The sequence below is a fragment of the Ricinus communis genome, chromosome 8 (genome assembly GCF_019578655.1).
Source record: "Ricinus communis isolate WT05 ecotype wild-type chromosome 8, ASM1957865v1, whole genome shotgun sequence".
NCBI classification, from domain to species: Eukaryota; Viridiplantae; Streptophyta; class Magnoliopsida; order Malpighiales; family Euphorbiaceae; genus Ricinus; species Ricinus communis.
This window is the reverse complement of record NC_063263.1, coordinates 4,460,701-4,532,789: the sequence shown is the minus strand read 5'-3', so window position 1 is coordinate 4,532,789 and position 72,089 is coordinate 4,460,701. Positions and strand designations below refer to the sequence as shown.

At 28.9% G+C, this 72,089-nt stretch overlaps 3 protein-coding genes across 3 annotated transcripts; 1 reads left to right on the top strand and 2 right to left on the bottom strand.

Moving 5' to 3' along the window:
• The first annotated feature begins 11,883 nt into the window (after nt 1-11,883).
• Nucleotides 11,884-14,366, top strand: LOC8266430 (thaumatin-like protein 1). Its single transcript, XM_002534108.4, has 3 exons — nt 11,884-12,361; nt 12,458-13,127; nt 13,823-14,366. The coding sequence occupies exons 1-3, from the start codon at nt 12,304-12,306 to the stop codon at nt 14,109-14,111; spliced, it is 1,017 nt and encodes a 338-aa protein (XP_002534154.1). The 5' UTR covers nt 11,884-12,303; the 3' UTR covers nt 14,112-14,366.
• Nucleotides 14,367-19,495: 5,129 nt separating this feature from the next.
• On the bottom strand, nt 19,496-22,604 carry LOC8266431 (endo-1,4-beta-xylanase 4). Its single transcript, XM_002534107.3, has 8 exons — nt 22,236-22,604; nt 22,107-22,144; nt 21,868-22,024; nt 21,469-21,641; nt 21,292-21,393; nt 21,061-21,207; nt 20,088-20,726; nt 19,496-19,931 (listed from the first exon to the last, which is right to left on the bottom strand). Exons 1-8 carry the CDS (start codon nt 22,312-22,314, stop codon nt 19,596-19,598), a joined length of 1,671 nt encoding a protein of 556 aa, XP_002534153.2. The 5' UTR covers nt 22,315-22,604; the 3' UTR covers nt 19,496-19,595.
• An 8,132-nt stretch (nt 22,605-30,736) lies between these two features.
• Nucleotides 30,737-33,829, bottom strand: LOC125370872 (protein NUCLEAR FUSION DEFECTIVE 4-like). Its single transcript, XM_048378177.1, has 3 exons — nt 33,429-33,829; nt 32,485-33,338; nt 30,737-31,527 (listed from the first exon to the last, which is right to left on the bottom strand). Exons 1-3 carry the CDS (start codon nt 33,768-33,770, stop codon nt 31,050-31,052), a joined length of 1,674 nt encoding a protein of 557 aa, XP_048234134.1. The 5' UTR covers nt 33,771-33,829; the 3' UTR covers nt 30,737-31,049.
• Between the last annotated feature and the right edge of the window lie 38,260 nt (nt 33,830-72,089).

Below are 72,089 nucleotides of genomic sequence, written 5' to 3'. Positions count from 1 at the left end.
TTTTAATCAATTATTTTGTCTTAAAATCAACTCTGGTTGTTTTGACACCTGTAAATTTTCAAAGCATACCAGATTGCCATTTCATGTATCCTCCACTATTTCAACAAAGATGTTTGATTTAATTCACTCCGATGTTTGGGGACCTGCCCCCTGTACTTCATACAATCATTTTCGTTATTTTGTAACATTTATTGATGATTTCTCCCGTCTCACATGGGTATACTTACTAAAAGGCAAAAATAAAATTTTTTCTTGTTTTCAGAATTTCTTTTATTTCATTCAAACTCAATATAATGCCAAAATTAAAATTTTCCGGTCTGACAAAGGCACCGAATATATTAATAAAACCTTCTCTGATTTCTTTTCCACAAAAGGCATTTTACATCAAACTACCTGTATTTACACTCCTGAACAAAATGGCATTTCTGAAAGAAAAAATCGTCATCTTCTTGAAGTTACAAGATCACTTCTTTTTCAAAACAATGTCCCCCATATTTTTTGGTCGGATGCCCTCCTCACCGCTGCCTACCTTAATAAACGATTACCTACTCCCACTCTTAAAAACCTCAGTCCTCTGGAAATTCCTAAAGGCCGAAAAATAGAATTAGGCTACATTCGAGTTTTTGGTTGTATTGCTTTTATTCATGTTAAACGATCCCATAAACTCGACAAAAGTTCCGTTAAAACTATTTTTCTAGGATACTCCTTTGAAAAAAAGGGGTACAAGTGCTATGATCCCTCCACACACAAGTCTTATATTTCCATAGATGTGTTTTTTTATGAAAGTTCAGCCTACTTCCCCACTCCTTCTCACCCCACGTCTCCCTTATTTCCCGATAATTTTTCCTTTTTTGACAGATCTGATCCATCTCTCTCAGCAGAAGTAGAGATTCTAGAGGTCCCATCTGTGGCTGCTCCTTCGGGGGGAGATCGGCTTATTCCCGCGGCAACTCCTTCAGGGGGAGAAAATAAACCACACGTGGAAGAAGCAATTGCCCTACGGAGATCATCTCGACCATCTAGACCTCCTGCTAAGCTAAAGGACTATGTGTCCCACTCGGTATTGTATCCTATCCATCGCTTTATCAATTATAAATCAGTCTTGAACTCTTATAAGGCATATCTCAACACTCTTTCCTCTCACACTGAGCCAACTTCTTTCTATGATGCTAACACCAACCCTAATTGGTGTAAAGACATGAAAGAAGAACTCCAGGTCTTGGAGAAGAATGAAACCTGGAAGCTTGTCACCCTACCACCAAACAAAAGACCAGTTGGTTGTAAATGGGTGTACAAAATTAAATACAAGCATGATGGTTCAATTGAGAGGTATAAAGCTAGGCTGGTAGCAAAAGGCTTTTCTCAGACCTATGGTGTAGATTACCAGGAAACCTTTGCTCCGGTAGCAAAAATGAGCACTGTTCGTATTTTACTATCTGTTGCTACTAACTCAGGATGGAGATTATTTCAGATGGATGTTAAGAACGCATTTCTTCAAGGATCTCTGGAAGAAGAGGTGTACATGTCTCTCCCTCCAGGTCATAAATTTTCCTCTGACTCCTCCCTGGTATGTAAGTTACAAAAGGCAATCTACGGATTGAAGCAATCTCCTAGAGCATGGTATGCCAAGCTAAGTCATTTTTTGTTAAAAATTGATTTCAGCAAATGTACCTCTGATTCATCCATGTTCGTTAAACACACTCACACATACACGATCATTATCTTGATTTATGTAGATGACATTATTGTAACAGGGAACAGTAATGAAGAAATTGAGAAAGTAAAGCAAAAATTAAAAGAGGAATTTAAAGATCTTGGTCAATTAACTTACTTTCTCGGAATAGAAATAGCAAAATCTCATAAAGGGCTATTTCTGTCTCAAAGAAAGTATGTTCTAGATCTCTTAAAAGAAACAGGAAAAATAGGAGCTAAGCCTATAGATACCCATATGGAGACCAAAACTAGACTCAACTTAGAAGATGGTGATCCTTTAGGTGACATAGGTCATTACCAGCGCCTGGTAGGAAAATTAATATATTTAACCGTCACCAAACCTGATATTAGTTATGCTGTAAGTATGATTAGCCAATTTATGCATGCTCCTCGTACCTCTCATTTAGATGCGGTTGATAGGATCCTAAGATATCTCAAAGGTACTCCAAGACAAGGTATCTAGATGAAAAATAACAATAATACTATCACTATTACTGGTTTTTCTGATGCAGATTGGGCAGGGAGCTGTGACAGGAAATCGACTTCAGGATTCTGCACATTTGTAGGGGGAAACCTAGTAACGTGGAAGAGCAAAAAGCAATCAGTAACCGCAAGGTCCAGTGCCGAAGCCGAGCATCGTGCCATGGCATCGACGGCTAGCGAACTGGTTTGGATAAAACAAGTTTTGGCTGATATGGGGGTAGAACATAAAGGTCCAATGGAGATGTACTGTGACAATCAAGCAGCCAGACACATTGCATCGAACCCAGTCTTTTACGAAAGGACTAAACATATTGAAATTGACTGTCACTTTATAAGGGAGAAAGTTCAATCAGGAGAAATCATAACTCCATTCGTCCGAAGCCACGAACAACTGGCAGACATCTTCACCAAGGCTCTAAACAAAACAAGTCATCGAAGGCTTCTCAACAAGATGGGTTCTATCAACTTATTTGAACCCACCTTGAGGGGGAGTGTTGAAGAAACCCCAATACCTGTTGAAGACACACCAAAACCACCAGACTATGGCAACAATGTTCAACAGTCAAAAACTGTTAAGGACCAACAGTCTTTGACTCTTGGATATGGCCTCAGAACTTCTGATCATCACAGGCCTATTAGGAAAAAGGAGCAACACTCTCCCCTAAGGGAAAAAGGCTGCTTCTACCTTCCCCTAAGCTAGAATTGAACGTTGGAGTGCAATAAGCAGCAAGAAATAGCAATAAGACCGTTGCATTCAAAAACTAGTATATAAAAGGATACTCATTTCTCATGTAATCTCAGAATACTAACAATTACTGTATATTCATCATTGATAATAGAAGCTTAAATTCATCAATTATACAATTCGAACAATTTTGAATTCAACTAGAAACAAAAAAAGATAAACCGCTTTGATTAACTAAAAAGTACAATTATGGGTTTCAGCCAATTTAAGGCATATCACAAAAAGAAAATAAGAAAAAAAAAACTCTTTTATTTTTTCTGTATAGCATAATTTATGTATTTTGTTAGGTCATTTTTCTTAATCTAAATTTGAGTTCCAAAATGCTCCTCAATTATTTGAATTTCATATCTAATGAGAAATTAAGAAATTTTGTATTTATGGGTTTTGATTGTTTTGTTTAATATGGAAGATCACAGTATTAGTTATTGTTATTGGGAAGGAAGAGTTCGTCTGTTGAATTTACTATCAGTAATAACGAAGACAACAGTAGAAAAGGAGGAGCCTGTTGGTTTTAGCCTTGACATCTACCGTTGATTTTATAATATTTTTGTTGTATTACACTTGTTGGTTTTAGCCTTTATATTTGATTCAGAAGAGTTATTTTTTGGTTATTTTTCTTCTTTGTAATTGGAGTTGAGGTTCTGAATATGCTTAGAAACGCTCAGCATTAGTTTTCATTTTTTTTAGTTTATATATATTGTTTTTATTTAAATAAATGAAGTGAGAAACCCTAATTGATAAGGGAGCTTTTATATTTTTTTTTTATATTTTTATTGTTTTATTTATTAATACTTGTTATTTTATTTTGATTATCAATAGTATATTGTTATCTTATTGTAACTATTAATAGAGGAATTAAAAAAATGATAATGATATAAATAACTATTGAAATATGCACTCAATTTTTTTTAATAAAAGAATAACTTTATTATAATTTTGTTTTAATAAAAAAAATTAACTTTATTATTTTAATTATTCAATTTTATATTGTGTTTTATTATAGTCACTTTACAAATAAAAGATTGACACATAGTAAAATAATGAATGAAAAGAGTAATTAAAGAAAATAATAACTAAAATTAAAGTTGAATAATTAAAATAAAATGAATTAAAGTCCTATGACTAAAATAATACTAAATAGAAATTTAATGACTATTTATATTATTATCTAAATTCTATTTTTATAGAATTAGAGAATTAATTCAATTAGAATGAGACCAAAAAATTCAATTACATAATATATAAAAAGTTGAGAGTCTAAATATAAATATAGCCTTTTTTTTAATAAAGGGGAGGCGACAACCTTAAGTAGAATTAAACAATACAACTTCTAACAAAAGAGAGACACCAAGAAAGTCTTGTTGAAGGAGGTCTTAGAGAGCAGGATGAGAAGTATCAAATAAATGGTAGCCAAATTCAAAATTAAAACCCAAGTTAGCTAGAAAATTACCACATATGGTTCATTCACGATGGATATAACGAAAGGATTACACCAATCTTTGCGAACCATTTTTTAACCTCCTTCATCAGCTCAATGTTCTTTAAGGAGCCATTATTCTCACCATTTAGAATTTGAATGACACTCTTATTGTCAGATTCAATGGCACCTTTCTATAGTTCTTCTCCATAAAGTCATTATTACACTACACACTCCAAGGTTCATCGTAAACCTGGCAAGTCAATCTCCATATTAGTTTCTAATGAGCCCACCTGCTTTTGCACGCCCCAAAATCCTTCTCAATGCCCCATCGGAGTTCAATTTGCACCATCCCAACTGAGGCTTCTCCCAACTTTTAACTTTTCCACCTGAAGGAGAGAATGACTAGTTCCCAAGTTGTCAGACATTGCCTCCTCAAAAGCTTTTGCTCTATCAATAATGGGCGACATTTGATTGTAAGGTAGAGAATAGGAATCATAAAAAAGACAGCCATTGATGTGCATCATTTTATACATGTCTATATGCCCAATTGTTTACATTTTTGTTCATAGTTAACTTGTTTTATGCTAGAATCACCTGTGTTTTGGTTCCTTTCATGTTTCAGGTGACTATCGATGGACATTATCAGTAATCGAGGGAAATACGCGCAATTACGGACCTAAATCCATCAAAATTGAGCGAGGGCTAGCATCTCAAGGTTGAGCACGGCCTGGACTCTAGCCGCACTGAACCATCAACACTTGACCTTCAAGAGTGCCATTTTCGCACGGTTTCTGAGGCCACCACGGCCAGTGGTGGCTCAGCATCGGCGAAGGCACGACCAGGAAGAAGCCTTAAGTTGCGGGACATGGAGGTCAAGCAAGGCCTGGACTCCGACCGTGCTGATCAGCACGGGCTTGACCACGGCCATGCTAAGAGATTTATATAGGCAAATGCGATTTATTGAGCTAGGGTTCGATTTTCTGACTTGATTTTACATATACATGCATAAGCCATCTTTTCCCAAACTTCAATATTTGACTTTAGGAGGCCATTTCATCTATTAAAGGAAGGATTACATTGGTTTTAACATCTAATTGAAGATCAAGAGGAGATTTGGAGGCATTCAAGAGGCAATTTAAGGTTCATCATTCGAAAATGGGAACTTAGGGTTTTTCATCCAATTTGAAGAAGAAGGGTATACATGCTTTCAATTTACTTTTTTGAATTTGTTCTTTACTTTGTGTTGCTTATTAGTATGAGTAACTAAATTTGTTAAACCCATTAGGGTTCCTATGTTGTTGGATTATTTTTAATGTTTATGAGACTTTGATTATCAATGCTTGTCTCTTCTTGCTTTCATTATTAATGAGAAATCACATTATTCATGATATGTTGTGAGTTGTAGCGTTTAGATTGCTTTATGTAATTGAAAAATTCATTTAGTAATTGGAAATTTAAATAGCAAGAACTGGTTAATGATCACTTAGAGATAAGGGTAATTGACTAGCCGGATTAAGAATTAACAAAGCTTAATAAAGGCGAATTAAAGTTGAATGCAAATTTAATAATCGATCGTTAAGAAGAGATTTTAACTTTAGGTTCTTAGATTTAGGAATTCGGTTATCTCGAGAGGAAAACCGAATTCAGTTGAGAATTCGTCCACGGATAATTGCAATTGGTAATCAATATAATCTTTATCTTCACTAAAATCCAACTAGCTTAGGTCCTCTTGGGTTTGCTTTTTTCTTTAGTTGTTTCACGAAATCCTTTCAGTCTGTCTGACACTTAGTTAATCACTTGCTTACATTTAATCATAGAATAGCAACTTTAATAATTTTGTTGGGGTTAGATATCATAAGACGCTGTAGTAGTTCTGGGATCATCTTGCAAATTTGGAATCCTTAATAACTCTACCAGATTTGAACCCACTAATACGAGGCTCTATGAGAACACCAATTTAGGATTATCAATCTATGAAAAATAAAAGAGAGCTTGACAGAATCTAGAGCTGGCAGCACCCTCATAAATCCAAGATAAAATGGAGTTGTGTAACATTAAAAGTATTTATGATAACGAGAAGAGAGACTATACACAAGCATCATACATCAAATTGGTAGTCTACGCTATTAGCATCAACATTATGCTCTTCATTATCAAGTTGGCTAAGAAGATTATTCTAGCAACTGTTGTCTGATTGTAATTGATGAACAATTTTAGAGGAGCCTTTACTAGAGTCCTTCCCTCTACTCTTGATTCTTAAACTGTTTTTCAAGTTGACAACTCCTTTAGGATCTAAAGCATGAACAAACCCTCCCAACCTTACTGAAATATAAAGCTTGCATCTAAAGAGATTTAAATAAAAGTGGTCATAGAAAGAGGATAACCAGATGACCTCAAATTCACTCTTTTTTTCCATGGCCATGCACGTTAGAATTCACCAAGGATGAGTTAGCTTGTTGGACATTATTAGGGACCTTAGATGGCCCACTAAAGATATTTTTCTTTTTATTGAATTGACTAGAATTATCTATGTTGGGTTCAACTCCAGGCACATTATCCATCATACCACCATTTCTTGCCTTGGAATGCTTCAAGTTCACGTCAAGGGCCCATATCTCATCGACATTGATAATATTCAGAGAAGGAGAATCAGAAGCCCACTTTGACTTATTGCTCACTTCCTCCATAATCTTGCCAAATGCATCTTCCTCAATTCCCAAATCAACTAGGACTCTAAATTTGGAAGGATTAGCCTTATCTCCACTAATGTAGGATTTGTTGCCTTATCATTAGTAGTTGCCTTTTTTATTGTCCTACGATCACGACATGGCGTGTTCATCTACAGACCCATACAAGAGTAGTTAGCTTGAACTAGTATTAACGGACCACCCGCTAGACCTCCATCAACTATCCCCTCAGCAACCGTAATGTCAGCCATTACATCATTTTTTTCTTTGTGCTTGAACACACATATCTCACTATATAGCAGGAAAATCCTCATATTCAACATTTTGCATCCTCTTGTCAATACAAACTTTTGAAACTAGAGGGTTCCAGAAATCGAGTTCAACAGCTACCCTAGCAAAGTTTTACTTTGGTCGCTACTTGTATGTTATAATCAATCATGATTGGCTTCCCAATAAGAGTAACTAGGGTCTAAACAACACTCTTATGATAGTATTGTAATGGCAAGCCTGGAAAATAGACCCATGCCACAATTGCAACCAGATCATATGAGTTTATGGTAAACGACAGACTCAATGGTCGAACAGTCAAGAAATTACCAAAAATCATCCATTGCCCCTTTAAAAGAGTAACAAACCTCTCAATTTTCAAACTTAATCAAGAAATAATCATTATCCAAGTCACTACTTTATAATTAGACTTTAACTGCCATAGACTTTCAATCCTACTGCATAACATATGATACCCAATAGTTCTCCCTAACAGATAGACCACAACTGCATTCTTGAGGGACATAGTCATTAAATCTTGAATTCTGTTTGAAAACTCAATGACTGGGATTCCATTTTCTCTTCGGTATGAATATCATCCTCAAGGATGGCGAAGTCTATCTCTAGTTCAGGAATTTGACCTCCTTACACTTCCCAACTGCTAAAAGCTTGTCTTTAAAGAATACCTTCTTAGTGGATCTGTCCTCCAATAAGGGTGGAGGGGAAGAATTGAGATCAACCATGGAGAGAAGAATTTCTTTTTAACAAACTCTTTGCTTTATCATCTAGTTAGATTGAATCTATTTAATTTACTAATAAAAATAAAATGAAAATGAAATTCATTAAAAATATATAAAAATATTAATTAATTAATTAATTAAAAAATATAAAAAATAAGAAATAAAGAAATAAACAAGAAAATAAGATAAAATAAAACCATACATAGAGAACAAGAAAAAAAACTCAAAAATCAAAATTCTTAGAATAATGAAAACTCAACAACTGAAATTACCTGATCCTTATCTTCCTTTACTCTTACATTTTCTCACCAACAAAACAATAGCAAATCCACTAACTCTAATAAACAAACTTCAATTTATAGTATAGAGAAAGAGAACATGTCAAAAAATACAAACTAAGAAAAAAATTAGAATTAGTAAATTAAAGATTCATAGTAAATAAAGAGAGAACATAGAAAAAAAATCAAAATTAAAGTAAAGAATGATAAATAAATAAAAGTTGGTAGGCTCTTATAGTACTAATGGGTATCTTTATTCCTCTATTTACTTCTCTTTTCTATATACAACTCAAAATAATAATTTATGGCCTCTTTTGATCGAGAGTTAAGCTTAATAAATTAACATATGATAAGAATGATAACGCAATGGAAGTCTCTTTTATTATAGATCTAATAACATTTGCCAATATCAATAAATCTAACTACAACAACTACAATTTTAGTTTCTTAGCAGAGATGGTTTATTTGATGGAGATGGTGATGGAAATTAGAATGATAAGTGGTAAAGGGTAAGTTTTAATAGTTTATAGAGCTTATGGGCTAAATGGTTGATATAATGATAAGACTTTGTTAATAGTTGTTATGAATGATGGTTTGTGCACTGCTGGAGTTAGTTAGAGAGCTGGACACGTGTTTCTATGTGAATGGCTTGAGCTTTAGTTAGTTGATGTATTTATAGCTAATCTATGTTGTATTATTTCTATTGATGCATTTTAATGACAGAAAATATATTCCATACATTCTTTCAATTCTCTCTTGTTAGGGTTTATATTTTTCTGATTTCCACTCTTTTTTGTTCCTTACTCTTCTTTTCCTTCTACAACTCCTCCTCTTATGCCTTCTACCGGTTCTTTCTCTCTAGTAGATAATCCAATTATTGATTTAGATTTTTCTATTATTACTCCTATTGGTTCTTCTTATCCTGAAACTAACATTAATGTCTCTTCTCGAAGTATTTCTTTTCCTGTTACAATTCTTGAGCCATCCAATAATCAAATTCCACCAATTGTGGAATCTGTTTAGTTGCCCTCTCATGTTATCTCAGCTTCAATTCATGGTTCTCAAGTGTGTGATAATGTGCATTGTTTGATAATAAGAGCTAAAGTAGGAATCTACAAGCCCAAGTATTTTATGACTACTGCAAAGGAACCAATAACAATTGATTTAGCTCTTCTTCATCATGAATGGAAGGTTGCAATGTTAGCAGAATATGTTGTTCTATTGAAAAATAAGTAAAGAGTTTAGTTCCATTACCTCCTAACAGACAACCAATTGGTTGTAAGTGGGTATTTAGAATGAAAGAAACTTCTAATGGTTCAATAGCTATATACAAAGCAATAATAATATCTAAAGGTCTTCATCAGAAAGCTGGCTTTGATTTCAATAAAACCTTTAGTCCAATTGTGAAGCCTACTACCGTTAGGATTATTCTGACAATTGCATTGAAACACAACTAGAAAATTCAATAGTTAGATGTTAACATTGCGTTCCTTAACAGTGAATTATAAGAGAATGTGTTTATGCAACAACCTTAAAGATTTATTGATTCTTTCAAGACAGGTATGTCTGCAAACTGCAAAAGGATCTTTATCGCCTTAAACAGGCTTTCGGAGCCTAGTTTGAGGAGCTTGCTGGTGTCTTGCATAAGCTTGGTTTTATTTCTGCAAAATTATATCCATCATTATTTATTAGAATAATTATGTCCTTGTCTATGTGGATGATGTAATGGTTACATAGAATAGTTTTATTGAGGTAGATAAACTAGTGACACAATTGAATCAGGCTTTTACTCTCAAGGACCTAGGACAAGTCAATTATTTCCTAGGGATCCAAGTGTATCACACCTTTGAAGGTCTTCACTTGTCTCAATCTAAATATATTTTTGACTTACTTCAGGAAACAAAAATGATGCATTGTAAGGAATTAGCACTCTTATGGTGAGCAATCTCAAGTTTTATGCCTATGGCTTGAAACCTATTGAAGATGTACAGTTGCACAAATGCACAGCTGGAGCCTTATAGTATATGACTATTATAAGGCCATAAATTGCTTTCAGTGTAAACAAGGTTTATCAATTTATCAAGAAGATCATTGAAATGTTGTTAAATGAATCTTTAGGTACTTCAAAGGTACAATTCAACATGGTTTACATATTCGAAAGTCTACTCATCTTGATCTTGTTGGGTTCAGTGATGCAGATTGGGCATCTGATCTAAATGATCGTAGGTCAACTTCAGGATTTTATATGCTCTTTGATGATAATCTAGTCTTCCAACATTCCAAGAAACAATCTACTATGTCAGGATCTAGTATGAAAGCAAATTGTAGGAGCTTGGCAAATTTAGTTGCATAATTGACCTGGATTAAGTCTATTTTAGCTGAGCTACACATTTCTATTCCTCAAGCTCTTATGATTTGGTGTGATAATAAAAGCATTGTGTTGTTATCTAGCCAATCCAATGCTTCATGTAAGGTCAAAAGACATTGAGCTTGATTTGTATTTCGTTCAAGAGAAAGTGATTATAAAGAAAATAGATGTCAGACATGTTCCTTCAGTTGACCAGTTGCATGATGTCTTTACTAAAGCTATTTCAAGTCATCTCTTTAATTCTGCTTGCTTCAAACTTAGAATAGAAAATCTTTCTACCCTAAGTTTGAGGGGGATGTTAGGAATGATGGTTTTTGTGTTGCTGGATTTAGTTAGAGAGCCGGACACGCATCTCTATGTGAATTACTTAAATTTTAGTTAGTTGGTATATTTACAGCTAATACATTTTGTATTATTTTTATCAATGGCTAATAAAACTATTTGATTTAGGGTTTTATTGCTTAGAAAAATTATGTACTTTGTACTTGTTATCAAATATAGCAAGTATTTTTTAAATTTTTTAATTTTTAACATTATACTTTAATATTTATTTTAATTTTAGTATTAATGAAATTATCAATCAAATATGTTGACGTGAATCAGAAACAAAAAGGACTAGGTCAGTACTTCCATTACTAAAATGTAAGCACAAGATTATTGAAACTCCAAAGTAAAAAAAAAAGTGTTTAAACGATAATATTTTAATAATTGGATGAGTCAATAATTCTAATACTGACTCAATTTTTTTTTATTGTTATCAAAGTTCATACTAGTGAGCAAATTTAACGAATAATTTTATTGAAAGTTATAATTGAAATTAATATTAAAATATAGTGATAAATTTAAACATTTAGAAATCAACCCTTGATTTAATTGCTTTTAAAAATAAGGTGTTGAATTATTTTGACCTCAAAGAAAGTTATTAACAAAACGATGCAATTTAATTTACTATATTATTCTTTATTTTAATTAATTTTATATTAAATACATTTTAAAAGATGATAATGTGTAATGTTCACGGGCAATGCAAAATATGCGCAAATTAGCTGTTGAGAGAAGACTTGAAAATAACAAACTGAATCAAAATCAAATTTAGGGCTGAAGATATAAAAATCATCAAAGTTCACAGGCCCAAATATTAATTTTGCCTAAAGAAATAGTAGTACATAATGTGACATAAGAGACAGAGAGGACCAGGGTAGAGAGTAGAGAGAGAGAGAAGAACTAGTATTATCTTTAATCCGAAAGCTTGTTTGGATTGGGGGAGTTCTGTCCAGCTCATTCACTGTCTTCTCTCTCTCTTCCTGCTCCTGCCCGGAAACCCTTTTGTCGGCTTTTGGGTCATTGAATTAACACCAAATAATCTCACTTCTTCACTCATCATTTCTCACTTACTCAGTGCTCACCACTGCTGTGCCACCTTTCAGGGCATCAGGCCCTGCATTCTCCCCCCTTTCCCCATTACCACCACCAGCGCTACCACCATTATTGTCATAAACATTTCCACTATCTAACCCATAACCTCAAGACCACTAATCAGAGCTCATTCTCTTAAAGAAATTAAGAAAAGAAGAAAAAATAACCTGAAAAAACTGACCTAAGATGGCTCGCTTCTCTTATTTTCTCAGCCATCTTCTTCTTCTACTTCTCGCTTGTAAAGGTAAAATATTATAAAAATGCACTCTTTTACATATATCAAAGTTTCAGCTTTACTCTACTAGTTAATCTCACATGTTTTTGGTATGACCAAATGTAGGTGCATTTGCTGCTACATTCACATTTGTCAACAGATGTGAGTACACTGTCTGGCCCGGTATTCTGGCTAATGCAGGCAGTCCTAGACTCGATACCACTGGGTTCGAGCTTCCAAAAGACACTTCCCGTTCTTTCCAAGCCCCAACCGGCTGGTCCGGTCGCTTCTGGGCCCGTACCGGCTGCGCCTTCGACGATTCCGGATCCGGATCCTGTCTTACCGGCGACTGTGGCTCGGGTCTCGTTGAATGCAACGGTCTCGGTGCAGCTCCACCAGCTACTCTCGCTGAGTTCACACTCGGGTCAGGTGGACAGGACTTCTATGACGTTAGCCTAGTAGATGGGTATAATTTACCCATGCTTGTCGAAGGGAGTGGCGGGTCGGGTATGTGTGCTTCCACAGGTTGTTCCGCGGATCTGAACCGACAATGTCCGGCTGAGCTAAAAGTTGGTGGTGGTGACGCGTGCAAAAGCGCGTGTGAGGCGTTTGGAAGTCCAGAGTATTGTTGTAGTGGCGCGTTCAACACACCTGCTACATGTAAACCCTCTGTTTATTCGGAGATGTTCAAGTCTGCTTGTCCTAGATCGTATAGTTATGCCTATGATGACGCTACTAGCACATTTACTTGCACTGGTGCTGATTATACGGTGACGTTTTGCCCTTCTTCCCCAAGGTAAATAATAAACACAATCGTACTCTTTTTTCTTTCTTTTGTTTGATTAAGACTTGTTTTTTAGTTACTACATTTAGTGTAAAGCTTAAGCTTAAGACTTACTCTTTGCTTTAGAATATATGCTTTGGCCATTTTGTTATTGTCTGAACATGATCAAATGCTGTACATGTTTTTATCTGGGTGAGGATCTGTCTGCGTTTTTTCTTTTTTAATTCTTGAAACTAGCCTGGACAGGAGGGATTTGCTCTTGTTTCTGTCTCTGATGGAGGTATTTAGTCTTAAATAAAGGACTTTATATGACATGTGACTTGCTGGAATAGCTGATGATAATACTTTTGTGGGCTTTTTGAGTTTTGATTTATCAAGTGGCCTGATAATAAAGTTGTAGGTGTGTTGATAATGGAATTGGAAATGCTTAACTTTTGTTTTAATATGTTTATTTTCATTCTCTCTTTGTGGGAGAGCTGGGGAAGATGGCAAACTGGCAAGGCCAAAGATTCCCTTTTGTATGATTAGTTTATTTTTGCTTTTGATTGTTAATTTATTTACTTAATTAAGTATTGGGGGATTTATTCAGGTTGTTGGTAGCTACGAATGCTAGTGTTTATTTTATACCGAAGCTTCTGATCAATAATAAGTATTTCTGTTAAAGAAAGTGATTAATATTAATATTCTGTTGGCATGGGTGTGCACAGTCAGAAATCTTCAAGCTATTCAACGCCCGGGACAGCATCATCAACAACAACAACACCAGTAGAAGGGTCAGGATCAGGATCTGGGCTAGACTATTCAGGTTCAGGTTATAACTCTGGGTCAGTATCTGGATCCGGTGGTTCTGGAGAAACCATGCTAGCAGATGGATCATGGTTAGCCGGTTTGGCTATGGGAGACTCCAACAGGATAGCTTCTCCTACGGCACTGCAATCTGCACTTATGGCATATGCTACAACCATATTTCTCATTGTATTCTCTGTGTACTTGTAGCGCTAAGTGATCTCTCTCTCTCGTTTTCCTTTGCTTCGTGGGCTTCGGCTGTTTAATGTGAATTATTTTCCAGATTTGTAGCCTCTTTGTAGGGTGCTCGCTTGGGATTTTGCCTTTGTTAGGGAAAGCTGACACAGATTCTCCATTCCAGATTGTAAAACCACCCACTTCCAGGATGCTGTCTTCTTAAATTCTCTCTGTTACATACCTAAGATGTGTTTATGTTTCAATATTAATTTTGAGGATTCTTGGTTCTTTTTCTTGTTTTTTAACCTATTGTGGACTCGAAAAGCGAACAAATCAAGAATTGGTTCCTTCTATCTTGATTTTGGTTTGCATTGTTGTTTCTTAATTGTAAAATAGTGATGTATACAGTTCTCATTTGTTTTTCGGGTTTATAATTTTTGGGAGGCTAATACGGAATGCGTTTGTCTCTTTTGGTTGGGTGTGGGTAGAATATAAAAAGAGATTTGTCCATCTGAAAATCTTATTAGGTTTTGTATTAAAAAAGAAAGAAGAGAAAATGACATAATTGTGTTTGGAGTATGGTCAAGTTGTGGGTTCCTCCGCCAACATTTGCCATGCTTTTGAAAGGCGGTGTTGGCTGGCTTAGCTTTACTTCATGCTTTGGTCATTTGGTCCATTATTTAAAAATATCAGCATTAGAATCTCTGTCCTTTTAACTTATCATCTTCTTAATTACAGTTATGAGTGAGATCACTCTGATTTTACTTAAATTAGTAATCTGATTTAATTCTCTAGCGTGCTGAGTGCTCCCTGGCTTCATTTATACTTTATGCTTGTTCTAATGTATTTCTTTTATATATATATATCAAATTTTTTATTTTTAAATCATAATAAAATAATAGAAAATATGTTTTTTATTTTCTAAATATAAAGTAGAGATGGTTAAATTTTAATTTCTACTTTATATTTAATAAATGTACTATAAATTTATTATTATTTTTATTTTTCTATTTATAAATATTTAGAAAAAAAAAAAGAGAAATTAAATTGATTAGCGACTAATGGAAATAAAAATAAATATGAAAAATACATTAACTTTAAATAAAATATTTTATTTTTTATGTGTAAATGTTTTCTAAAATACTCTTTACTGCAGAAATTATAATTTTTAAAATAAGGAGCAACATATGTTCTTTTTTCTTTTTTACCTTTTTGTAATTGGCTAGTAATATAATCTCTATTTATTTGGATGATATAAACATATCTGCATTATGCATCTAAGTGTAGACAACAAACTGCTTTGAATCTTGGCTTAATATTATTTATTTGACTAGTTTAGCTCCAATAGGTTAGAGTATTTCCAATTCACTTTTTATATATATCAAATTTTTTATTCTAAAGAATCATATTATAAAATGATATTTCAATACACTCTTTATTCTTTAAATATAAAGTAGATAGTCAAATTGGCACTCTACATATAAAGTCAAACTTTACTCTCTACTCTATATTTAATAAATGCAATATAGATTTCTATTCGTTTAATCTAATTGATATTTATATATCTTGTTTTTTTTAATATAAAAGTTAAAAAGAAAGGAAAGAAAAATTAAACAATTAATATTTATGAAAATAAAAGCAAGATAAAGAATAAAATATAAAGAGTTTATTGAAATTAAATAAAATATTTTATTTTTTATATTTGAATATTATTTTTAAATGTCCTTTATTATAGAAATTATGCTTTTTAAAATAAGAAAAACTTACTATTACACCCCCTCCCCCCGGGAGTTTTTCAAATTTATAAGTCCAATCCTACATTTTTAAAAGTGAATTAATACTCTTATAACTTTTGTTTCCATTAATTGTTATCCCCTTCTGTCTATTTTTTCTATTAGTAAACTTGTCAAAAGGCTCAATTGACTAAAAGAAAGTTCAATTTAATCTTTAAATTTATTATCAAGTATTAAACTCATTCAAAATTAAGTTATTATTAGATTTTAGTAAAAAATTATTTTTCTCTTAGAATAATTTAATCTTATCTTTTAAGAAATTAACATTTTATAATTGATAACTCAGTATTTTTTATATTACAAATTTTATCAATGCGTAACATTTAGAAATTTTCTGAATTTGAATAACCTAAATTCTTATTCACGTCTTAATACTTTGATAAGTGTTATGATTCTCTAATTTGATTTAACAAATATAAGTTGAATTTATATATTAGAATTTGATAATTATGATGAAGAATAAAATAAAGTATTTAATTATTTTGGAGGATTAAAAAATTGCTTATTCTCTATTTTTTTATGCTCATTATAAATTCAAAGTTGGATTTCACGTATGATATCTTTGTATGCTCAAATTGTCCAATTTGATTATTACCAGTGTTTTCAAGTAATTAAATTTGAATAAAAATGTGTTCTAATGTATTATATGTCAATTAGAATTTCAAAGTAATTTTATTAATATCCATTTGATTACTTAGTATGCTTGAATCACAAGTTTTACATGATCTATTATTGCCCAAAAGTTAAATCATGTTAAGAATTTATTTTTTTATCTTTAAAAAAATTATGTTAAGAAATTAGAATTAAAAATATTATACTAAAAATAAAATTACATTATTCTGGATGAGTTTGATATTTAGATTATTCTAAAAATATTAATGTAAATATTAATTTAATAAAAGTTTAATTTTAGACGAATTTGATACTTGATAAAAAGTTTAAGAATTAAATTAGATTTTTTTTAGTCATTTAAATCATTTGCCATTTAACAATTAACATAAACAAACGCCAATAGGGTACTAATTCACTTTTAAAATACATGGTTGGACTTATAAATCTTAGCATACCTCATATAATTTTTCTTAAAATGAAGAGCATTATTGAAGATTCTTTTAATACAAAAAATATGTTACTTCTTAAATTATTTTAGTCGTAAATGAACACTGAAAATAATAAAAATTAAATTTTTTGTAGCAAAATAAAGGGAAAAGAAGGCGACGGTAGTGGCAATCTCTACTAGCGTGACCATTCAGGGACTCTTTTGCTCAAAATGTTTATAGAGCTATAGTTAGCTTAGAGCATGTCACTCTAACATCAATTTTGAAACCAGACAAAGAAACCTAACTAAAACAAAACCCTCGGTGTTCGTCCGAAAATATTTTTAAGAAACCATCCCCTTGCACAAGAAATTAAACTACCTTTTAAGTCTAGATAACGTAGAAATTGATGGATTCCACAATAACTGTAACTGATGTATCAATAAGCAACTACCATCCACAATGAACGCTTCATCCCTTTGTTGTTTGTCTAATCGGCTTAATTTTCAATGGCCAAGAATTTGCTCTTGTTTCTTATTGATATGTTTATCTGTTTAAAGTCACAATTGGTGGTCAAGTTTTAGGTTTTTTGTGGTTATGCATAGAGCCAACTATTAAATTATTGAGTGAATGGTAATGAGATTTCTCGTCTTGTTTGTGCTTAAAATCTTGATTCACTTGGTTGCAAATGTCCTCTCCTACTTCAGCAACATAGACGAGACTCTCTTAAGGATTTTTCCTTTTCCCTGAAAAAGAAAATATTGGTAAGAGTACTAGTTTACTCATCCTTGGTTACTTCTGAATATTTCATTGTTCATAGAAGTTCTTATTGTGACCTCAACTGAGAGCAGGATTGCAGCTTTTGTTCCTGTAATCTTTCACTTAAAACAATTTCTATAACAACGTTAACAGGAGGAGATAGAAAGAGTGGCAATGATAACGACGAAGAAAGGCAAGATTTTTGTAAATAATAAAATAAGTTATTAATATTCAATTAGTAAGACTCATTAATAGTACACATCAGTAGGCAGTAGCTGTTAGCATAATTTAACTCTGTTTAAAGTACGGATATAAAAGGATTTCAATTTCAATTTTTTTACTATTTAAGAATTTATTTATGCTTAAAAAGAATTAAAGAATCGGTTCTCTTTATACACCAAATGTTAGAGAGAAATATGTACCATTTCTGTTAAACTATTTCTGTCTAAAACAGTTTACTTCCTGTACGTTCTCTTGATTACTATGTGACCTGCTGACATTTTTCAAATCAAGGGTTTCAACTTTCAAGTGCTACAATCGAATCATCATTTTTTCAGTTTCTTGAACCTTAAATCCAAACCGTCAATTCTAAAATTGAAACAAGCATCAGATGTAGCATCAAGATTGTAACAACTAAAAGAATCTCTTCAGCTGTAAAAAGAGAAAAATTGAAAAGAACAAAGGAAAAAAGAAAAAAGAAAATAAATCTTTACCAACCATCAATCTCCAAATTAAGATAAAAACCAAAAAGAATTAAATCTTTTTTCTGTTTTGTTTTGTTTTAAATCAGTCAAACACGGTGCATCATCAATTCTAGCACACAAGTATAGTAATGATGCAGAAAAAAATAAGGTGGTGTTATGTGTGTTTTAATTATAAAAAAATTATATTTGTGACACATTTCTCTTCCTAATGATCCTTCTCACCGATGCCAGCAACTCTTCATCTCCCAAACCAACTTCAATTCAAAGATGAAATCCCATAGGACGGCGCCGCGCTGGTACCTGACCAATCACTGGCCATTAACAGGTAAATCTATAAATTATAAAATATTAAAAATTCTATTAAATTTTATTTATAAACTTAATTTTTATATTATTATCTATAATAAAAATAATTATAACCATGGTACAATATGAGAATACGAGGGTAAATAATAATAAAAATTTCTAAAGAAGTAATTTTCTCTTTTCGCTCATCCATTTTAATCAATAAATAATTTTGTGTAAATGTTTTTTGAAAAATTCGGGTCAAAACTTATTATTATTGTGAATTTGTTGTGTTCTGGATTAATATAAGAAATTAAAATAAATTATTATTATTATTCTTAACACTAATAAAAAAATATGACCATGTTTAATTTTTTGTCTTTTTCTAATTATCATTTTTTACTATTATTTATAGTATATGGTGTCTCTTTTTTTCATGGTATAACGAGAAATGAATGAGGAAAAAGATATGGGAAGTGATAAATTTAAAGATGAAAGATATAAAGAAGTCAGCCCACTCTATTGATTTTATTTTATTTTCTAATATAAATTCTTGCATGTTAACATGGTCCCGCTAATTAAATACTTTATCATGTAATATGTCATTTATGTTTCATTATTTCAATGTGCGATAGAAGTGTTTTAATTTTTCATTTGAATCGGCATGCATGGTTTAATTTATTTTTCATTTTTAGTCAGGTTCCACTTGTAATAATAGAAACCAAGCCCAACTCAACAGTATTAACCCCTCAGCCATCAAAATAAAATCCTAATGTCATTATATAAAGTGACTGAGAAAATTTATATATTAATAAAATAGTTTATTTGGTCAGAATCCACGTAGAAATTGCTATTAAATTGCAATAAATAGTGACTCAACAACTATTATAAGTGGTTGGTTTCCCTATCGTCAAGTAACAAGCAAGGTATATTCGTGGGTTACAATTGAATGTTAAAATGCTTAGTTTCAAGACTTCGAGAGAGTGAGAAGGTTGAATTAGAAGCTGCGTTACCAAATTGAACACTTATTCTGTATTCACCTAAGAAGCCAGAGAAGCTAAACGAGCCATGTTCATCAGTGTATCCATTTATGTTTCCAGTTTTCCATTCTTTGAGTAGATTGTCAACCACATCTCCTGCTGGTAGGTTTTGGAAATTATTGTCAGTAAGGCACATTTGGTAACACCCATCTGAATGTAGTGCAGTCCACAGCATTATCCCATTCACTGCAGGATGTGAAAAGCCTTCTCTTAATACTTGTTCCAAATAAATACCCTGCAAAGCACAAAATTTACCATTTTTATGGATTTTAGGATTTGGATTTTTATAGACGAGAAGATTAACTAGAATTAGTAAATATTATTTGAAGTGGAAGTATTAATTTGAACAGGAATAATTATGAGAGAATAAGTTCAGAATTTATAGCCGTGCCTGAGATTTGTGATCGAAATTCTTGCTAATGTCAACTTCAGTTAGCCAAATGGGGAGTCCAAGAGTAGCCAATTTGTCTAAGATACCTCTCATTAGAGGAAGATTTGGCACTGAAAAGTGACTCTCCAGTCCAATTCCATCCATGAATACTCCTCCACCTTCAAGCTCCCTTAACCTTGAAATGTATGTATCCACAGTTGAATTCACGTCACTACAAGTTTCCACAACATTAAATTCATTCATAAACAAGGTAGCTAAAGGGTCTGCTTGATGTGCTGTCTCATAGAAATGTAATGTGGCATCAGGACCGAGCCTTTGCTCGTAGAAATCAAAGTGCAACATTTCATTGCTGACATCCCAATGTATGAATTCCTCTTTGTATTTGCTCATTAGGCTTTGAATCCTCGAATTGACTGCTGATTTTAGTGCATCACCTGAAAGATTTTGAACCCATTTTGGTGTGTACTTTGGATCTTCCCAGAATATGTTGTGTCCTCTACCAGTTATTTGGTTTGCTCGAAGGAGTTCTAACATTTTGTCTGGTATGGTATAATTTACCTTCCCTTGTTCAGGTTCTGTGGCATACCACTTGAGCTCGTTTTCGAAGACTGCTGCATTGAATCGTTCTACAAACCAATTCTGTATCAATCAGAAGAACTATTTTAGTTTAGCATTATGTTATATATTGGTATCTAAGCACCTCTTTTTTATCAGTTATATTTCGATTGGGGTTTGAATTTATAACATCTTAGTCCTGAAGACGAGTCTAGTACCATTAAATCAAAGTTTATTGGGAACACTTAAGTGCAGGAACACAGAGACAATTCTAAATCATTTGCGAGTTACTAAAGAAACCTTCTGAGAAAATCAAGTATCCGAATTGTCTGAAACTAGAACACGAGGCATGTGTACTTCATTTATCATTCTAAATTTTAATAATGCCTAGTAGTATATCATTACAGACAGAACTTACCTGATAGGGCAAATTTCCAAGAATTTTACTTGAAATTGATGAACCAAGTGGGAAATCTTTAGAGATTTGTTCTATGGTAATGGCTGCACCTTCCAATTTATCTCCATGATTATCTGACACGTGAATTGTCACAGCCCGCTTCCTTACCTGGAATGTAACTTCTTTAGAAGCTAACTCGATATAATCATGCTAATTGCATATCTTTTATGAAAAAGAATTACTGGTATATACCGAGTTAACTATATATTGCTGATTTGTTCTCCACTGGTGATCAGTAAATGGTTGCAAAGAAGCGCTAGCTATTGCAATATTGATATTACTATCTGCTGAATTCTGCATAGCATCATAAGATTAAGAACAAAAGCAGGTCTCTGAATCCTTCATGTAATGTAAAGTACGAATCATTACCTTAAAATAGAGTATTGATAAATTGGAAGGTGCATCAAGAATGAATCCACCCTTAAGGAATGACCAGCATTCAGTATTAGCAAAGACAGTCCCTACGCAGTTGTTTCTCTCATTATCTGTTGTTAAGCTCGCGGTTACGAGACCCGATTCTGCACCTTGTATTCTCACCCATACTGTTTTGCAACCATGCCAAATCATAATCAAATTCGACAAGAGCAGTTGTTATAATAATAATTATTATTATAAAAGAATGATTGATCCATCCATCATGGGTTGAATTAGAAATACTGAAATAGCCATATGGTTATAAGGTACAGAAGAAGAACGTATTGTTTATTCTAGTTGAATATTAATCAGTAAGCCTAAATAATTAAGCAGGAAGAACAATAGAGACTCAACTGGAAAAGCAATAAATCCCTTGAGTGAGATTATTGAGGATCAGAGCTGGAGTAAATGCAGTTGAAGAATCGTTAATAATGCTAGTGGGCTTCAGATTTGGAGGTTGGTCTTTGATAATCCCTCCATTATAAAGTGGTTCCTCTGGTACTGCTTTGCACTGCCAACACAAAAATAAGCTCACAAAAACCCTTTTAACTCTTTTAGCTGTCAATACTATTTTCATTGTAACACAAATTTACCTCGGAATAAGCAGTGTAGTCATACAATAAAGGCCCATCTGCATAAAGTTACATCCAAAAACCTGTCAAGTTAAAACACATAAACAAAAAGGAAAAGGCAGAGGAAGAGAAGAGAAGAGAAGAGAGTACCATAAGCAACAGCAAAGAAAGGGTAAATGGGAATGAGGAAAACCAAGAAACAGAAGGCAGTGCTGGTTAGAAATGCCATTATTCCTCCTACATCAATCCAAACGGGCTTAAAGATACAGAGAAAACAAGAAAAGAAATAAAAAGTTGTTTATAAACTGTTGCAGAGACAGTGGTTGGCAGAGAGAGGATAGGTGGGTTCACAAGAAAACAGTGGCCGCAGGCCTTACTGAGGAGCTAAATATGCCCCCGTGCACTTGCTCACATGTTGTAAGAGAGCTTCATGTGAACCAGGAAATGTTTAGCTTCAAAGTTTGGGAATGGACTTTTAGTTGTATGTTTTTTGGACTCATTTTTCAAACTATTCTCTGCTGCAGAAGTCTTTCATGATTATGAACTGCCAAAAATATAAAGAGGTCATTAATTCCATTGTTTTGGCTTCACCGATGTTTACCAAATCATCAGTCTTTCATTGCTATGATTGGGATTTATTTGAAAATGTAAACTAACTGAATATGTTAAAAAGATGATGACGACTTTTAATTTAAGTATCTTAATCATACACATACAAATATATTCAGCTTTTAGATTTGGTGAAATTCTCTCGGTTACGTCGCATAGGCGTGACATAGTGAATGCTATGGCACTATTCATAACCCCTTCCAAAAACTGAAACAGAACCTATCAGTGCTCTTTATTAAAATATATATATATATATATATATAATTTTGTAAGAAATAAAATTTTAAAAAAATATTTGAATATATAGAATAAGATCTTTTATTTAAGAGTATTTTCATCGATGCTCTTTATTTTAAAAATATCATTTCTATAATAAATAATATTTTAAAAAATAATTAAATATAAGGAGTAAATTTTTTATTTAAGTCTAATGGATTTCTTTATAATTAAATTGTTATTTTATTTTTCTTTCTTTTTTATATCAATCAATGAGAAAATGTATAATTAATAATTAATAAAGTATATAAAAATTTATAATTATTTATTAAGTTGAAATAAAAAATAAAGTTTAACACTAATTTTTTATTTTTTATTTAAAGATAAATGATACAGTAAAACTTTATTTTATAAAATGATTATTTAAAATAAAGAATTTAATATATATAAATAATGTATTAGAGATGTTGTAATGAAAGATAATATAATATTTAAAGTTTTACTATAATTAGAATGACAATGATTACATTTTAAAGCTTTAGGGTTATATTTTTATATTTTTTTAATTTAATGTATATTTTTAAATATATTACCAATAGGATAAGAGAATACATAATTTCTATTTTAGAGTGATTTTAACTAATAGTTATTAAATTTAATTTTTGAAATTTAATTTTTTATATTTTTTTTACATAAGTTTTTTATATTAATATGTGTATTTATCTTTAACATAAAATTTAAATTTATGTATTTTATAATTTTTATATTGATTTATTGATTAATAAGTTACATTTCTAATTAAATAATAATTTTAATTTTAATAAATAGTATATTAATTATATTTTAATATTATATTAATTAATAAAATTAATTTTCTAATTAGATAATAATTCTAATTTTAAAATATAATATTTTAAATTATATTTTTAATACTATGTTTATTAATAAATTATTTTTAATTATATAATAATTATAAATAGTAATGTCGATTATATTAATAATATTATTTATATAATATTAGAATTAATTAATAAATAATTTTAAAATAATTTTTATATTAATACAGAAATAAAATTTTATGATATTAAAAATTAAAAGAGATATTTAAAATATTTTATTTACTATTATTTTTAAAATATTAAAAAATTTGTTAAATTTATTTATCAATTTTTTTATAATTAAAATAATACTAATATTGATGGAATGCATATATATATATATATATATATATATATAGACGACTAGTATATTTATAAATAGATTCATCTATTTATAACATTGCTTAACGCAGGTCATGGGACTGGTTGACATACAAACTCGTTACACCAAGTATCACGATTGGAATCAATCCATTTACAATTTACATACTCTATTGTAATTTAAACAGGTTAAGCTATAATTTATATTATAATAGTTTATTTTTTCTTAAAATTTATCTTAATTAGAAATCATAAATTATTAATTGGTAATTTTTTAAAAACAAGCAGTAGATTGAGTTTCATATATATAAAACAAATTAAATTACTATTAAGTTAGTTAATATAATTTTTAGACTTGTCAAATCTGAACCTTCAATTGCTAAATCAAATTTCATAAATAAAAACCTTATAAGCCAAGCGTAATCTGATTTATTTGGTTTTGTGTTATTGTAACTTGGTTCGCACTGTTGTTAAATCAATTACCAAGCGCTTAAGTAAAAAGCTTGCAGCAGATAAATGTTGCAGTTATTTACCAAACTGTCTCATCACTCGCGAGAAATCCAGTTCTCTTATAAGTTCTGTAGTTATAATGGTGCTATGATTTTAGTTGTAACATTTAGTTATAATTCTGTTAGTGCATTTACTTATAGTTTGTAGGTAATAAAATTTATAGTTATAGTGTTGTTAGTATTTTATCATATTTTTCTACTGTACAACTAAATTTAATTAATAAGAGGGCTGGATTTATGTGCCATTGGCAATTAGATCATTCAACTACACAGTGAGAATTTGGTTTGGAAAACATAATCACCCTCCTCAGATTAATTTTTAAATAGAGAAAAAGGAAATAATGCAAATCGATATTAAAATCTAAAAATAGATAAATGACGAGCATTCCTTTTATATGTTGGTGTATTATACTAGTAATTTCTTGTTTTTTAATTTATTACATTAAATATGTCCTTCATGTATTTTCTTTTTCCAAGAATTTGAAAATTAGAAAAGAAATAGAAATAGGGAGATACCTTGGGATGGATAAGGAAGACACATCCGAGACTAGAGTATGAAACAGAATGAAGAGTAATGATTTAGGCTTACGGTTTTGGAGGAAGAAAGAAAGAATAATTGTAGTGTACAGTAGAAAAGATGGTTTGCAAATTATGGAACACACGCGCATGGCTGCGTCACTTGGAAGTAACAAATGAAATGAAAGAGAAGGATGCCTTTGACGGGAAGGAAAGTCGCATGCATATACATTCAAATTATGGGAGCGTTATGTTGCGACCATTGCGTGACCTGAACTCCCCACTGATGCATAATAGGGAAGTATGAATAGTACAGAGATTGTCGAATCATTCAAAGATAGTTGGATTTGGACGGAGTGAAAGAAAAAATCGATATTTTAGGATTGTTATATGGTGCACTCCGGGACCGTCGACTATCACGTGCTCAAGACTAAAACACGCGTGTATTGTTGAAAACAACATTAGACGTGTATTTTTATATCATTAAATGACTAATAGATCAAAAAACAAAATAAAATTAATACTATAAATTTAGATCTATTATAATTCATATAGTATAATATGTTATCATGTCTCATTCATTAATTTTATATTATATTATTATTAAAACAATTTATTATATTTTTATTTCATTTTTTATAATTTCATATATTTTATATTTCTTCTTTACTATAATATTCAATTTATTTTTTAAGAATACATTAATACTTATATAAAAAAAATACTAAATATTAAAATAATAGAATTTTTAATTAATATAATTAAAAGTAAATATAAAAAGAAATAATTTTAGGTTTCTAAAACAATAAAAATAATTTTAACATTTTTTTCTCTAAACATCGTCATTATAGTTTAAATTTATAAAATACGTTGTAGGTTCGTATGTTGTAAATTATATATTCATCTCATACATCCAAAGTTCATAAGTTATAGCCTAAAAAATCATAAATTAAAAAATACATTCATATCTTACGAATAAGTTCATCGGTAAAAATTAATGAATGTACATTTCATATTTAATGAATCTTATACTAATAATAAATGAATATACAACTTATAAGTAATGAATCTAAAATTTATGTTTAATAAACAACACTGATAATATATAAATATGCAATTTATAAGTAATGAACCTAAAATTTATGTTTAATAAACCTAACACTGATAATATATGAATATATACTTTATAACTAATAAATAATACATTCACATATTAAGAATATATTCATAATTAAAATTTAATGAATATTCACTTTATATATAATGAATCTTATACTAAAAATATATGAATATACAATTTATAAGTAATAAATTTAAATTTTTTATTTAATTAATCTAACACTAATAACAAATGAATGTATACTTTATAAGTGATGAATCTAAAGTTTATGTTTAACGAAATTGACATTAATAATAAATGAATATACACTTTATAAGTAATAAATATATCGTCTGTACATAAAACAAATCAATACTCATAAGTTAAAAAATAACAAGTTTATTTATCAATAGATTACAAGTTCATCAAATATACATTTGAGGTTCATTTAATATAGTACATATATTAATATCTATAGAATAGTCATTTAGTCTCAATTAGCTATTTCTTTCCTATAATTAAGCTTATGATTCTTAATTTAAATAAAGTACCAAAAAAAATATTAGTTAATATAAATATACACTTTATAAGTGATGAATCTAAAAAGTGTATTTCATAATAAATGAACATACACTTTATAAATAATAAATATGCATAAAACAAATCAATATTCATAGTTTAAAAAATAACAGGTTCATTGTCTATAAACTACAAATTCATCAAATCTACATTTGAGGTTCATTTAATATAGTACACACATTAATAAATATAAAATAGTCATTTAATCTTAATTAGCTTTTTGTTTCTATAATTAAACTTATTAAATATTTTCTTAATCTATATAAAACACTAAAAAACCATTAATTAGTATAGAATGAAGGGAGTAACTATTAATAAGATTTTAAATAAAAAATAATTAATATTTAATAAAAAAATTATTTAAAATTTAATACTTAATAAAATTATTAATTTATAAAATATCATATCTAAATATTATATTCTGAATTTTATAATTAATTAATTTGTAATATGACTATTTTATTATTCAAAAGACTATAAAAAAAAGTTATATATAATTAAAGAAACAACCAAATAAACTCTAAAAGATAAAAATTATGCACGTATAAGATGGTCTAGGTTTACAATACTGTGTGAGTCTGAATCCATGATATAATTTACCGATATTTTAAGGGCCACATCTAATATAAATTCACAATATAGATACATGTTTGAAATTTATAAAAAATGTCTATATATTTTTTCTTTTTTTTCTTGAATTATTTTAAAATCTCTTGAAATCCTGAAAGGATAAAGAATTATACTACTTAGTTTATATCTTTTACTAATAGTCTACTCGCATTTTGTGAAAGGTTGTATTATTTTAGTTACAAATATTTTTAATTTAAAATAATTAGAGCTTATAATTATTAATTTTTATTAATATTAAATTTAATTTAGAAATTGAAATTTTAATATATAGCGCAATTGACGGTACAAGAATAAATTTCAGTACTTTAAAATCCTTAACTAGTAAACTTTTAGTACTTTAGTATTCTTAATTAATAATAAAAATATAAATTTTTATATTATTTATTAAAAATAATTTATTAATTAATATATTAATTATCTTAGTACAAATTAGTATAACAATACTTATATTAAGATTCAGATGTCTATAAAAAGAATTAAAAAATATTGCATTTTAGTTATTATTTAAGCTAAACCATTCACATGAATAATCATTATATATATATATATATATATATATATATATATATATATATATATATATATATATATATATGTTTTGGTAACTATCTATTTTATTATATTTTACGTAACTTAGTAAATTACATATATTTATAATAAGAATAATTCTTCTTAAAATAAAAAAAACAAATATTAAAAAAAATCAAATAAAAGACATTATCAAGTTAGAAATAAATTTATTATCGAACCTCTAATAAATTATTTTACCAATTTATACTTAAGCCAATTCATAAACCAGTTCTTGAAGTTTTAAATAAGCCAGCTTAGGTTACGATAAATTTATAAAATTAGCAAACTCAAAAACTTAAACATATAGTTACTTAGCTCGTATAACTTAAATAAATAAGAATGAATTTTAACTGAATTTTGAATAATTCGTATATATATATATATAGTTAAACTTTTGTTATTTTAGATATTATTGAATTGATGAAAATGTTTTGACTATCCTCAGCAATTATATTATATTTTCTCCAATATCAATACAGAGATTTAATTGTCAAATAAAAAGGGAAAAGAGAAATAAAGTTAAATATGGGATGGTAAGAATATATTAAAGAAAAAGGGTATACATGTGACCGACATTCTGATTTATTCTGCATATCCAGCTGTACAGAAAATCTTAATACTATAATGTGAGATGTCTTTTGAGCCTTCATTTTCTTAATTTCATTTCCATTTTATTTGGATTTGGAAATCAATTGTAATATTAATTCTTTTAGTAATTCCTACTTTTCATTTATAATCTTTCGGTTTATATGGATTTTGAGGTTCATTCTGATCTCCGATCCGCCCTAGACATATCTTCCCAAAACACAGCATGTTAGGCCCAAGAATAAATGGGACTGGCCCATTGGACTTGCGATTTACATATTTATATAAAAGAAATAAATTATAAAATTATATCTACCGAATCTGTTCAAAATAATTTAAATTAATAAAAATAAATAAAAATTATAAATATAAACTAATCAAATTTAAATATTTAACATCAAATGCTCGATATATCAATACAAACTAAGTATAAATTTAATAAAATTTAAAATAATGTTATAAATAATAAAAACTAAATAAAAATTAATATTTTATTACAATTTGTACATCTTCTAACTCTATATTCAAAATGCAATTGGACACTAGGTGTAATTGAAGCATTTTCATTACTTCTGAAAGCTTGGAAATGTGTACAACTATCTAAATATTTAAAAGTATTATCTATATTTGACATGTATATATTATGTATATATATGTATATGTATGTGTATATATATTTACATATATATGTAAGTATGTATATATATATGTGTATGTGTATGTATATATATATTTGTGTATATGTATATATTTGTATATATGTATATTTATGCATGTGTATATATATATGTATGTCTTTTTCGCAAAAAAATATTAAATGATTTAATGATAGAATGACTTTGTTTTTTTATAAAAGGTCTAAGGTTTAATATACATGGAGAATAAAATGATAAAAAAAAATTCTTAACTAGTCTAATAGAATAGGGTATCATATATTTAAACGGGTAGCGGTTATTATGTTCGGGTATCCTATATCTATTTATTACTATCCAAATATATCCCAATAGAGTCCGTATCAGGTCAGGTATTCGGAAATACCCGCCCGACTGCCATTCCTATCAAATACAAAGATATAAAATAAAAATTATAAATCAAACTTAATTGGTTGATTTAATAATGATATATTATAAACATATAGTTAATATATGTTAGTTGTCAGTGTAATGGGGGAATTTCTTTTAAGTGGACTACTACAGGTCCCACACGTGTGCCTAATTTTACTCCATGGGGAATTAATCCTACAAAAGGTGGAGGGAGGTTTCACTTCTAACTCAAGAGCAAACCCCTTATCAATCCAGCTAAAGCTAAACCTGAATTGGTAAATGATATCGTTTCATTATATATTGCGTATACTTTTAATTAGGATTGTAAACGAATCAAACCTCTCGTGAGCTAGACAGAGCTTGACTTAATAAAAGCTTATCCGAATTTATTAATAGAGACTCCTTGATATTGAAACATCAAGCATAAGCTTATCAATACTCGGCTCGTTAGCTCGTTATAAATTTATGAGTTTATTCATATGAGCTAATTCATTAATAAACTTGTGTTTAAGCTTGTAAAAGATATAAAATATTTTTTTGTTACAATTATTTTTATAACATATAATAAATATTTATTAATTTATATAAATTGACGTGTAAACTTTTTTTATTTACATTATAATTAATTTTTATTAAATATTAGATGTTTAAATTTAATCAATTCAATAAGATATAAATTATATTGGTAAATAAATTAATAAAATTAAAAGATTCAAAATTCAAGTTAAATTTAATAAATAAGTTTCAAATAAATTTTAATAAATCAAATTCAAAACAAACTCGAACTCGAGTCCTTTATCATTAAATTTAAACTCGGTTTATGTTCGTATTAAATAGTAATGAACCAAGCTCAAATATGTTAAAACTCGGTTCAGCTCGGTTGGTTTACAACTCTATTTTTAATGTATTTTGGTTTAAGAAAAGTAAAAAAATTATAAGAAAAATGATATAAACAAACTTCTAAAAGAAAATAGTATAAATAAAATTTTTTAGACACTATATAAATAAAATTTTGTAAAAAGAAAAATGGTAGTCCATAAAATCTCTTTTTCTGCAATATCGACAATCAGGCAGAGAGCTAGATAGCACTCATTACTGAATTTAAAACATAGATTTTCTTATTTTTCTTGAAAATTAAAAGAATGCATACAAGAGAACAGTACTAAATTAATGGTGACAATCGAGACGAGCTCATTAGCTCTACTTAATTAGACATCAGCAAATCAAATATAACGGGAGAGAAGTAATTCAGAACATATAATACAGTCCTTAAATACTTCTGACTATATCTAACCCCCCAAAATAAAAATGTATAAAAAATTACAGCTTAGGATATCACTGAGCACCAGAAGCCCTTCAATCCCTGCAAAATTCCCTTCTTCTTAGGCGCCCTACTTGAATATTTCAGGTTATTGGCTGTTAGTTTCTGCCACCAATTTCTTCGATCTCTTGCTAGCATGTATCTTGGAATAAACCTTCTTTGTTCTAATTGACAGCACAACATCCAAACCAAATCCAATCACACAGGCAATGGCCATAATGATGAACACAAGCCTGTAACAATGTGCACCAACGCAGGTGTTGCCACCTCCAGGCGTCGGCACTGCTTGTGCGTCGTACAAAAGTCCGGCGAGCAGCCCGGAGAAGAGAAGGGAACCGAGTGGAAGGTTGAGAATTAAGATGTTGTAAATTAGACCGTAGTATTTGAGACCGAACAATTCGGAGGCTGTTGGGACGGTAACAGCTAGACGAACTCCGTAGCATATACCAACAACAATTGAACCAATGTACAAGGAACCAGGCATAGCCATTGCCATGAGAATGTAGCCAACTGCCATTAAAATTTGAGATGCTGCGTTCCAAAGTGGCCTTGGCGTTCCTGCTTTCCTGTAAAATAAAAGAAGAGAGTAGGAACAAAGATTAATATCGAGTACGAAACGTCATTTTTTTATCTCAACGGTCCAAAATGGACCATGTCCATCTATAATTTTCTTTGTTTCTTTCACTGCAAAAATATGATGGTCCAACTCCTAAAATTGTTAGAAAAGCAACATCTCTAGAGTCGAGAGTTGGACCAATCCTATTAGATTAGGACCATCCCAATGCCCCTCGTATTAAGTCACAAAACGTAAAGAATGAAAAACCCAAAAAAAAGAAAAGGAAAAATAAATCTAAAAATCTTTCAAGATAAAGATAAGGATACGTAAAATAGGATTTACATCTGGGGCATAAGTTCACAGCAAAGCTCTGTAACAAGAATATCAGTAAGAAAGATATGTCCTAACAAAGAAAACGTCACACTTAATATTTGTTAACATATCTCTATCTGGAAGTAATTCTGAGAAATTCAATTTTTTATTTTTATTTTATATATATAAGTCAGGATATACTATTCTTTCGAAGACCAGTGAACCGCACTATACCCAGCACCTAAAGCCAAAAGAGTAGCTGAAAAAGAAAAGAAACTTTTCATCTTTAAATAAAAGTACTTCCCAGTCCCCATCTCAAAAACTATAATTTTATTATTATTATTATTTAAGGAGAATATATCAATTCTTCAATTTCAACATGCTCAGATCTAATAATAATAATAATAATAAAAATAACGACATGTTTGTTTATTTTTCATGGGCATCAAAAATTTAATTCACACCATTCTAAAAGTGAGCCTCAATGTTTAGATCTCATTGATTTTTATTTTAAAGGAAAATGAACAGATTTTAAGAAAAAATCTGATCGCCGCGTCATCTATCGTCATGGGCATATACTAATAAATTAAAATTAAAACAGGATTTTTATTTTAATAAAGACAAAAAAAATTGAAAGGAATGAATAGAGACTTACTTGATAAAGTACTCGGAAATGGAGCCAGAACCGATCCTTCCAAAAAAACCCCAAATACTCGTAAGCGATACAAATATCGAAACGTCGGCGTATCCAAGAGCCAACCCAATCTGTCCCATGTTATTCATCACCGCTAAACCTGTACCTACTCCACACAGAAACGAAACAAACAATATCCAGAAATCAATCGTCCACAACGCTTCCATTATCGTATGCTCTTCCCCAATTACTGGCCTCTTCTTTGTCTCCGCCACTTCCTCCTCCGGCGCCGGCGCCGCCTCCTCCTCCTTCACTGGCTTTTCTTGAATCTCCCCTTGCTGTTCTGTTTCTCCCGTCAACAGCGGCTCTTCAATGTCAACAGTTCTGTTGTTGAATCGGTTCAGATTCCAGGTTTTCACAAAAGAGAAAACCGGGACTGCTAAGGGAGAAGCTAAAAGCAGTAGCAATATGACAACAAAACCCAGCGACAACGCGCTGCTAGGATTTGGTATGAAATCGTATCCTAGTAGGTAAACAGCGACAACAACAGCAACAATGTTGAGCGCTGAGAAATACTTGAACTCTTCTTTTTCTTGTTCTGCGGTAGAGGAAGGTGGGACCTCGCGGAGGAAGAGGATGGCCGTGAGACAGACAGCAAAAGGGATGACTGCGAGCATTAAGAGGAAACTGGCCGGGTTGTCGGAGAAGAGAGCCGAACAGATGTCGGTGAAAACGGCCGTGCTTAACCCTACGTAACCCTTCAAGATGCCCGAAACAGGGCCTCTGTTTTTCCTGAAGTTGCGGATGCATGTTACTAAAACTGCTGTGTTCATCCATGTTGTGCTGTTGCCTCCCAAACACAGGAATATGCACATCTATATACATTTCAACCAAATAAAAGTAAAGAATTGCACTGTTTGATATAATAAAATGCAAGTTAAAGACGAGGGTAATTAAAGTATTACCTGCCAGTAAGAAAGAGGTTGAATTTTCTTACTAACAACGAGCCATTGAGCACCGTAACCAATAAGCCCTTCTACGGAACCAATGAGAAGAATAACTGGAGTAGGCAACCGATCAGAGGCAAGACCAGCTAAAAGACCAAAGGCCTTACCTACGTCTTTAGCAACAGATAAATTGTTGAGTTCGAGTTGGGTCAAGTTCATAAGAGTCTTGAGAGCGTCAGAGTAGTTTGAGAAAGTGTAATTGTTGCCTGATATGGTCTGAACCCAAACGGCCGTGACAAAACCAAGCCATTTGAAAGCACTGAAATAAGAGGATGGAGAAGAGGATTGAAGAAAACCCATCAATCAATTGTGACGCTTAGCTACCAGTCTAAGCAAAAGGAATGGGAAATAGAATGAGAGTTGTGAAGGGTTTATATAAAAAAGCAAGAAATATCAGTTCTTTTTCTTTTTCTTTTTTTTTTCTAAAATAAAGTGGGGGCTTTTAGGAGTTTCGTGGAAAGATGCTCCTGTTGCTCTTATCGCGACGCGTACGTTGGAACTATGCTCTCTTTGGGCATGGGCTTTGTCCCTGGCGGTGGTTCTTCTAACTGTAATTAAACCTCAGATTTTAGACTTTCGCCTTGCTTGTGTACAGGTATTGCGGGCGAAGAATTTTATGAATTTCATCAATTTGATAAATTTATTATTCGGCTTAAGGAATTATGACAATCTTTTTTAATTTATAATTTTCTAAGTTCATTATTTCTTGACATTTTAAAAACACATATTCCATATGAAATTCTGATAAATTCATCATTTTAAAATGATGAATTATGCTAATAATTGATATTCCAAAACTATCCGTATACTAAAAAGTAACAATTAATATTCCCAAAATAAAGTTATAGTTATTTATGATAGATGTTGAGAGAAAATTTGAGTTTTATTTATCCTTTTTTGATTGAATTGTTGCTGATCACTACTCTCTCTCTCTCTCTCTATATATATATATATATATATATATATATATATGTTTGAAATTTAATTTTTTAATATAAATATTTAATTTTTGATATATTTGATATGTGTATTTATTTTGATACATTGAATTCAAGTTTATGTATAATTTTATAATTTTTTCAATTAATTTATTAATTCATAAGTTATATTTTTAATTAAATACTAACTCCGATCTTAAAAAATAGTACATTAATCATATTTTAATATTATATTAACTAATAAATAGTTTTCTAAATCGGATAATAATACTAATTCTATCATTAAAAATAGCATATTAGTTATATTTTAATATTTTATTAACTAATAAGTTAATTTTATAATTAGATAATAATTCTAATTCTAGAAAATAACATTTTAAATTATATTTTTACTATTATATTTAATAATAAATTAATATTTTAATTATATAATAAATTTTTATTTCATAAAATAGTAATATTAATTATATTGATATATTAATTTATATAATTTAAATTAATTAATAAATAATTTATAAAATAAATAATATTAATAAAATTTTAAAATAAGTTAAAAATATTTAAAAATAATTAGTTTGCTATTGTTCTTAAATTTACATACATTAATATTAAGTATTGAAGATTTTATCAAATTATATCTATAAATTTAATTTTATAATTAAAATAATAATAACGGCTATGCAATGTACGAATAAATAATTATTTAGTAATTATTACTAATAACTAATAGTTGTCAGCTAATAGCTAGTAAATGATCTAGTATTTGATATTGAGTTTGATTGTTATAAATATTAAATTTTTTATTTATATAATAATTTATTGGACATTAATAAATAAAATTATTAAGTATTATTTATATTTTTTTAGTTACATAAAACTTTTAAATGAACTTTTAAAAGACAAGTAATAAAACTTTATTGTTAGTTTTATCCAAAAAAAATCAAATCAAGTTAGCATTAGTTAAATTTACAAAATAGTAATAAGATAATAAAAAATTTATTCAATTTATATATAAACAAATTTATCAGTAAAAAAGTCTAAATTTGGAGGTATTATGAATTTAGAAGTTACTGATAATTCTTTAAAAATTTATGTAATTCAATAATTATGTTAAATCTTTTCTAAATTTCTGAAGTTTTAGTTATTTATTAGAGATAAATATTGTGATTTTAAAACCCAAATTCGAGAATTTTATGTTAGTAACTAATTTAATATATTTCATGAACTATACATTCTATAGTTCCTAATTCCATGAAATTTATTTAAATAATTGATTTTAAAATTGATGGAGCAAACGAGGCCTTAGACTGTCGCACAGTATTTTAGACAAAAGCATTGTATCATAAAATCATATTTGTATATATATACGGAATTGATGTGGATATGGAAGTTGGATCGTTAGTAGATACAACTTCAATAAATTCCAAATAATATTTACCTGCAATTTCAAAAGGATCTTTCAAATATGTAATTGGATAGATTATGATTTAGTGCCAAAATAGCCTTTTTATATTACCGAACCGTCGAATAAAATGTGTACCCATCGATCAAACAAGAGGTCTGAAAAGAATACATTTTCTTGGAGGTTGGTTCCGCAATGTTTGAAGAAATAAGATTTATTTAGGTATATATATTTTATTAGATAAAATTAAAAAATTATTACCTAGTTTGACCTTTTTATACTTAAAAATAGAAATATAATTGTGTTATATGAATATTACATATTTTATTTTTTTAATAATTGTAAATATTATTTTTATATAATTTTATATAAATTCATATTTAATTATTACTAAATTATAATATAATAATAATAATAATAATAATAATAATGTATTATTCAGTTTATAAATATATTAAAATTTAATTTAAACTAAAAATATATATTTTAATAATTATTATTATCATAAAATATCTAGTCATATACTGAATTATCTGAAAATATTTATTTTATTTAAATTTATATTTATTAATATTTACAACCTAAAAAATTAAAAACGAGAAATATATTTAAATAAATATTAAAAAATAAGATATATGTATGTTTCTCATTTGATAAAAAAATATTATAACTCTTAAATATGAAATATTAAACTACGAAATAAATTTATTAAATCTTAATTATATTTTATTTATATATAGTAAAGTGGTAATAAATAATATATGTTTATTAATCTTAGATAATTAAATGTATTTAATAGTAAAATATAAAATATGGATATACACATATAGTAGTAATTTATTTATTTCAATAAAAACATTCAGTATATTAAAAAAGAAAAAAGAAAAGGCATGTGAAAAGAATTTCCAGAAGGTCTTTGCAAGAGAACTATTCCCTTAGAATAATAAGTCGCAAGAGAAAAGGAGGAAAGAAAGAATAAGAGAAGAAGATCAGGATGACGTGGAGTGGGCCAAGGAGACATTGTCGCGTAATATGTAGGCGTATCAAAATGCTAACATTAAAACATGCTTTACTTTTCTTTTTTGGTAAATGCGTTATATAATTTTCCTACTAAATTAGCTTTTCCCATATATATAAAATGAAAAGTATAATTTTCTTTTTTCTTTTAATAATAATTTTATTTTTTCTTTTAATAATAATTTTCTTTAACTTTAGTGAAGTCCAAACATGAAATCTCTTTTATATTAAAATTTTAGTGTATTATATATATATATATATATATATATATAATCCTTCCAATAGAACAAAAGTTAAAATCTTTAGCCTTTAACAAGAATTGTAACAAAACAAAATGTGTGCAGTCAATATCCTATATGCTATAAGGAATGATGATTTATCTTAAAATCTTATAATAATGTCTTCATCACCCATATATTAAAAGCATTGTAAGGTTGAATTTTACAATGCAAGATTCTATCCACCAATAATTAGGGCTAAACAAATAATAATTTGAAATTTATAAGATTAAATTTTATTGGATGAAATATCATAAATTTCAAATATTTTTCATTGATATAATGAAATATAATTTAAAATTTTATAAATATTTTATACGTCTTACTTATTTAATCATTATATGCAAAAACTAATAAAGAAAATTTCATATTGTAAGATTAATTATTATTACTACTAAAATTCTCTCGTGCAATTTTACTTTTTTTACCCTATAATGTCTCTACTGTTTTCTCTTAAAGGGAAACTATAAAAGCTTTATTAAAGGCCTCAAGTAGCCACAGCATATTAAGTGTGGAAAGAAATAATTAAAAAAAAAAATTGTAGAAAAACAAAAATAAAAAAAGGTTGAAGGCAACGTAAATATAGAGCACTAGATTGAATACTTATATTTGGTCTTAGGTTTGAACTTTGTGCCTAAAAGCTTTTACAGGGTGGTTTGTGCGACTTATAGACCAAACCAAAGCTTATTCGGCAGGCAATTAGAAGACAAACTTTGGTTACAGGAAGATTAAATTATGTGAAATTGCAAATTCAGAATTAAACAATTTCAACATCAGGATCTTAAGTTTTATAGTTAGACCTACCTTTCAGAGCGGTCTCCCTGGTGAAGACATACAGGTAGATCATCTGAATTAATTACAGTTCAGCTGAAGTCTTGTTGTAGCTAATTAGCTACAAAAATAAGAACTGAAAAACCCTACACAGGAAAAGTAATCAAATAAGAACAATGCAAATGGCTTCTTTTTTTTCTTTTTTGGTTCCTTTCATGATTGGGATTTTGCAAAATGGCTTATACATCTGATAGCAAGCAAAGGTGGTGATAAGACATTGGAGGGAGTGTGTGAATTGTGATATGTCAGGCATCATATTAGCTAGATTCCCACTCCTCAGTGGCTATTGGGAAGAAAACAAAAATCATCACATGTGATTACAGTGCATGTTGCCGTATCCTAATTGAATTCTGTATCCTTAAGACTTGGTTAAAGAAATAATTAGTTGGTTCTCATTATTTTGTAATTTACTTTTAGGTAGCCAGTGTTCAAAAAAGCTATCACCTAACCCATTTTAGTTTCTTTTGCATAAAAGAAAAAAGGAGAACAAAGAATATACCACTTGCATGTGGCAATATATATAAAATATATACGTGTAAATAAACTATAAATATTGAGATATATTTGAGGTTAATTAATAAGAGATATTAATTAAATATGGTTTAGTATTGCTGCCTTTGAAGAGCTTGATGAGCCAAAAGAATACACAATTATATATATATCCATGAAAATGAAACTCAAAAAGCAAAAGATGATCTTAAAGACTAAAAAGAAGACCCACATGAATGGCCTCCATAAATGAACCTGCTTATCTACATTTCTTGATAAGATGCGAATCTTTAATATATATATGTACGGTCCTTTCTTCTCTGGAACCTGTCATTGCTATACATAACGCCAAACTTGTCCTTATCTCCCTTTTCTTTTTCTTTTTCTTTTTTTTCCTTTGAACAATTTCCTTATCTCATCATTCCACTTTTCTTTTATGCATAACAAACACCAATTTTCTTTTAGGAAATTACAGTTCCCACGCTAAGTTTTGACCTAATTATATTCTCATCCCTGTTGTTTGAAAACTGTATAAAATCATCCTTAATTTTCAAAAATATATATAAGTTTAATCCTCACATTATATGTTAGTCTCTACTTTCTAAAACAAATCTGAATTTTGGTACCTCGTTTTTAGAATATAATAACATTCTTATCCTGAATCTGTCAAAATTTTTAAGAATTAAAAGTTAATTATTTTATAAAACTCGAGAAGAAAAGGTATCTGAAATAGATTAATATATTCTAGAAAATGCATTTTATTTTGATAAAAGGGGTCAATGCATTAAAAAAAAGTTAAAACTAGTTTTATTTAATCACTAAATAAAAGAGAATAATTGAGGAGAAAAATAATAATTATCTTTTTAATTTTTTCCATTAATTTGTCACGGTCGTAGATATATCTTATTTGTTTAAGTTACAAGTTTGGGGTGAAACCTTGTGCTATATATAAACTTAAATTAATGTTTGTAAAGAGAATAAATAATTTCATATTTTACTTTAAACTACAGTATTTATTAATTACAGGCAGTCCAAAATGTGGACATTTCTAAAGTATGACCTATGTGGACCTGCATCTTGAAATATAAACAACCCAACTTGCACTGTAATGGACATTGTTTGTATTACTTTTGATATTCAAAACGAGCACCAATCACTATAGATTCATATTAATTACTTTTGTTTGCTAGCAAATATATAATATTGATAAATCCTTTTCAAGTAAGTCGCTAGTCTAATGACTGGTCCGGCTGTTAGAAAATTACTGCCGACAGCAGCCGTACATGATACAGTTGGATTTTTGACATTTGATCTGAAAACAATATCTATAGGCCAACTGCCACTGGCTAATTAAATTCAATTAAGCTTCTTAATGTTTCAGGTTTAGCCACTGATTTTCAAAACTACTTGCTGATATTTGATGGTTTCTTTTCGTTCTTTTTTGGTTAAAAAAAGAAATTTATTGAGAGGACAATCGACAAGGCTGCAGAATGGTTGGCTAAATCCAGGGCGATGGCTAAGGTTCAAGTTGCTCCTGAAGTTGGATGGTTAACACTCCTCTTACAGCCTACTCACTTGACTCCTCTTTTGTATTATCATGTTTCTTCTTGATGTTTACTTCTCCTCACGCATAGAAATGACTTTTCTTTTTTTTTTTTTTTCTAGAAAAGTTACCGTAATCTTAATTTATAATTTCTAAAATTAACATAAAAATGAGTGGATAAGATGTAAGGAATTTTTAATTTAGTTAATTTTTGATGAATTACTTTAAAAAATCAGAATATATATATATATATATATATATTAAATAGAAAATTATTATTTTATAAATTTAAATAGAAAAACGAGAATGATTGTGTTAGTCGTACACGTTTTTCATTGGTTCGTAAATAAAATTTATATATAAAAAATATGAATCTTCTTTTGGATTTATTCTATAGCATTATACCCCACTCCACCGTTGTGTTTGAGAATAAAAATGTGGCAGGATTGATACTCATTAGAGTTAGACAGAAGAAGAGGAAAAGTTGTGGACGAACATTCATGTTTCGTACGTCAAGTTTATTAGGTGGTATGGGAGAAGAGTGTGCCCACTTATACAAAAAGGAGAGCAAATGCCTTTTAATTTCTCCATTTTACTTTCCTTTTTCTGTTTGGATATCCACACACAACAAATATTGATTAATTGTTGATCATCATGAGGGAAGATCTATTAGAAAATTACATCATTAATTACGTTCATCACAACATGTGTAAGGTTCACTAAAATACTTTATTAATTATTTTAACTAATTTGATTAATTATTAATAATAAAAATACATTTATTAATTATAAGTCTAACTCTAGAAATTTAAAATATTTTAAATTTTAATATTGATTATAAAATAAAAATAATTTATTAATTAGTTTTTTATAAAATATAGCAAGTCTTTCATTTTTAAATATTTTTAAAATATATTCAGGGACTAAGTCTTAAAAATAATTAATTTAAATGTAAAATCTGAAAATAAACTCTTAAAAATAAAAAAAATCTATAATTATATTTGTTAATATTCACATATTAATTTTTTTTTCAAATTCTCCAACATTATCATTTTCATTCCTTTTAGTATATTTTTCATCTTAAGAAGAAAAAATTAGATATAACTCAAGGATTAAAAGTTATTTATTAATAATATCTTTCTTATTTATAAATAAAAAATTAATTAAAAATTTTTAATTTAATTTTAAAAAGAGCTATCATAAGAAAATGAATTTCAATTTATAGCAATAGCAAAGAAGCATAGTTCAACTTATTAAAATTTCAACATTTGTCGTAAAATAGTAGCAGCAATAGTAGTATTAGTATCAAAGTTTTACTTTTTAATATTGAAAGTATTTTATGATTCTGAATTTGATAAGTTTTTAATTTAATCAAATCTAATAATTTAATTAATAGATTTATAAATATAACACATGAGTCGATTTATTTAAAAAAAAGAAAGAACTGGAATTTAGATAATTTTGAATTCTAACAATAATTATATTTTATTTTACCAGCAATAACAAATAACGAATTTTAGTTCTTAAATTATTATATATATATATATTTTATATATACATTTATTTATATAATTAGTAATCTCTTAGTTAAAATCTTATATAATTTTATTAAATTTATTGATGAAATATTTTCTTAAAGAATGAGAATATAGATTCTTTAAGGTAGAAAATTCAATTATATACAAAAATTATGAAACATATTATCTTTAGTTGGAAATAAAAATATGACACCTATATTAGGATTAGGCTAATAGAACAGTGCATTAACAAATTCAATTATTAATATTCATGTGCATCACATATGCGTGGAAAATTATTCATTTATTTATTTAATTTCATAAAAATAAATGATAAAATAAAATATTTGAAGAACAAGAAAATATAATTAAAATTTATTTATTCAATAGTATCGTGAGCAATGCATATTATCTAAGATAATGACTTATTAACTCATCAAGTTTTAACTATAATTTCAAAGTAATAGATATGATTTAAACATAAAAACTTTAAAAAAAATTTATAATGACTTGGATACATTTTTCACATATTAAAAGTTCTTGAAAATTTAATTATATTTATTCTAAACAGTGATAATAATTTAAATATATTTTAGAAATCATAATCTAAATATATAATATTAGAATTAAACAATTTAATTTTATAATTACTTAAAAGTAAAAAAAATGAATAATTCATACTAGAAAGTGTTTGTTAAATATAATTATTGTATATTATATAATTATTTAATTATATTAACATGATTTTACGACATGTGTGAATTTTGATTTTTCTTTAACAATATATTATATTTATTTATTGATAACTATACAAATAATTAATATAAATTTTATAATCATAAATATATACATTTAAAGATGAGTTTACTATAAAAATAATTTTTGTCATCAACACTAAAAATAATTTTGATGATAAAATTTTAAAAATATTTTATTTTCTTAACTTTTTCTTAAATTTTAAATTTTAAAAATATATATATATAAAATTAATTTCGTTCAAATTTAATAATATGTAATTCTAAATTAACTTTTACTTTACACAGAACACATAAATTTTAAATTTATAAATAAATTTAATAAATTATAATCAAATAAATTTTAAATTTATAAATAAATTCTATAAATTTTACGAATTTAAACTTAATATATATTCAAAAAATATATAATATCTTGTTTCTCCTAATGTTTAAAAATTTAAAAGTTTAAAAATACATTTTGTCAAAAAATTACATGTATTTTACATTTGAGATCTAGATCAAATAGTAAGAGCCTTTGCTCTTATTATAGCGAATGTAAGTGAGATAATTTTTAAAGTTCTTGCTTTTTATTTCACTATTCCTGTGAAAAATGTTCAAAATTTTTCTCGCCAATTCTTTTATTTTACATATCTAAAATAGTTTCTTTTCTATATAAAAGAATATGCATCATGATTCTTAATTGATTGACTATAATTAAATTTTTATTTTTTTATAAAATAAGAAGTAAAAAAAATAAATAAATGTAGAAATATTCCTTTATTTGAACTTTCAAGCAAGTGAAATGAACTTATTTTTCTTGTTCATTTTTTTTTTAATTTTCTTCTACCAAACATAAAGAAAGAAAATAAATAAATAAAGATAAAAATTATTTTTGCTCTTTATTTTTTTGAAAGTGCATGTGCATGTGCACCCTTAATATTAAAGCGGAGAAGTGGCTTAGTCTTAAAATATTTTTAAGAACAAATAAGTCATATAATTTTATACATTCTATCTAACTAAAGAAATAAACGAAATAAATTTTCGTTATTTATCATCGACCTACCTAATAAAGTTGTTATTAAACTGACATTAATAATTTGATTAATTATTTTAAATGAACTACTTTTATTAATTAAAAGAAATAAATGCGCCTTTTCCCTATTTTCTTTCCTGTCTATAAAACTTCCCAAACATAGGATAAAGCCCACACTTAAAGGAAAAGACACATAAGAATTATTACTAACATACTATGGTACAATATTTATGGTGTCCTTTACTTCAAATAATGTAATATCATTAAAATGTATAAACATGTGAATGATGCATTCGCATATGTCAATTATTTGCTAAAGTATACCTTTCAAAGATATTAATTTTGCAATATTTGGTGTTCCATTCAGGCCCATATAAAATATATATATATATATATATATATATATATAATTAGAAATTATGAAAAATATGATGAAATGATAAGCCGACAGAATGAGGGTTTTTAAAAAACTGAAGGCGTAAAAAGAATTAAAGATGGTTGGAAATGTTTCATCGCATCAACATAAGCATAATTAATAACAGTCTGCTTATCTATTTGCTTATACGTACGGTGCGTTTCCCAGAGAATCATAAGCATCTTGGATATGTATGGCTTGCCTCACTTTAACTTAAACAAAAGGAATAGAGCATAATTTCAGTAAGTTAAGCAACTGGCTTTTACTCAATCTCTAGAGAGAGTGTCTCTAGCTAATACTAAAATAGGATATCAGGGTTTAATGATGTCAAATATAAATAAACTGGAGCTTAAAATCGCCTTTTTTTCTATACTTATGTCGTTAGTTTTGTTCACAAACTCTGTGTGAACTTAGGTTTTTTTCATTACTGGTTTACTTTGTCATTCGTGCATTATATGGTTCCTAATTCTATATATATTGATTTGTTAAAATTCTTAAATGGGTTAAATAAATGATAAAACCTATATCTAATTTACTATTATTTATAAAACATGATGAATAAATATTAAAAATTTCTATTAAATTTTATTTATAAACTTGATTTTATAATTATATAATGATAAAAGTCTTGCAACGCAGGAGTAAATGATTAGTAATTATTAATTTTCTATTAATTGGTTTAACTGGATTGAACGTTGAAACTTAAATTTTCACCGTTTAAGAGATAATTTAAATTCTGTGATATATTTTTTTTAATATGTGAATATAAATTTTATTTTGACATAAATACTTATTTTTAACATATTAAATTTAAATTTATATATAATTTTACTATTTTTATTTAATAAATTATATTCCTAATTTAATAAAAAATTTAATCTCAAAATAAAAATTTAATTATATTTTTAATATCATATTAACTGACACATTAGTTTTCTAGTTAAATAATAATTTTAATTCTAAAAGATAATATTTTAAATAATATATTTTTATTTTTATTAACTAATAAATTAGTATTCTAATTGTACAATAATTTTTAATATCAAATAAATAATGTTAGTTATATTTATAGTATTAATTTACATACTAGTAAAAATCAAATAATAAATATTTTTAAAATAAATCTTATATTATTACACTAATAAGATCTTTTTAAAACTAATAAAATATTAAAATATTAAAAATTTAAGAAAGACATCTAAAATTATTTAATTTATTATTTAAATATTATAATAATTATAATATATTAAAAATTTCATTCATTTTTTTTCTATAGATTCAATATACATTATTATTTATAATTAAAATAATAATAATGGTCATGTAAAGCGTAAGCAGACGACTAGTTTATATTAAACTTTGAGAAATATAATTTTTTTAACATTTGCGATGATATTTTGACACAATATTTTTATTTTGACATGCATACTTACTTTTGACATATAGAACTCAAACTTGTACGTAATTCTATCATTTTTTTATTAATTTATTTAATTAGAATTTTTTGAAAGAAAAAGATAGTATTCAAGAAAGATATTTTGTTTGGTTTGTAGTGGGCTTTGAAAAGGTTGAACATTTTCAGAAACTTCAAGATTTTGAAAATCATTTTCCTCTTCAAAATCAGAATCACTATTCTGTTTGAGGATCTGTCTTGCAAAACCCCTTCATGATAGTCAGAAAAGCTCAAAAATCCAGTCTTCAAACCCTACCAAATCTCAAAGTCTAGCCAAGATCAATTTCAAAAGTAACAGATTGGGATGGCAAACCCCTAGATTAACCTGGCATACTCCTGCCTTCTTCTTCAAAGCCCATTAAAACCTGGACCGAAATCATCCAGGAAGAAATCAACCTGACTAATTCACCATAAGTGTATAAATCATAAGGGATCTGGCCATTATGGGCTTCTCTTATGGTATTCCTAACTTTTTCACCTAGAATCTTAGGTAAACCAGCTAAGAACTTCTCTTGCCAGATCCCTTATGATTTCTACACTTATGGTGAATTTTGAAATACTTTCAGAATCTGTTTCAGAATAATCGGATGAGGTTTTGATTTCATCAATTTGAAATTCTTCCTCATTATGCTCCTTACAAAGAACCAACTCCATCTCAAACACAACACAGATTTTCAACATCTGATATACCAAGTTCTGAAACAGATTCTGAAAGTATTTCAAAGAATATTAATATGCTCACTAGGCAACAGGAAGCCCTTCTTGAAGCCGTCAAGCATAATTTTTATGGCAATGTTTCTGAGACCATAATTCCGGAAGGTAATCACAAACTTTGAACATAAACTTTGAAACAAATATACAAACTTTGAATGTAACTTTGAAAGCTTTAAACTAGAGAAATATAACTTACAAGAGGAAGAAAAGAATACAAGAGGGAAAGTGTTTCTTTTCACTATCTCTCTCACTCTATTTTCTCTCTTTTTTCACTATATTTCTTGATGAGGATATAGAAATCGTCTCTACCCCCTCTTCACCATCACCATCTGCAATAACACAAAATCTAGAAGCAAAAATCAACATGATTTCCAAAGATTTTCAAATTGACAAAAAACTTTTGCATGAAGATTTCTATTCAAAGAAAAACCATTCTAAAAAACTTTGGTTTTTTAAGAATTTTTTGAAAGAAAAGGATAGTATTCAAGAAAGAGGCAAGCACAGTTTCTGGTTGAAATTGTACTACTTGCTTTGAATATTCTTCAACCCTTTTAAGGAATTCAGGGTCTTGCTGTGCCAGCCATTCCTGGATTTGGACTTGTTGTTGGGCCGGATCAGTTTTGCTTTGATCAATTTCTTCCTGGATGATTTCGGTCCAGGTTCTGATGGGCTTTGAAGAAGAAGGCAAAATTTCATTATTTGGGCTTTGGACAGGCTTTGAACTTGCTGTCGATTTTTCTTCTTTTGCTTTTGATTTTTTCGGCATTTTTCACTCCTGTTTTTGAAGAAACTCTCTGGTTAGAAAGTCTGGAATTGAATTCGAATCTCCTCTTATATATTCGATTTCAAAATCAAAAACAGAAAGAATAGCTTGCCATCTAGCAAAAGTTTATTTGGAAGCTATGTTTTGAACATCTTTTTGTAAAACCTCTTTAGCAGATTTGCAATCAATCCTTAAAAGAAATTTTTGATTCAAAAGATTGCTTTGAAATTTTGAAATACACAAAACTATCGAAAGAATTTCTTTTTTGATAGTTGAATAGTTTTTTTGTGTATCGTTCCACTGTGCAGAAGTGAACTGGACAATACATTCTTTGTTCTTTTGAACTTGTTTAAGAATCCCACTATAACCTAAATTTGATGCATCAGTTTCAACAATTTTGAATGCAGATGGATCAGCTAGGTGTAAACAAGGTATTTCAGAAACTTATTTTTTGATGCTTTGGACAATCTTTGTATGCTCATCGGTCCATGCAAGAGTTTTGCAAGACAGTTTAAATTTGGATAGAAATCCATGACATAATTTAAACTACCAAGAAATCTTTGTAATTGTGTTTTTTCCAAATTTTGTCTGGAAACTTTGAAGTGAATGCAAGAGACCTTTCAATTGGGGTGATAGTTCTCCGAGAGATATAGTGTCCAAGAAATCTAATTTTTGTTTGAAATAGAGATATCTTGGATTTTGAAACCACTAAACCACTCTTTTTAACAACATAGAAAAATGTTTCTAAGTGTTTGAAATATTGTTCTATGGAATTTGAAAAGATTAACACATCATCAATGTAGACAATGCAAAACTTTGAATAAGGATTAAAAATATCATTCATGATTTTTTGAAATTCAGAATGAGCATTTTTCAATCCGAATGGCATCACATTCCATTCGTACTGGCCAAATGGAACTGTAAAAGCAGTTTTGTATATGTCTTTTGGATGAATCTGAATTTGCCAAAATCCTGATTTCATATCAAACTTTAAAAAATGAATGCAGAATGAAGCTTTTGAAGAAGATCCTTTTTGTTTGGAATTGGATACCTAATCCACTTTAGGGCTTTATTCAAAGGCTTGTAATTGATCACCAACCTAAGTGTTCCTCTTTCTACCTCACTATTCTTGTTGACATAGAAAGCTGCACAAGACCAGGGGGATCTAGACTTTGTAATCAAACCTTTCTGCTCTAGGTCTTTTATTTCTAACCTACAATGGCTTTCTAGGGTCTCATTCATTTGAATGGGTCTAGCTTTTGTAGGGATTTGCTTATCAGAAAAATCTTTTTCATATGGTAAATCTACCATATGTTGCTTTCGGTTCCAAAAAGCATTAGGAAGATCATAACAGAGTTCATTTTCAATTTTCTTTTGCAAATCAGAGATTTTTCTTTGAATAAAATCATTTTGCAATTGACTTTGGATTCTTTTCAAACCTATATCCTATTTCAAATGAGAAAGCTGGGTCAGTTTTCCTTTTATCAAAGCATTTATCTTAAAATTGTAAATTGAATGGGCTTTAATAAGATTGAGATTTCTCTTTTTAGGTTTTTCTATAAAAGGAAAAACAATCTTTGAATCTTTGGCTTTAAAAATAATACCAGCAGTAGTTACTTTGAAAGGAGTAATAAGATTGATAAAGGGAGTTCCCAAAATAACCGTTTGCTGAAGATCTTTTGTAAGAATGAAAACATTTTTTAAAGCAATGTTATTATTAAGAATTGCGGCTTCAGTTTTGCCCGCAATCTTAATATTTGAACTATTGGCTGAAGTTAGCCTTTCTTTAGTATCTTGATGATACCTTTTAGGAACCAGCTCACAGTTGATACAGTTGAGATCTGCTCTTGTATCAAACAAAGCGATGGTTTCTATCTGGAAATCACCAGGGAAAACAAGCTTTATTTGGATCAAATATTTCCTTGAAGTAATTTCTTTTAAAACATTAATGAAGTTTTCTGGAATATTTTCAGAAACTTCAAGATTTTGATAATAATTTTCCTCTTCAGAATTAGAATCACTATTCTGTTTGAGGATCAGACTTTGAAGCAAAACAGAATCATTTTGTTGTTTTTCTTTCAAATTTTTTAGCTCTGTTTTGATGGCTTTGATTTCTTTTTGAAGTTCTTGAACGGTAGGAATAAGGTTTTTCAACTTTTTTCCTTTATCCAAAATCATAGTAAAATCATAAGTATTCCTACTAGAAGAAGGGACAAGAGTTTCAGTTTTTAAAATCTCTTTCAAAACCTGTTTTTGGATTTGAGGATCATTAATATGCTTGACGGCTTCAAGAAGGGCTTCCTGTTGCCTAGTGAGCATATTAATATTCTTTGAAATACTTTCAAAATCTGTTTCAGAATAATTGGATGAGGTTTTGATTTCATCAATTTGAAATTCTTCCTCACTATTCGAAAATTCTGACTCAGATGAATCAACAAGAAGAGCAGAAATTTTTGTTAAAACTTCTTCTTTTATTTGAAGCTCATGGAGTTTTTTGAAAAACTTGCAATACTTTGAAGTATGGCCTTTTTTGCCACATTTATAGCAAGTAATTTTGCTAAAATCTCTTTTAGAATTTTGTTTTGGAAATTTGTAAGAAGATGGCTTTTTGTAGAAATTCTCCTTGTTTTTAGGAGTCTTCGTATTTTTGAAAAATCGTTTTTTTCTTAAAAGATTTAGAAAAATCTTCTTTGCATTTTCCTTTGCAGGTAGAGGAAGGTTCTATGGGATTATACTCAAATTGGTTGCAAAAACTACCTAGTTCTTGCCTAGTCTTTTTCATCTCCCATTTGAGCTGTTTTTGGAGCTTAAGGTCATGGCATATCTTTAATCCTTCTTTCTGGGTGAGGCTGACTAATTCACCATAAGTATAGAAATCATAAGGGGTCTGGCCATTATGGGCTTCTCTTATGGTATTCCTAACTCTTTCACCTAGAATCTTAGGTAAACCAGCTAAGAACTTCTCTTTCCAGAAAGGTGGGCTTGAATCTTCCCTAAGCATGACTCTGGTTAGGAAGGTGTCTTTGTAGGTTTGGAAATTGCTAAGCTTTTTGCAGGTAAGATTGTTGAGGAGCTCAACATTCTTATCTTTCAGAAGAGAAGGGTCTCCTATGAAGTGAAGGGAAATCGTGAGGATTAAGGTTGACACTGCATCCTCAATTGGATTTCCTAATTCATCTAAGATGAGAGTTCCTTCTATTGTGGTTTGGATAGCATCTAGGATTTGGAGCTATTGAGCTTGAGTGAGATGGTAATCCCACCATCCTTTAAGCTGGCCTGAAAACCTAGCTATGAGGAGTTCAGAAATAGCTCTATCAGAGGTACCGCTTTGGGTTTTGTAAGTATTGGCTGCCATGGTCATCTGTTGTAAGAGACCAAGAATGTTGTATTCTGACATTCCATCTATATTCCATTCATAGATGGAGGAGGCATTGAATCTAGACTGGGTTAGGATATTGTTCCTATTTTTTATTTCTAGATCTGGAGCAGTACTCCTAAGAGTATGCCAGGTTAATCTAGGGGCTTGCCATCTCAATCTGTTGATGTTGGAGGGTTTGTTAATGGCACTTTCAAGCTCTGAATCATTAGATTCATCGCATTGGGCTTGATCTATAGCACTGATATTCCTACTGCTTTGAGGAGTATCTGGCACTTGGTTTTTGGAGGATTCAGAAGTTGCTAATTTGCTAAGCTGTTCTCTGACTGCTCTAGCAAACTCAGTTTGCTTTTGAAATTGATCTTAGCTAGGCTTTAAGATTTGGTGGGGTTTAAAAACTGGATTTTTGAGCTTTTCTGACTGGTTTGACTCTTTTGGATGCTTAGTTCTAGGGATTGGAGAGGTGAAGACTATATGAGATTTTTGGATTTGGCTTTCTATCCTAACAAGCTGCTTTCCTATTGTGTTAAGATAGGTGTTCGAGAAATTAGTCTGTTGAACAATATTCTTGACATTCTTTTCAAGATCTTCTCCTACCAATTTGTAAGGTGTAGCCTCTATCTCATTCTCTCCATAAGGAATGGTTATCTTCCTAAGGGGAGGATGTTCAGACTGGATGGTTAGGTTTTCTCCGACCTTCCATTCTGGAGCCTTGTTTCTTACCGTGACAGGACTAATGATCTTTTCTTTGAAAGGATAAAAGATACCATTTTCTTTGCAATAGATTTGAAACCAATCAAAAAATTTGATTTGGACTTTGTTTTGGATGCAAAATTGATAGTATCTTTCTTGAATACTATCTTTTTCTTTCAATAAATTCTTAAAAAACCAAAGTTTTTTAAAATGGTTTTTCTTTGAATAGAAATCTTCATGCAAAAGCTTTTTATCAATTTGAAAATCTTTTGAAATCATGTTGATCTCTGCTTCTAGATTTTGTGTTATTGCAGATGGTGATGGTGAAGAGGGGGTAGAGACGATCTTTATATCCTCATCTTCTTTCTTTGATTCATTGTAGACTGGTCTGGGGATATTGCTTTGGTAATCAACATTCTGTAGTATATTGCTTGAGCTTGGTATATCAGATGTTGAAAATCTGGATTGTGTTTGAGATGGAGTTGGTTCTTTGTAAGGAGCATAAATAATAGAAGGTATTTTTGATACCCTTCCAATATCTATGGTCGATGTTGAAGAATCATCATCAGAAAATCTAGAAGAGGTTGATTTCCTGTTGAATGTAAGCTTCACTTTTCCATTTGGAAATTGGGTTATATTTTTGAGATTTGTATTTGGTTATGTTTGATTTGGGGATTCAGGTTGGGTTGCACCTTCAAGGATCCATTCTTCTGGAAGAGTGATGTCTTTCCATTGAATAGTTTTTGGAATTGTTGCGTTGGATTTGGAGAGACCTGTTTATAGGAATAAGGTTTCTCCTTTTGGTGAATGGAGCTTGTGTTTTGATCCAAAAGGAGAAATCATAGCTTTGTAATGTATTTTGAAAATCAATGCTATCAGAATAGATCCTTCAAGCATTTTGTAGTTATGTGTCTTTATTTGAAGAACAATGCTTTTTAAAATATTTTTATCATTCAATAATGTTGTAATGCTTGGAAAACAGTTGAAAGAAATTGGTCCTTTATTGAGGCTCGACTCAACAGTACCTAATAAAGAATCATAAAAATTTGTAAACCTAACATCTTTAAGGACTGCTAAGATGGAAGTATCTAAACCTTCTCTGGTAAGGGGCTTTATTCCTACCTGGACAAGGCCTATATGGATATACTTATAATCTTTTTCTTTATGCTTCTGGAGGGTCTTTGGATTTAAAAGATAAATTTCTTCAAAAGGCTTTGAAATCTGAATATCTCTTTCTTCAGTTTTGATAGTAAAATCAGTTTTGAGGGGTTTTCTGTACATAATTTTTCCTCAACAGTCAAAATATTTTGGAAATTTTGTTTTTCTAGATATTCATTGGATTTAAAACGTTTTGTTTATGACAAAACTATTTCTTGAGAGTTGGGCTTTGAAATGCTTTTAGCACTCTGAGATAGGTTTTGAGGGAAAATTTCTATCTCAGTTTTTGAAAAAGGGATAGAAAGTATACCTTTACCCTTGTTGGAAGAGGAGGATGACTTTGGAGATGCGTCGGGTTTTAGAATCATCTGCTTTGAATATTCTTCAACCTTTTGAAGGAATTCAGGGTCTTGCTGTGCAAGCCATTCTTGAATTTGGATTTGTTGGGCCGGATTGGCTTTGCTTTCGTTGATTTCTTCCTGGATGATTTCGGTCCAGGTTTTAATGGGCTTTGAAGAAGAAGGCAAAATTTCCTTCTTTGGGTTTAGGACAGACTTTGAACTTGCTGTCGATTTTTCTTCTTTTGATTTGGATTTTCTTGGCATTTTCACTCCTCTTTTTGAAGAAACTCTCTAGTTAGAAAGTCTGGGATAGAATTCGAATCTCCTCTAATATATTCGATTTCAAAATCAAAAACAGAAAGAATAGCTTGCCATCTAGCAAAAATCTGTTTGAAAGCTATATTTTGAACATCTTTTTGTAAAACTTCTTTAGTAGATTTGCAATCAATCCTTAAAAGAAATTTTTGATTTAAAAGATCGCTTTGAAATTTTGAAATACACAAAACTATCGAAAGAATTTCTTTTTTGATAGTTGAGTAATTTATTTGTGTATCATTCCAGTGTGCATAAGTAAACTGGACAATACATTCTTTGTTATTTTGGACTTGTTTAAGAATCCCACCATAACCTAAATTTGATGCATCAGTTTCAACAATTTTGAATGCAGATGGATCAGCTAGGTGTAAACATGGAATTTCTAAAACTTGCTTTTTTATGCTTTGAACAATTTTTGTATGCTCATCGGTCCATGCAGGGGGACTTTTCCTCAACCTATCATGAAGGGGTTTTGCAAGACAGTTTAAATTTGGATAAAAATCCATGACATAATTTAAACTACCAAGAAATCTTTGTAATTGTGTTTTTTTCAAAATTTTATCTGGAAACTTTGAAGTGAATGCTAAAGATCTTTCAATTGGGGTGATAGTTCCCCGGGAGATATAGTGTCCAAGAAATCTAATTTTTGTTTGAAATAGAGATATCTTGGATTTTGAAACCACTAAACCACTCTTTTTAACAACATAGAAAAATGTTTCTAAGTGTTTGAAATGTTGTTCTATGGAATTTGAAAAGATTAACACATCATCAATATAGATAATGTAAAACTTTGAATAAGGATTAAAAATGTCATTCATGATTTTTTAAAATTCAGAAGGAGCATTTTTCAATCTGAATGGCATCACATTCCATTCGTACTGGCCAAATGGAACTGTAAAAGCAGTTTTGTATCTGTCTTTTGGATGAATCTGGATTTGCCAAAATCCCGATTTCATTGGAATTATATATTTGTTTCAAAGTTTATGTTCAAGTTTATGTTCAAAGTTTGTGATTATCAATAAAGTTTATCTTCTTTACCTACCATTTTAAGATTTAACAAGCGTATGCTCTGTGCTTGCCTCGTCTGAGGATCCTGCACACCAGAAACTTGTTGATCTGTTTCTGTTTTTTTCTATTTTGTTAAAGTTTATCTTCTTTACCTACCATTTTAAGATTTAACAAGCGTATGCTCTGTGCTTGCCTTGTCTGAGGATCCTGCACACCAGAAACTTGTTGATCTGTTTCTGTTTTTTTCTATTTTGGTATTTCTCTAGTTTAAAGCTTTCAAAGTTACATTCAAAGTTTATTTGTTTAAAAGTTTATGTTCAAAGTTTGTGATTATTAATAAAGTATATCTTCTTTATCTATCATCTTTGTAAGATTCTTTGAAATACTTTCAGAATCTGTTTCAGAATAATTGAATGAGGTTTTGATTTCATCAATTTGAAATTCTTCCTCACTATTCGAAAATTCTGACTCAGATGAATCAACAAGAAGAGCATAAATTTTTGTTAAAACTTATTCTTCTATTTAAAGCTCATGGAGTTTTTTGGAAAACTTGCAATACTTTGAAGTATGGCCTACCAAAATAGAGAAAAACAGAAACAGATCAACAAGTTTCTGGTGTGCAGGATCCTCAAACGAGGCAAGTTCAGAACATACGCTTGTTAAATCTTAAAATGGTAGGTAGAGGGTTTTTCAGCTTTTTTCTTTTATCCAAAATCATAGTAAGATCATAAGTATTCTTACTAGAAGAAGGGACAAGGGATTCAGTTTTTAAAATCTCTTTCAAAACCTGTTTTTGGATTTGAGGATCATTAATATGTTTCACGGCTTCAAGAAGAGCTTCTTGTTGCCTAGTGAGCATATTAATATTCTTTGAAATACTTTCAGAATCTGTTTCAGAATAATCGGATGAGGTTTTGATTTCATCAATTTGAAATTCTTCCTCACTATTTGAGAATTCTGATTCAGAGGAATCAACTAGAAGAGCAGAAATTTTTGTTAAAACTTCTTCTTCTATTTGGAGCTCATGGAGTTTTTTGGAAAACTTACAATACTTTGAAGTATGGCCTTTCTTGCCACATTTAAAGCATGTAATTTTGCTAAAATCTCTTTTGAAATTTTGTTTTGGAAATTTAGAAGAAGATGGCCTTTTTGTAGAAATTCTCCTTGTTTTTAGGAGTCTTCCTATTTTTGAAAAATTGTTTTTTCTTAAAAGATTTAGAAAAATCTTCTTTGTATTTTCCTTTGCAGGTAGAGGAAGGTTCTATGGGGTTGTACTCAAACTAGTTGCAAAAACTACCTAGTTCTTGCCTAGTCTTTTATCTCCCATTTAAGCTGTCTTTGGAGCTTAAGGACATGGCATATCTTTAATCCTTCTTTCTGGGTGAGGCTGACTAATTCACCATAAGTGTAGAAATCATAAGGGATCTGGCCATTATGGGTTTCTCTTATGGTATTCCTAACTCTTTCACCTAGAATCTTAGGTTTCAGAAGAGAAGGGTCTCCTATGAAGTGAAGGGAAATCGTGAGGATTAAGGTTGACACTACATCCTCAATTGGATTTCCTAATTCATCTAAGATGGGAGTTCCTTCTATTGTGGTTTGGATAGCACCTAGGATTTGGAGCTGTTGAGCTTGAGTGAGATGGTAATCCCACCATCCTTTAAGCTGGCCAGAAAATCCAGCTATAAGAAGCTCAACAATGGCTCTATCAAAGGTACCGCTTTGGGTTTTGTAGGCATTGGCTGCCATGGTCATCTGTTGTAAGAGACCAAGAATGTTGTATTCTGACATTCCATCTATATTCCATTCATAGATGGAGGAGACATTGAATCTAGACTGGGTTAGGATATCGTTCCTATTTTCTATTCCTAGATCTGGAGCAGTACTCCTCGGAGTATGCCAGGTTAATCTAGGGGCTTGCCATCCCAATCTGTTGATGTTGGAGGGTTTGTCAATGGCACTTTCAAGCTCTGAATCATTAGATTCATCGCATTGGGCTTGATCTATAGCACTGATATTCCTACTGCTTTGAGGAGTATCTGGCACTAGGTTTTTGGAAGACTCAGAAGTGGCTAATTTGCTAAGCTGTTCTCTGACTGCTCTAGCAAACTCAGTTTGCTTTTGAAATTGATCTTGGCTAGGCTTTCAGATTAGGTAGGGTTTGAAGACTGGATTTTTTAGCTTTTCTGACTGGTTTGTCTCTTTTGGATGCTCAGTGCTAGGGATTGGAGAGGTGAAGACTATAGGAGGTTTTTGGATCTGGCTTTCTATCCTAACAAGCTGCTTTCCTATTGTGTTAAGATAGGTGTTCGAGAAATTATTCTGTTGAACAATATTCTTGACATTCTTTTCAAGATCTTCTCCTACCAGTTTGTAAGGTGTAGCCTCTATTTCATTCTCTCCATAAGGAATGGTTATTTTCCTAAGGGGAGGATGTTCAGACTGGATAGTTAGGTTTTCTCCTACTTTCCACTCTGGAAGTCTTATTCCTTATTGTGACAGGACTAATGAGCTTTTCTTTGAAAGGATAAAAGATACCATTTTCTTTGCAATAGATTTGAAACCAATCAAAAAATTTGATTTGGACTTTGTTTTGGATGCAAAATTGATAGTATCTTTCTTGAATACTATCTTTTTCTTTCAATAAATTCTTAAAAAACCAAAGTTTTTTAAAATGGTTTCTTTGAATAGAAATCTTCATGCAAAAGCTTTTTATCAATTTGAAAATCTTTTGAAATCATGTTGATCTCTGCTTCTAGATTTTGTGTTATTGCAGATGGTGATGGTGAAGAGGGGGTAGAGACGATCTCTATATCCTCATCTTCTTTCTTTGGTTCATTGTAGACTGGTCTAGGGATATTGCTTTGGTAATCAACATTCTATAGTATATTGCTTGAGCTTGGTATATCAGATGTTGAAAATCTGGGTTGTGTTTGAGATGGAGTTGGTTCTTTGTAAGGAGCATAAATAATAGAAGGTATTTTTGATACCCTTCCAATATCTATGGTCGATGTTGAAGAATCATCATCAGAAAATCTAGAAGAGGTTGATTTCCTGTTGAATGTAAGCTTTACTTTTCCATCTGGGAATTGGGTTATATTTTTGAGATTTATATTTGGTTCTGTTTGCTTTGGGGATTCAGGTTGGGTTGCACCTTCCAGGATCCATTCTTCTGGAAGAGTGATGTCTTTCCATTGAATGGTTTTTGGAATTGTTGCGTTGGATTTGGAGAGATCTGTTTGTAGGAATAAGGTTTCTGCTTTTGGTTCAAACCTTTTGGTGAATGGAGCTTGTTTTTGAACCAAAAGCAGAAATCATGGCTTTGTAATGTATTTTGAAAATCAATGCTATCGGAATAGATCCTTCAAGCATTTTGTAGTTATGTGTCTTTATTTGAAGAACAATGCTTTTTAAAATATTTTTATCATTTAATGATATTGTAATGTTTGGAAAACAGTTGAAAGAAATTGGTCCTTTATTGAGGCTCGACTCAACAGTACCTAATAAAGAATCATAAAAATTTGTAAACCTAGCATCTCTAAGGACTGCTAAGATGGAAGTATCTAAACCTTCTCTGGTAAGGGCTTTATTCTTACCTGGACAAGGCCTATATGGATATACTTATAATCTTTTTCTTTATGCTTCTGGAGGGTCTTTGGATTTAAAAGATAAATTTCTTCAAAAGGCTTTGAAATCTGAATATCTCTTTCTTCAGTTTTGATAGTAAAATCAGTTTTGAAAAGAGGAAACTTTGAATACTCATAAATTTGTTTCTTTTGAACTTTGGGTATTTCCCAATCATCAATATGCTTTGTAAAATCTTCAATAGTGATGTGATTTCTTCACTATTTACTAAACCTTTGTATCTTGAGGACTCAGAGGTAGAAGAGTTTGAAAAAGAAGAAGATCTACAAAAAAATGGTTCTAAATTCATTTTAAAATAAACCAAAATAACTTTCTAAACAAACATGAACCAAGCCACCAGTTTTACTGCCCTTACACCTGACGGGACTTACTAGTGTACATAAATGAACAGTGCTTGTTTATCAGTAATATGATGCAGATTAAAATGAGTTTAAAATCTTCTTTATGTAGATGATGCTTCTTTCCCGGAACCCAATAGGCTCTGATACCAAAATAGAGAAAAACAGAAACAGATCAACAAGTTTCTGGTGTGCAGGATCCTCAGACGAGGCAAGCACAGAGCATACGCTTGTTAAATCTTAAAATGGTAGGTAAAGAAGATAAACTTTATTGATAATCACAAACTTTGAACATAAACTTGAACATAAACTTTGAAACAAATATACAAACTTTGAATGTAACTTTGAAAGTTTTAAACTAGAGAAATATAACTTACAAGAGGAAGAAAAGAATACAAGAGGGAAAGTGTTTCTTCTCACTATCTCTCTCACTCTATTTTCTCTATTTTCTCACTATATTTCTTCTTCTTTGTGCGACTTGAAGAATACAAGAGGTTCTTCTTCGTATTTTTCAGTCTGCCTTCTTCTAAGGAGAACTCCTCTTTATATAGAGGTCTTCAAGCTTTGAATGCTAGCTTTCTAGCTTTGGATACTCTTCTTAGTGGAATAAAGATGATTCCACTTGTTTTGGAGTTTTGTAATGATGCTTCACGCCTTTTTATAAAGTTGTCGGTCATTCTTTGAAAAGAATCTTTTGCTTTTCATTTGTCTTTTTCTTTTCTTTTTCTTTTTCTTTTCTTTTTCTTTTTCTTATTTATTAGGTTGTTGGCCCATTATAAAAATATCTTGGGCTGCCATTTCTGGTTTTCAACCCATGGGCTTTACAGGGATATCATTTAATGGGCTTGAAAATCCCAAAACAATCATCCTCGTTTGAGTCACTATCCAGGTCGATTGCCGCCGAACTGGTGCTGGAGAAGGAAGATGAGGCTTTTGATTTTTCTTTGGAAGAAGCGGTTTCCAACAATTGTTTGATCAACTGTAAGAAATCTTCTTCTGTTTGAGCTGCTGCTAGCTTTGGAATTATAAAGGACTTATGTGCCAGAAAAGTGGTTTGTTCTTTTGGGGGTGGCAAGAAGCTATGTTTTGAAAGGAAGCTTTGGACAGATTTGAGGGATAATTTATCTTGGTGGTTAAATTTATCCCACCATTTGACTTTGAATCTACGGGTAAGAATGATTTCTCTATCTTGTGCTTGATTGAAATGGAAATACCAAACACATATCCAGGGGAGAAAAAAGTTGGAACAAAATAGAAGTAACAGGGGAAAATATCTTTTTATTTTGTTTGGTTTGTAGTGGGCTTTGAAAAAGTTGAACAAAGGTAGAACTTCCGGAATTATGGTCTCAGGAACATTGCCATAAAAATTTCACCATTGTTTAAACCAATAGGGGATCTTTGAAGTTTGAATTAAGCTTGTATCGAAGTAGAAAAGCCAAGAGTGGCTTTGTCCTTCGTTTTGGAGAAGAAAGGTATTAAACCAAGCTTGTTGGTAATCCCAATAGTTGAAGGAAGTATTGAAGTTTGAAGGGTAGGTTCTTTGACGGGAAGTTGGGAAAGTTCTTGAAGAGTGTAAATCCATTCCCCAATCTGTAGGGTGAAGGATTCTTTATATGGTGCATGTAGAATATGCAGGGTCTTTATGGTCTTTGTATTTTTTGAAATGTTTGAATTTTGCAGAACCAGTTATCTCAAGGATAGACTGGTAATAGGATTGAGGCTTTGAAATATTCCAGGGCTTGAAATACCATCCTGGGGGGAAAATCTTTGAAACCAGTTTTGACGGGCTTTCTGTACAGAATCCTTCCTCAACAGTCAAAATGTTTTGGAAATTTTATTTTTCTAGATATTCATTGGATTTAAAATGTTTTGTTTGTGAAAAAACTATTTCTTGAGAGTTGGACTTTGAAATGCTTTTAGAACTCTAAGATAGGTTTTGAGGGAAAATTTCTATCTCAGTTTTTGAAAAAGGGATAGAAAGTATACCTTTACCCTTGTTGGAAGAGGAGGATGACTTTGGAGATGCGTCGGGTTTTAGAATCATCTGCTTTGAATATTCTTCAACCTTTTGAAGGAATTCAGGGTCTTGCTGTGCAAGCCATTCCTGAATTTGGATTTGTTGGGCCGGATTGGCTTTGCTTTGGGCTGGATTGGCTTTGCTTTCATTGATTTTTTCCTGGATGATTTCGGTCCAGGTTTTAATGGGCTTTGAAGAAGAAGGCAAAATTTCCTTCTTTGGGCTTAGGACAGGTTTTGAACTTGCTGTCGATTTTTCTTTTTTTGATTTGGATTTTCTTGGCATTTTCACTCCTGTTTTTGAAGAAACTCTCTAGTTAGAAAGTCTGGGATAGAATTTGAATCTCCTCTAATATATTCGATTTCAAAATCAAAAACAGAAAGAATAGCTTGCCATCTAGCAAAAATCTGTTTGGAAGCTATGTTTTGAACATCTTTTTGTAAAACTTCTTTAGCAGATTTGCAATCAATCCTTAAAAGAAATTTTTGATTTAAAAGATCGCTTTGAAATTTTGAAATACACAAAACTATCGAAAGAATTTCTTTTTTGATAGTTGAATAGTTTTTTTATGTATCGTTCCAGTGTGCAGAAGTGAACTGGACAATACATTCTTTGTTGTTTTGAACTTGTTTAAGAATCCCACCATAACCTAAATTTGATGCATCAGTTTCAATAATTTTGAATGCAGATGGATCAGCTAGGTGTAAACATGGAATTTCTAAAACTTGCTTTTTTATGCTTTGAATAATTTTTGTATGCTCATCGGTCCATGCAGGGGGATTTTTCCTCAACCTATCATGAAGGGGTTTTGCAAGACAGTTTAAATTTGGATAAAAATCCATGACATAATTTAAACTACCAAGAAATCTTTGTAATTGTGTTTTTTCCAAAATTTTGTCTGGAAACTTTGAAGTGAATGCTAAAGATCTTTCAATTGGGGTGATAGTTCCCCGGGAGATATAGTGTCCAAGAAATCTAATTTTTGTTTGAAATAGAGATATCTTGGATTTTGAAACCACTAAACCACTCTTTTTAACAACATAGAAAAATGTTTCTAAGTGTTTGAAATGTTGTTCTATGGAATTTGAAAAGATTAACACATCATCAATGTAGACAATGCAAAACTTTGAATAAGGATTAAAAATGTCATTCATGATTTTTTGAAATTCAGAAGGAGCATTTTTCAATCCGAATGGCATCACATTCCATTCGCACTGGGCAAATGGAATTGTAAAAGCAGTTTTGTATCTGTCTTTTGGATGAATCTGGATTTGCCAAAATCCTGATTTCATATCAAACTTTGAAAAAATGAATGCAGAATGAAGCTTTTGAAGAAGATCTTTTTTGTTTGGAATTGGATACCTAATCCACTTTAGGACTTTATTCAAAGGCTTGTAATTTATCACCAACCTAGGAGTTCCTTTTTCTATTTCACTATTCTTGTTGACATAGAAAGCTGCACAAGACCAGGGGGATCTAGACTTTGTAATCAAACCTTTATGTTCTAGGTCTTTGATTTTTAACCTACAATGACTTTCTAGGGTCTCATTCATTTGAATGGGTCTAGCTTTTGTAGGGATCTGTTTATCAGAAAAATCTTTTTCATATGGTAAATCTACCATATGTTGTTTTCTTTTCCAAAAAGCATTTGGAAGATCAGAACAGAGTTCATTTTCAATCTTCTTTTGTAAATCAGAGATTTTTCTTTGGACAAAATCATTTTGCATTTGATCTTGGATTCTTTTTAAACCCATATCTTGTTTCAAATGAGAAAGCTGGGTTTGTTTTCCTTTGATCAAAGCATTTATCTCAAAATTGTAAATCAAGTGGGCTTTAATGAGATTGAGATTTCTCTTTTTGGATTTTTCTATAAAAGGAAAAACTATTTTTGAATCTTTAGTTTTAAAGATAATACCAGCAGTAGTTACTTTAAAGGGAGTAATTAAAATGATAAAAGGAGTTTCCAAAATAACTGTTTGCTGAATATCTTTTGTAAGAATAAAAATATTTTTTAAAGCAATGTTATTATTGAGAATTGGGGCTTCAGTTTTACCCGCAATCTTAATCTTTGAACTATTGGCTGAAGTTAGCCTTTTTTTAGTATCTTGATGATACCTTTTAGGAACCAGCTCACAGTTGATACAATTGAGGTCTGCTCCTGTATCAAACAAAGCGATGGTTTCTATCTGGAAATCACCAGGAAAAACAAGCTTTATTTGGATCAAATATTTCCTTGAATTAATTTCTTTTAAAATATTAATGAAGTTTTCTGGAACATTTTTAGAAACTTCAAGATTTTGAAAATCATTTTCTTCTTCAGAATCACTATTCTGTTTGAGGATCAGACTTTGATTGTTTTGGGATTTTCAAGCCTATTAAATGACATTCCTGTAAAGCCCATGGGTTGAAAACCAGAAATGGCAGCCCAAGATATTTTTATAATGGGTCAAAAGCCCAATAAATAAATAAAAGAAAAAAAAAGAAAAAGAAAAGAAAAAGAAAAAGAAAAGAAAAGAAAAAGACAAATGAAAAGCAAAAGATTCTTTTCAAAGAACGGCCGACAACTTTATAAAAAGGCGTGAAACATCATTACAAAACTTAGAACAACATTTCAAACACTTAGAAATATTTTTCTATGTTGTTAAAAAGAGTGGTTTAGTGGTTTCAAAATCCAAGATATCTCTATTTCAAATAAAAATTAGATTTCTTGGACACTATATCTCCCGGGGAACTATCACCCCAATTGAAAGATCTTTATATGCTTCTGGAGGGTCTTTGGATTTAAAAGATAAATTTCTTCAAAAGGCTTTGAAATCTGAATATCTCTTTCTTCAGTTTTGATAGTAAAATCAGTTTTGAAAAGAGGAAACTTTGAATACTCATAAATTTGTTTCTTTTGAACTTTGGGTATTTCTCAATCATCAATATGCTTTGTAAAATCTTCAATAGTGATTTCTTCACTATTTACTAAACCTTTGTATCTTGAGGACTCAGAGGTAGAAGAGTTTGAAAAAGAAGAAGATCTACAGAAAAATGGTTCTAAATTCATTTTAAAATAAACTAAAATTACTTTCTAAACAAACATGAACCAAGCCACCAGATTTACTGCTCTTACACCAGACGGGACTTACTACTGTGCATAAATGAACAGTGCTTATTTATCAGTGATATGATGCAGATTAAAATGAGTTTAAAATCTTCTTTATGCAGATGATACTTCTTTCCTGGAACCCAATAGGCTCTGATACCAAAATAGAGAAAAACAGAAACAGATCAACAAGTTTCTGGTGTGCAGGATCCTCAGACGAGGCAAGCACAGAGCATACGCTTGTTAAATCTTAAAAAGATGATAGATAAAGAAGATAGACTTTATTAATAATCACAAACTTTGAACATAAACTTTTAAACAAATAAATTTTGAATGTAACTTTGAAAGCTTTAAACTAGAGAAATATAACTTATAAAAGGAAGAAAAGAATACAAGAGGGAAAATGTTTCTTTTCACTATCTCTCTCACTCTATTTTCTCTCTTTTTTTTACTATATTTCTTCTTCTTTATGCGACTTGAAGAATACAATAGGTTCTTCTTCGTATTTTTCACTCTGCCTTCTTCTAAGGATAACTCCTCTTTATATAGAGGTCTTCAAGTTTTGGATGCTAACTTTCGAGCTTTGGATACTCTTCTTAGTGGAATAGAGATGATTCCACTTGTTTTGGAGTTTTGTAATGATGCTTCACGCCTTTTTTGAAAGTTGTCGGCCATTTTTTGGAAAGAATCTTTTGCTTTTCATTTGTCTTTTTTTCCTGGTGATTTCCAGATAGAAACCATCGCTTTGTTTGATACAGGAGCAGACCTCAACTGTATCAACTGTGAGCTGGTTCCTAAAAGGTATCATCAAGATACTAAAAAAAGGCTAACTTCAGCCAATAGTTCAAAGATTAAGATTGCGGGTAAAACTGAGGCCGCAATTCTCAATAATAACATTGCTTTAAAAAATATTTTTATTCTTACAAAATATCTTCAGCAAACAGTTATTTTGGGAACTCCTTTTATCAATTTAATTACTCCCTTTAAAGTAACTACTGCTGGTATTATCTTTAAAACTAAAGATTCAAAGATAGTTTTTCCTTTTATAGAAAAACCCAAAAAGAGAAATCTCAATCTCATTAAAGCCCACTCGATTTACAATTTTAAGATAAATGCTTTGATCAAAGGAAAACAAACCCAGCTTTCTCATTTGAAACAAGATATGAGTTTAAAAAGAATCCAAGATCAAATGCAAAATGATTTTGTCCAAAGAAAATTTTTAATTAAATAAAGACTCTAATCCTAAAAAATAACTTAATTATATTTTTAATATTATATTAAGTAAAAAGTTATTTCTATAATTACATAATAGTTCTAATTATAAAAAATAACAATCTAATTATATTTTCAATATTTTTATTAAATAATAAATTAGTTTTCTAATTATACTATAATTTCTAATCTTAAAAAATAGTAATATCAATTATATTTATATAATATTAAGTTATATATCAATTAAAAAATATGTTTAAAATAATTTTAGATTACTATACTAACAAAATTATTTTGAAACTAATGAAATCTTAAAATATTAAAAATTGAGAAAGATATTTTAAAATATTTAATTTATTATTACTTCTAAATAGTAAAAAATTATAAAACAGTAAAAATTGTATTAAATTTTATTAATAAACTTAAGTTATATTATTATTTATAATAAGAATAATTATAACAACCGCACATTATTATTTATTATTAGAATACTTATAACAACTGCGCAATATGCGTTTAAACAGCTAATTATCACTAAATTTAAAATTTGTGAGAGATATTAAATTTTTTTCCGATTCTAGTCTATAAGTAATTCTTTTTTAAGTGATTTTCTATTTAATATAATATAAATTTTAACCATATAAAAAGATGCTAAAATTATTTCCTAAATTTTTTATGTTACAAATTAAATTTTTACATTAAGTAGTTGTATGTTGAAGTCAGCTTTTAACAAGCATACAAGTATGATTTTGATTAATATAGAGCACCAACAAAATATTGAGGAAGAAAAAGAACAAAAAATTTTAGTTTATCTCTCATCTTCTTTTTGTAATTGTTTAGAAAGAATTAATTAATGGTGGCTAAATCTGAATCATTTGCCAAATATACCATTTGCAATTTTGGTAATATTGCACTATATATTTTCACTTGGAAAAAACAATCATTTTAAACTTTGGATAGAGTTTTACTTCAACTTGCGGTGCTTATTGATGACAGACTGTGTCTAAATTTGACAACCTGAATAATGACCCATGTGGACCTTCAATTCTTTTGTCTACTTTCATATTATTATTAACCCATCCAAAGGACGGCTCTAAAGACAATTACTTTTGTTGTCTTCAAACTCTCTTATCATAAATTCTAATCAACACTTAGATTGCTACTTGTAAATATTGACCACCCAACAAGACAATTTGTCTATTTGATATATATATATATATATTGCTAATCTCATTCTTAGAAATTAGGGTTGTAAGAACTAAAAATTAACTTTTTCTTTAATTTTACCCTTCAATATTGAAGACTTAACACTCTATAATTTCCTTTTTAAGGTATTAGTATCGAATTATATTGTTTTGGATAATTTAAAAATGCACTCTCCTATATCAATTTGGTATACTCAGAAATAAATTTTTAAAGTTTTCTCAAAAATATTAAACTCTAATCAACAAATAATATGCATGCGCTCTCTTACCAAATGAATTAACTTATTTTTCAACAGCAACTATTCATGTTTACAAATTATCTTTGTTCTGTGATCATTTTTTTTTCAAATACTTCATGCAAATAAGATTATATTTAGACTCATTTTTAATTCTCAAAGAAAAAGAAAATTTAAAAAGAATAAATTAACCACAACATGTATAAATTGTAGCTAATACTCACCCGCAGAAAGTCTAACTCTAGCACATAGTAAATCACAACATCATCTTTTTTGTATTTTTTTTATTTATAAATAAAAAGATAAAAATTTATTATATATGGCTTAAAATAATATATACAAATAAAATGAATAAATTATTTTAAAAATAATTATTGAATTGTTAAAAAAAAGAATTCATTTCATCATTTTTAATAATTAATAGTTCGATCAAATCAATTTCATAATTTATCTTTTATATCTCATTATCTCATAATACAAATTTTATACTTTTCTATATTTGTTATTGATTATTAATAAAAATATTAATAAAATTAAAATTTTAATTAAAAATTTATTTTTGGAGAAAAATGGAGCTAGAGCATTTAATTACACGAAAAAATCCTTGTAGAAAAGCAAACTCCTAGAATATCATCTTTTATTAAATCTAAAACACCAAGAGGAGCCACCTCGAACTCATGCGCCTCGTCTACTTCTATTACTATTATTTTTAATTAGTAATATAATTAATAGAAAATTTCTTTTCTATATTATTAATAATTATTTATTTTTATTTATTTTTATTAATATTTATAAATGAAAGTGAAAACTTCAAATTTGTATCCTTTCAAATTGTTATAAAAATATTAGTCACATCAATTTTCTGATTATTTAATAAATCATTGAATATCTAAAATACACATGTTGTATGACCAAAACAGCCTATCTAAGAGATGAGGCGCCCTAAAGGCCACCACTGCTATTCGTCTCGCATCTGGCCAAATGCTTTAACAGGAAGTTATCTGTGTTTAAATTTATCATAAAAATCTATTCTCAAAAGAAAAGAAGTTTACCATAAAAATCAAGTACAATAATTTGTAACGGCAGACCGAAAATGGCATTTTTCTTTCACATACACAATATATTATACTTTAAAATTTACTATTGTAATTTTAATTTTTTAAAATATTTTATTATATAAATAAAAATATTTCTTATTTTTAACAATTTTACATTTTATAATGATTTAAATAAAAATAAAATCTATTTAAAATTATTAAAAATAAAAAAATATTATTATTCGTGTAATAAAATATTTTTAGAACTGACCATTGGAAAATAAATTTATTTTAATTTCTTTATTCAAAAAAGAATATAAAGTTAGTTTAACTTATTAAATAAATACACTAAAAAAAAAAAGTGAGATTTCAAAACCATCTAAAGAGCAAATTAAAATTAATAGTCCCTAAAAAAAATTACATTATAAAATAGGAGAACTACATACTAAATGTTCCTAGTTCCTTTTTATTTTTCTAATAGAGGACGATTCTTTTCTAAAAATTATTACTTCATAAAAAAATTAGTTTTAGGGATGATTTTAATGAATCACATCTTAAAAAAATTAAACATTCTTCTTTCTAAATTACTTATTTTATCTTCGAATAGTATACTCCAATTTTAAAGTAAACAATAATTTCAATAATATGTCACTTTTTTATTTTATTAAATTAAAATACAAAAAAAATTATTACATCACCCGGTCATACTCCTTTTGTGCAAGTGGAATATGTTATGGTAAGTTGTAAGAAAGTATTACATCTACCATTTAATTTTTTTTTAATCTTTTTACTTTTTGCATAATATGATTTACATTTATATAACCCATAGAATTAATATTGTAGATTGATGAAAAAAGAGATGAAGTGCCACAAATTTCTCAAGTTTGGATAGCTATGCATGGATTTATAAACGACCAAAGCGAAGAAGGGGACGTTAATTGTCACTAAAAAAAGGGACCAACATCGTCTCCTAAAATAGGGATGATTATCGGCCTTAAAGGAAGGGATGATTTTAGTAGAAATGATAATTATCCTCAAAGGTAGGAGATGATAATTGTCGTTAAAGATGGGGGATGAGACTCGTCCCAAAAGATGAGGACGAATGTCGTTCCTTATTTATAGAAACGATAATCGTCCCTCCTTATACGGACAATAGTCATTCCGCATTAAGGAATGATAATCATCTCGTGGGAATGAACCAAGGTATATCTTTTTTATTAGAAATTGAATCGATCATCAGAATCGTCCCTTCAAATAAGGATGACATTAGTATTATTGTCTCTTATTCAATAGGAGACGGAAGTAATAGGGACGATATGTGTAGACAATTTTAGTCGTCCTTAATAGAATTGAAGACAATTTTTACAGATTTAAAGACAACTTTTATCATCTCCTATTCTATGTTTTTTGTAATATAGCAAGTTATTAAATTAAAAACTTAAATAAAATAAATCAATAGGAGAACAATTATCCAAGAGAATGTTTAAGATAGAGTGTTGCTAGCATTTCTGATTTTGACAATCATCCTATGACCAACAACAATAAAAATTGAAAGAAATAAAAAGTTAAACAATTCAAAAAATAAAAATTGGTCTAAAAGAAAAGTTAATAAAATAACACAGAAGTAGTGTATAAGAAAATTAAAGTCGTGAACATAGATGAGCATTGAAAAGCATAATTTCAACCATTTAAGAAGACAAAGAAAAAAATAATAAAATGTAGGAGAAAATAATAAAGTAGAAATTAGAGAAAAACTAAAATATATTAGATAGCCAAACCATTGTGTTTATTCTGTCTTAATAAATTTCTACCTCAACATATTAAGTTTTTATTTTCTTTTAAGTAAAAAGATAATCTAAATTTATATTTTTAATATTTAATTTTTAGAATAATATTTACTTTTTAAATATAATGTTTTAGATAAATACTTTTCTCGTATACATCACCTTTTATTGTCGCACTACTTTAACTTTAGTATATACATATGCCCTTTCCTTTAAAGTGGATATGTTCTTTTTATTTGTTAAAGTCAGATCAACAATATGCTTTATCTCAAAAGCTTGGAAAACAAAAAAATTCCTCTCCACTTTTAAAGAAAAGGTATTACTAAAATTAAAGTAGAGAGAAAATAACACTAAATTGAACATGGACCGTCTTTAATAGAAACGGCCAAAAGCATTTATGTGATACTGTGTGATTGTTTGTTTTAAGAAATATAGATATTTTATTGATAAAGACTAATAATTACATATTTTGATATAAAAAATAAAATTAAATATTAAATATCAAAAAATATATGTAAAAATTTTATTTTTAACAATCTTGATGAGATTGTAATTATATGAAAAGAACGTTCCATTTGATAGTACTAAGTTATTTATCGATTTTATAGACGCCTTTTAATAAATCTGATTATTTGATATCGAAATGATTTTTTTTTCTTACTTTCATGGAGAAAGAACTCAATACTCTTCTATAATAGAGGACCATAAAAGTCCTATCAAAGGAGAATTCAACGCCATTATAATAGAAAATTATAAAACTCTTCAAAATATACATTAATATTTATTATCAAAACTATTTAATATAAAATAAAAAATTATTGCCAATTTAAAAATGATTAACGACCGATTAAAAGATGGAATTTTGATAAAAAATAAAAAAATAAAAGAAAAAGAAAAAAGACAATTAGAATCTTTACGTGATAATTGTCTAGTTGAAAATAATAATAATAATAAAAGATATTTACAATTCAAATTCTAGAGTTATTTTTTTTCCTGTCGCTGACATTATGATCTGATTATTGCTTGATTTTGTATTTGTACTCTTCTTATTAAGAGTAATAATAATAAGATATAAGCAGAAGGAAAAGGTGAATAAAAGAACAACCACTTTGTCTTTATGAATATTAGATAATAAAAATAAAAATCTTCGAAGAAAAGAAACATGAATCATGCAAGTATTGCATATTCAGATAATCAGATCAATTAGTATAAACGTGAGTCATGCATTTTTATGCATGTGATTTCAATGTATACCTACTTAAGTTTGAATTAGATCAGCAATATGCTTCATCTCAAAAGCCTCGTTAAAAGTAGCTTTCATATCACAACAAAAATATATTTATTATATTAGTATTTCTCGTCACACTATAAATTATTATAAAAATTACAATATAAAAATATTTAATAAATTAATATATAATAAAATATTTAACTAATTTTTTTTACCAAACTCATATGTTATTATACATTTTATAATCTTAATGAATAATTAGACTTTAAATAAATACAAAATCAAAAGTATCATGCTTTTTTCTTCTAACTTCTTTTCTTCAATTTTTATGAAAATTTATATTAAGTTATGTAAACTATATATATATATATATATATATATATATATGATTAGAAATTATGATAGAGTTAGAATTGAAATAGTTTAATAATTAATTAATTTTATTACTATTAGAAAACTAAATTAACTATATAGAGAATTAAAATAAAATAAAATATATAATTATTGATTAATTTTAACAAGATTTTAGTCAGTTCAATATATATATATATATATATATATTATAGATACTTACATGTCAAGGGTAATTTGACATTTCTATTAAAATTATATGATGTTGTTGCTTTCTTTTAAAAGTAACTGCTGATAATGATATGATTGGTTAGAAAAGTAATTTGATTGGTTAGTAATAAAATATAAAAAAAATTATTGTCAATTATATATTTTATCTACATCCTCCTTTTTCATTTATAATATCCAAATTTTTATATAATAATATCTAATATAACAATATTTCTCATTTAAATTTATAATTATATATTTTTAAGAGTTCAATATATATTATCCATATCGATATTAACTAATACGTTACTAGCATATGTGACATTTTTGTAAGAGGAAAATTTATAAAGGAACTTTTTCCTTAATGAATATTTTTTTTTTATATTTAAATAATTAGACTCATAAAAAATCATCTATAAAGTTGATATCTGATTTAATACGATTGAATGGAGTCTTTTTTTGCAGAATTATAATACATTATTCTGTCAACACGATTAATGATTATTAAGAGTAAATGTTTTTACATATGTTTCATTATATTTGATATTTATTTTTATTTTTTATATCAAGATTAATTTTTAAATTTCATTAATAGAATATTCATATTTTTTCTAAAAGAAAAAAACAAAACAAAAGAATTCTCTTTTCCACATGTAAACAACTCTTTCGGCTCTCAATTTCAATCCCAAAGGGCTTATGGTCTTATACGGAATTAGATGCATAGCATAACTTCTTTCTTGACTTCCTTTTCTTTCTTCTTCTTGTAGAAAACAACTTTCTCTTACATCCAACCAACCAAATCAGAAAAAGGTCTTTATATTGCATTGGGAATTAAGAGCCCTAAGTTAGAATTGAATGTAGGGTGTGCCAAATTTCATATGCGGTTATTTGAAAAGTTTAAAATAAATAAAAAAAGAAAATTAAAAGTTATTGGCTACTCTCAATGTATTTTACTTAATTATTGGATGATTATACAAAAATTATTAAATAAGAAAGTATAATAGATGATTGTCCTTTATGCTAAATTGAGCATTTTAGTTGGATGAGTTCATGATTATTTAATCTTGAGTTGAAATTTTGATAGAAGAAGAAACTATTTTAAGTAATAATTTCTTAAGAGGGATATATATGCTTCGTCATATCTTAGTATCATAATTTTTTAAATTTTATTATTAATTATATTATTTTATTAATTAAATATCTCTACACGGATAAAATTATTCTTAGGACCTTACTCAACAATTTATTAATATATCAGCATAAATAAATTTATTTTTTTACACTATCCTTAATATAGTCTTAACTTCTCTTCCTTTCTTAAATCCGCAATAAGGTTTTTTTTTTTAATATATGCTTTAAACTCACCATTCATTCGTTAAATTTTTTAGGGTTCTTATCATTTAGTCCTTCAAGTTAAACCTGTTACACTAGTTAGATATGTATCTTTTTTATTATATTAAAATTCTTTGAGTTTGTAAAAAATTAGCTACTAACCTCCTCGGTGCAAAGTTTATATAGTAAAAAGAATCAAATTAATGAAAAAAATTATACTTTAATTTTATTATCAAGTATTAAATTTATTTAGAATTTAAAATTTTAATCATAATAAAATATTACTCCTTTTTTTTAGCAAAAGTTAATATATATATCTAAGGATTATAATCATTATTTTGCTTAGAAAAGTAACCTTTAATAAAAATTAAATAAAAATATAAAAAAATATTAATTTATTAAAATTTGATAATTAAATGATTAAATTTTTAAAAATTATAATTTAATATTTAAATCCAATAAATATTTATAACTGAATATATGTAACATGTCGTATCAGGTTATAAGTTATCTATATCAGTTTTTTTTTCCGTAAAGATAATAATCAAATTGATGTATGAACTTATTAAAATTTAATAAAATATTTAAATTTTTAAAATTATAATTTATTATATAAAATTTTTCACTTTTTATTTAAACAATAATACTACAAAACTAAATAAAAATAAATAATATATTATATAATATAAACAAAAGTATTAATAATTAATTATATAGCCAAAATTATTATCCTCTGCAATCAGCCGATTTATTGATGGTGGTTGGTTATGGATGGCACAGCGTTGCAAGATGCTGAAAAGAAATCGTTTTATAGAAATTAATGAAAACTTAGTAATGGCAGTGTAAAGATGTTGACTCGGTCAAAGTTATCTACCATTATAAGATTTTTCTTTTATCATTCTTTTTTATTTT

Coding starts and splice junctions, on each gene's coding strand:
- LOC8266430 (XM_002534108.4), top strand. CDS start 12,304: ATGGCTCGCTTCTCTTATTTTCTCAGCCATCTTCTTCTTCTACTTCTC. Junction 12,362..12,457: donor TCTACTTCTCGCTTGTAAAG/GTAAAATATTAT, acceptor GACCAAATGTAG/GTGCATTTGCTGCTACATTC. Junction 13,128..13,822: donor TTTTGCCCTTCTTCCCCAAG/GTAAATAATAAA, acceptor GGGTGTGCACAG/TCAGAAATCTTCAAGCTATT.
- LOC8266431 (XM_002534107.3), bottom strand. CDS start 22,314: ATGGCATTTCTAACCAGCACTGCCTTCTGTTTCTTGGTTTTCCTCATT. Junction 21,394..21,468: donor TATCAATACTCTATTTTAAG/GTAATGATTCGT, acceptor GATGCTATGCAG/AATTCAGCAGATAGTAATAT. Junction 21,208..21,291: donor AGCAATATATAGTTAACTCG/GTATATACCAGT, acceptor GTTACATTCCAG/GTAAGGAAGCGGGCTGTGAC.
- LOC125370872 (XM_048378177.1), bottom strand. CDS start 33,770: ATGGGTTTTCTTCAATCCTCTTCTCCATCCTCTTATTTCAGTGCTTTC. Junction 33,339..33,428: donor AACCTCTTTCTTACTGGCAG/GTAATACTTTAA, acceptor AAATGTATATAG/ATGTGCATATTCCTGTGTTT. Junction 31,528..32,484: donor ATTTCCGAGTACTTTATCAA/GTAAGTCTCTAT, acceptor TTTATTTTACAG/GAAAGCAGGAACGCCAAGGC.